Here is a 68,936-nt window from a genome sequence, read left to right as displayed (position 1 = left end):
ACCAGGTTCTGATATCATATACATATACTAAAACCGTGATACATAAATATCTCATATCATTTATTTTCACATCAATCATATCATTTCACATATATACGTGTATCATGAAAATCATCGGTCCGTACGCCGGTATTACACATTTTAACATAGCTCGGCCCGTACGCTGGCTACACATAGCACAACTCGTACGCTAGCAAACAGTAATCACATAGCACGACCCGTACGCCGGAAAATCACATCTCATAGCACGGCCCGTACATCGGCAATCACAATCACATAGCACGGCCCGTACCCCAACAAATCACATAACACAGCCCATACGCCGGCAAATCACACATATATATATATATATATGTGAAAACATCTCGGCCCATACGCCGGTTTTCCATCATAAAAATCCATCTCATCCACATTTCCAGAAAACAGCATTTCACAACATTTTTACTCATGCCACACAGTAGATTTTCCACATATTCAACATACGATCATTTTCACAGTATTTTGCAAATATAAGGTATATATTCATATACATTTTCCATAAATCAAATGATAACTATATATATATATATATATATATATATATATATATATAAGCATTTTCCAAAACAGTACTAGCTTAGTTTATCCCCTTACCTAATTCTTAGAAAGCCCCTAATAAAACTGTCTCGCACCCGCAGGGTTCCTAACTTAACACCCTGAAAATGAAAAATCTCAGAATTAAAGTTCAGTATTTCTAAGTATACAATATTTTCCTCAACTGTCAAAAACCCACATATTGAGTAGAAAGTCTTCACCCAAAGGCATTCAAGTTTAACACATGATGGGTTTCCTGACCAAAACTCCAAAACTGAAAGCCCCTAGTATTAAACTTCAGTATTTTCATGCGCACAACATTTCTTCTAACTAGCGCAATACCAAATATGGCTTAAAAAGCCTTACCTCAACTTTGGGATGATTTCCAACTAACTTTCTCCCATGATCTGTTCTAGCAAATTTGGAGAGAACTCCGCCAGGAGCATCGTGGTGACTTCGGATCGTCGATCTAACGACTGGTGGGGCCGAAAACGTAGAGAGAAGGGAGAGAGAACCGTAGAGAGAGAGAGAGAGGTTTCGTAAAAAAATATGATATTTCTCCCGGATTTTTCATTCTTATAAAACAGGATTTCGTCGACGAGCCCGACCTTCGTCGACGAGTCCTTCACAAATTTCGTCGACGAGATCCTGTGTTCGTCGACGAAATTCAGGCTACCCCGGAACCTCTCTCGGTATTTTCTCGTCGATGAAGACTTGTGTTCGTCGACGAAGCCCTGAAACTCCCCCTTTTTGTTTTTCTCTTCCGAAATGCAATGTTTTGCCTAGAAAATGAGATTTTGTGAATTACTGATATTGGAAAATAATGAAAAGTGGTATTTATTTGTGAGTGGAAATTATTTGCATGAGAAATGAGTTTGTACAAATTGTGGATATGAGTATTTTGGGAAAATGTGAAAAATACATGAAATATGATATATGATATTACGAGATGATGAAATGTGCATAGAAAATGAGGAGAATATTTATATTGAACTGAATTGTGATATACTGGAATATAATTGATGAAATGTCAATACCGTGTAATGATTGTGGGTATGTGGTGGTAAACCTTGTTGGATGGTTATGATATTGAGCACGGTACCGTTGCGAGTGGTGTTAGTGTAACCACACGGACTCTTGGAGCGTGTGGCATGACAGTCGACTATGCCATTGTGTAAGGTTGTTGGGCCCCCTGAGTCCTGATCAGGGTATTAGGCCGGCCAGTCGTACTACAGACGTGATATGTGATATGATATTTGATTTAACCAGGTCGGCCAACCGCGGTTCGATCCAGCCTTCGGGCCGTACAACCTTGACCATGGGGGGAAGCATGGCATGTATAGAAAGATCCTCAGGGTGGCCATGAGTTACAGACGTGATGTTGGTATTTGATACCGAGGATACTCATGAGCCGGAAAGTAAAGTGGAAATGAAAAGTGAAAGAATGATAAAATTTGCTAAAATGAGAAATGAAAGAAAGAATGGAAATTGAGAAATAAAGAATGATAAAATTGAGAAATGGAACCGCGTGAGTTAATAATATAAATAATTGAGGCGAAGTGAAACTCTCCGCCTGAGGGCTTACTGAGCAAGGTGAGTGCCCTGATAGGTATCAAATGTGGTCATACCCGATTGCATAACGTGTTAGGGCAGAGGGAAGCTACCTGTATGGGCGGATAATCTTCCCTATTCTCAGGAACTTCACAGGTAAATATGTGTTGGAAATCATTGAATTTGATAAATGATTTTAAAGCTTGTAAAAACTTTTGTTGTATATCTATACGATCATGAGAATGTGTATATTAATGTATTTTCTCAGATGAAATGATGATTTGAAAAGTAAAGTGTATTATAATTGTACTCATATGACTACACACTGTAAATAATTTATTCCTTCTTACTGAGATGTGTCTCACCCAAATTATCTAAATTTTTCAGGGGACAAAGATAAGCTAGGTAGTAGAGCTCTGTGATCATAAGGAGTTGGGACCTTGAGATACAGGGTGAGTTTTGACTAGGGAGGTGTGATTCCCTAGGATTATATTATTTTTGGGTATAAGATAGTATTGTGTATTTATGTGTATATTGATACTCTGGGTATTGTATTCTAACTGATATGTGTATATTGTCTTCCGCTGTTAGGTTGTATAATAAAATAACTTTTTACCCGGTACCCAATGCGGGTCGGGTCGTATAAATGATAGTAGGATTGTTGACGTGGCCGATTTGTGTGTGTTGTGGATGACGTGATTATTTATTTATTATTGAAAAAAAAAATTTGTACAAAAATTGGGACGTCACACCTTGACAACAACTCTACAATCTTGTGACTTCATAAATTCCATAAGGTAGAAACCTAAAGCTAATATTAGATAAATAATAGTGCGAGCTAAAAAATATAGCAACTTGGAGGAGGTTATCACCACAAAAAAAGTAAATCAAATTTAAAGAGAAAACATTCTAGGGATGCCAATGAAATCATTGAGGGAGAAGTAAGGGAACATACCTTCAAATACTTCCCTTCCAAGTGAGGAGAATAACAAAAGGGGAGAGTGACTATTTATAGGAGAAAAAGGAATGGCATGAACCACGAGGTTTCATGAGATGCAAATAATGTTAGGAAAATCGACCTAGGAAGTGGGCTCTACTTGCCGAGACATAGTCCATCTAATAATCACCACTCATGAGACCCTAAAATGCCCATTTGATGAGCATTGCTCATAAGGCATTAAGAAACAAGTAAATCTTATGAGCACCACTTATGAGGCCCAAAAATGCTCATCAAATGAGCACCACTTATAAGGCAACAAAAGATAGATACTACTCGGCAAAAAATTGGCCTGCCTGATGAGCACTACTCATGAGGCCCAAAATGCCCATCTGATGAGTACTATTCATAAAGCAATAAGAGATGGACACCGTTTAATAAAAAGTTGACCCATCTAATGAGCATAACTCATGAGACCCAACAATGCTCATTTGATGAATACCGTTCATAAGGTGACAAGAGGCAAACCCTACTTGGTAAAAAATTGGTCCTTCTGATGAGCATTGTTCATGAAGCCCAAAAATGTCCATTTAATAAGCATCACACATAAAGCAACAAGATATGAGCACTGCTCGTAAAAAAAAAATTAGTCCATCTATGAGCACCACTCATAAGACCAAAAATGCTCATCTAATGACCACCACTCATAAGGCAACAAGAGAGGAACACTGTTCAACAAAAATTGGTCCATTTAATAAGCATCACTCATGAGGCAATAAGAAACAAACATTGCTCGGTAAAGTATTAGCCCATCTGATGAGCACCATTCATGAGACCCAAAGAAGTATATCTTATGATTTAATTAGAATCTCGTGATAATAAAAGGACTTATAGTAAATGCAATATAATCTTGAGCCAAAAAGGTTACTCTAAGACTCGATAGTAGGGGGGGGAACTGATATAATTTAAAAGAAACCCCAACATTAAACTTGACATTAGCTTATGTGAAACTAAATTATGAAAAGACATCAAGGGATCAGTAGAAACGAGGTAACATTGATTAATTAAAACAAAAAGTTAACATGCCAATCTTTACACCCATCTAATGAGCACTACTCATAACAGACATTGTTCAACAAAAAAATTGGCCCATCTAATGAGCACAACTCATGATACTTAAAAATGTTCATCTAATGAGCACCACTTATAAGGCAACAAGAGACGAGCACTATTCAACAAAAAAAATGGTCCATCTAATGAGCACCAATCACGAGGCAACAAGAAAACGAACACTACTCAATAGAGTATTGGCCCATCTGATGAGCACCACTCATGAGACCCAAAGATGTCTATATTATGATTTCATCCAAATCTCATGATAATAAAAAGACTTATAGTAAATGTAGTATACTACTCTCGAACCAAAAAGGTAACTCTAATACTCGAGAGTAGGGAGGTAACTGATATAACCTAAAAGAGACCCCAACATTAAACTCGACATTAACTTACGTAAAACTAAAAAGCGAAAAGACATCAATGGATTAATATAAAAGAGGTAACATCCGTTAATTAAAGCAAGGAGTAGTACACTAATCTTTACCTTAGTAACATATCCATAGCTAAAGTGTAACCTAGTAACCCTTATGATCCAAATAAATATCTATTAGTAGGAAAATCAATAAGGAAGTATGTCAAATGTCTATAAAAAGGATCTCATAAAGAAGGTAAGACGTCTTATCTCATTCTCACTCACTCCTCCATAGTTGCAACCACATAATCCTTCTAAATTGCCTAACTTAGGCATTAGAGTGATTTCCTTAAGTCCTCCAAGCCATTTTTTCCTTTCATTCTTAGCAGGTGATTGAAATTGTGATTGATCCAAGTTATTCCAGACAAATTCCGATAGCAACATATATATATATATATATATAAGAGAACTTAAAATTTTTTTTTTTATAAAAAAAGTTAAAGGGATGACCCAGAGGGTATCCGACCTAAACCCAACTAACTTATTTATTAACTAGGTTAAGTTCGGGTTGATCCATTTATAAATGGATCTCTCATTCTTAAACTCAAACCTGTTCTAAACAGAAGGGTAATAGGTCACCCGATAGGTTGTGACCTATTTTGCCACCCCTACTAGAGGGTGAGTGAATTTCATGCACACGAAGCTGATGCTCCTAATTACACCTAACACGTGGCGCAATCATAGCAGTCAAAAGAGTCTTTTCTTGTAAAAAAATATATGCATTTTTTATTGGGATTTTCAATTTGGGTTGGCACCTTGTGGAAACTCCTCAGAGTAGCCACGCAAGGTACGCCAACATATGCTTCTTAACCCAATTTATTAATTTTCCAAAGTGGGGTCCACAAGAATTATGAAATTTTAAAATTATATTATATATTTTTATTATTATTTTTAAAATTAGTGACTATGGCACTATGGTTGAATTTGTAATGGGTTACTCACAAGTTACAGCTTTTTCTGTCTTTATAGTCTTAGATGAAAGTGGTGGATATGGGAGTTGTCGATGAAAAATATATATTTTTTTAAATTTATGTAATTATTTTTTATTTAATTAAAAAAATTCATTTTTATTAGTGTTTATTATTTTATTTGTGTGCGGTCAGAGCACATGGAAGAGAAAATCGATTGTTGGACATTGTGATCAAGCAGAAATATAACTTAAAACATAATAGTTTATCCTAAATACAATGTGGGAAAGAAGTATGGCATAACATGGGATATGGGGGATTAGGATCCAATCCAATTTTCACTTATGAAACAAGTCATCTTTGTCAAATAATTAATCAATCGAGGTCAAAAGAATGATAACATTAACATCTTAATTTGTAGGATATGATGTAATATTTAAATTCAAAATCGAGGGAGCTATTTTGAGATAAGATAATGCGTTCCAATAGATAAGGGTCGAGTGTTAGACACTTATTTCTAGTTGCCTTATTTTTAAGATAAGTATAAGTTGTAAAAGTAGTGAATAATATTAGAGGCTTTCTAAAGGGATTCTTTGCTTGCAGTTATTATATTATTAATTTTAAAAGTTCATCACCATGAAGTTAAAATAACTTAAAAAAAAAAAAAAAAAGAATTAACAAAGTTGTAGATGATATCCAAGCTACCTTCATTTATAAGTTAGAAGGAATAATTTTTTTTTACTCTTTTCATAACTCCTTAAAAATCGTAAACAACAAAATTGAATAAGTTTAAAGCAAAGTAAATAAAATAAGATGTGCTTGCATAGTTTGTGTCCATTTTTTTTTCCCTTCTTCTTTTGTAGTTATGACTATTTACAAGTGTCTTTGTAGAGAAAAAAATATTAGATAGACTGAGTTTACCAGACTACCACGTTATTTGTAAACTAATCTAATAAAATAATGACAACTCATACATTAGCCTGCATAAGCGAAAGATAAATATTTTTCTTTCAAAAATAAATTAAAAATTCACAATTGATTTTCCTTTCCATAAAATTACAAAAAAGGCATTGTTTATTTTTCTTCCAAAAACAAAGTACAAAGAAATCTATATTAATTCATGATTAAAAATTTTTTAAAAAATCATAGTTATTTTTCTTTGTAAATTAATATATTTTTCTATTATTCATTTTTGTTCATGCAAATTTATATTAAAAATAAAATATGTTATTATTTTAAAATTATTTTTATTAATTATATATTATTTTTATAATGAACTATACTTCTTTCATAAGAAAAGTACAACTTATTATTTATCTATATTTTATAAAATTTCATGATTATACTAAGAAAATTTTAGACTATATTTCAAAGAATCTTATGATTAAATAATTTTATAGATTTATGAAAATTAAATAAATTCATTAAATTTTTATGAAAAATTAGCTTAGCATTTTTACAACATTTTCTATTAAATCAAAGATAAATGTTTCTAATCCACAATCAATAAATCGGCTAAAACCACAAATTAAATTGATACTTCAAACTCAATTCTTTTATTAAATAATTATATTAGTTATGATTTTTTTTTGTAATTTTTAACCATGAGCTAACCATGGATTTCTTTGTAATTTGTTTTGAGAAGAAAAATTAACTATAGTTTTTTATATAATTTTAATGAGAAAAGAAATTAATTGTCACGCCCCGAACCCGAAAATGGGTCCCAGGTGTGAATAAAGTAACCTAACCTGTTTTTGTATCAATTAAAACATACATGATACAACATACAAAGAGGGTCCGACCCCGTGGGGTGCACGGATGCCCTATATACATACATACAAACGTCCATACTCATCAAAATACGCTGCGAAATATGGTCTTTCATACATAACTAGTGTCATACCAGAGTCTATACCATACGAGTTAGGATATACATTCTCATATTACAAAACATACCCCCAGGTGTCTACAAAACTATCCCGACAACCTGGATACCAAAACTCGTACCTAAAAGGTACTAGCAATGGCTACGACACCCTTGCTCCCAAATGCTAGGATGCTACTTACCGCTACCAGAAGGACTTGAAAAAAAAAAAAAACATTGTACGTACATTCAGGGTAAGACACCTCTCAGTAAGAAAGATAATAGTTTATATCAGTGTGTGACATACCAGTGTCATTTTACATACTTCAAAACACTATACATACGATATAATTTGAAACAATTCGTACAGTTTCAAACAAATACATACAGTTCCAGTATTTTCCACAAAAACCATTCCAGTTCATACAATACCCAACATACATACATACATACATACATACATACGGTCAGTGTCGTCACACTAGTTCGCAACTACACTTGGTCACCCCATCTCACAGCGATTACATTGCTACATACGCAACTACGCTGCAATGATCAAGGCCCATTGGTGAATCCATTGCCTCATACGCAACTACACAAAGGTCACCTAGTCTCACAGCGATTACGTTACTACACATGCAACTATGAAGATCTATGACTCAGGCCCAATAGTGATTACATTGTTACATATGCAACTACACAAGGTCACCTAGTCTCACCACGATTACATTGCCACATGTACAACTACCCTACGACGACCTAGGCCCAATAGTGAATCCATTGCTTCATATGATGTAGCATATAGCTCACACCACTTCGGTGACCAACAGGAATTAAAATGGTGATATTTCACACCCTCAAATATAAAGCCGCTCACTCTCGGCATACGGTAATTAGCCACCCCTAGCCAATTTCACAAAACCTGGAATCATTTTGGAACTCACGTCCCTATACATTTCAACATACAGTAATTAGCCGTCACATAACTGTTTTACAAATATCTGGAACAAATTCATACATCCATACATACTACACTTATTTGATTTACGGCAAATTATATCAATTACAATTTCAAGTATACAGTTTATGCAAATATGGATTACAGTCATCTCAATAATATAGTTTTAACAAAACAAATGGTTTTCCAAACAAAGTAGAGATGATACCCGAAATCCCCAATTTTCCCGAAAAATTGTAACCCAAAAATCCCGTAGTTTTACCCGATAGATTTTTTCAAATAAGTAGTTATAACATACATACGATCGTAACCCACAAGTTTACCGATCCTGATTTCAAAAATGGACTGATATAAACAGAATCCCCTTACCTTAACCCGAAATCCAACTATGAATTCTACGGTCCTCAAAACTATGAACCGAGGCTCCAAAACCTACAAACCACCGTACAGTATATGCTTACAATCCATACTACTACACATTTACTGAATCAGAAATAAAAATCGAGCCTTACCTCGATTTTAGCCCGAAACCCGAAAATGCTCAAATCGAGATTTCGATATGCTAGAAACGTAGAGAATCCTTTACTGATCCTCGCAGTAACCATGGATTTACGAATCGGGCAACGATCAACAAACAAAACTAGAGAGAGAGAGTGTAGGGAGAGTTTTAGAGAGAGAGGGAGAGCTTTTGGGAAAACTTAGCCCCAAAGCAACCCCCAAAGATATTTTAAAAGCCTTTGACCCGAGAGGCTTCGTCGACGAATTTGTGTCCTCGTCGACGAAGTCTTCAGGGATTTCGTCGACAAGGCAGCTATTTCGTCGACGAACCCTGATATTTAAATTTTTCTAAACCTCTCGGCTTTTCCTCGTCGACAAACCTTTGAATTTCATCAACAAGAAGCCTTCTGCCTTCGTCAACGAATTATGGCCTCGTCGACGAAGTCTGTAGAATTCCCTTTTTACCCCCCTTTTACATAATTAACCCGTACAACACAAATCGGGTTCTTACATTAATCATCAAGAATATATTTTTCTATCCATTTACTTTTATTTGTAACTTGTTAGATTTAAAATTAATTGGTAATGGTTGGAAGTCTAGATTTCGATGTTTGAATTTAAAATTTTTGTGAATTCATAAAAAAAAATGAGTATAATTATATATATATATATTTAAATTCACACAAATTAAAAAAATTAATATCTAAATTTCATACTTCCAAGTCTAAGTTAATATAAATTGTAAGTGTTAAATTTGAAATTGAATATGCCATTAGCTTTTGTGCATGAAAATAAGAAATAACCTCTCGTAGATGGATGGGATATTTTAGTACTTTAAACATAATATATGATACTAATAAAAATTAATTAAAATATATTAATATTAAATACATGCGTATTTTGGTATTTTAATACATTTGAGTAACATAAATTAATGGTGTAATACTTTTCATTATTTTAAAAATCATAGAAGAATTCATTATCATAATAAGATCACTAGCTTATTGACTTTGAGTTAAATCGCAATAGGGTTTATATCATGGTTTTGAAAATCAAACCGATTGGACCGGTGGTCGAATTGAAGACATCAACATGATCTCATAATATATTTATATATATAAATTCATAATTATAAATAATAAAAAATAGAAGATATCTAAGAATTATGTCATATACATTCATAACATATTTAGTTTTAAGGTTGTTAATAATTATTTTGTTTTATTTTTTTATTTTTATTTTTTAAATTTTTAGAGTTTTGATTTACAAAATTAGGTAAATGAGTTTTAACATTTTAACATAAAAATATTTTTTAAAATAATTTTTACATTAAAATAATTGAACTGGGTTGACCTGACAATGAACCCAAGTCACGCTAGTTCTGACCAGTTTGCACTGAGTTAGTCAGTTCTTGGCCGATTCCCATCATTTCAAGTTTTCAACTAACACTCTGACTGGACATGTAGCGGTTCTAGCCAAATCGGATTGAACCGGTCGGTCCGATTCGATTTTCAAAACTTTGGTTTATATAGTTTCTCCCAACCAATTAAAATAACAAAAATCGACAACATTGCTTGATCGATGAAATTACACTTAATCATCATTAGATCACTAAATCGATAATATCATTTTAAGCAAACATTTAAACCTTCTATCATTCTCCAAATAAACATGGATCAAAACTCTTTAAAATTTGTATGAAGGGTGGAATTACATGCTATTTTTTGCCATTGTATCCCAATTCTTTTGAAACACTCTTGCCCTCCATTTGTTTTCGGAATGAAATTGAAATTGAAAAGAAATTGAGAGAGGAATAGAATCAACATAAAACTAAAATTATTTTTGAAATGCAACTATTGTGTTAAGTTAGTAACATGAAATGAGTGTAGAAATCTAGTTTCAATTTCTTTCCAACATTTAATATTCTTCCACGACTTCTATAATGAAAAATAAGTATTTTTTTTTTTAAAATCCACTAGTAAATAATTATTTAATTTTGCATTATTACTTTCCAATTTATAACAGTGACTTTTATTAGTGTTAATATTATTATTTGTTGTTGTTATTAAAATTATTATTATTATTATTTTATACTAATTATTATCCTTAAAATAATAATAATTATCTTTTTCTTTTTACCATTATTATTGTTCTTTTTGTTATTATTATTTTTAGTAATAAATATTATGTCATTGTAATTATTATTAGTTGTTATTATTTATAATTTTTTATGATAATTATTTTCCTTAATTTATTATTCTTGTATTTTAAATTATAATTGTTCTTGTTGTTATTATTATTTTAATATTAATAAATATTATTATTAGTTGTAACTATTTTTTCGCAATTATTATTAGTTGTTACTTTTTTATAATTATAATAATAAAAATTAGTATTATAATTTGTTGTTGTTTTTATTTGGTTATTATTCTTATTATTATATTATTTTCATAATAGTGATTACTATTAGCATAATAATTATTTTTTATTATTGTTATTATTATTTTTAAAATAATTACTATCCTTAAAATTATTATTATTATTTTAGCTTTTTCTATGATTAATATTGTTCTTGTTGTTATTATTATTTTCATAGTAATAAATATTATTATTGTAATTATTAATTAGTTGTTATTATTTTTATTATAACAACAATAATTAGTATTATTAGAATTTTTCATTATTTTTAGTATCATTTTTATAATAATTATTATTATTTTGGCCTTTTCTATTAGTAAAATTGTTCTTGTTGTTATTATTATTTTATAGTAATAAATAATATTATTATTGTAATTATTAATTAGTTGTTATTATTTTTATTATAACAATAATAATTAATGTTATTAGCATTTTTTTATTAATAATTATAAAGTGAGTATGATTCCATAAAATTAAGATCAATTCTAATCTATCTGTATTAGAATCATGATTTCTCTTGTAGAGATCTGGAAAATAATAAATAAAAAAAGGAAAGAATTTGGTTTGGTGCATACCAAGCCGTTAACGGTTTGGTGGAATTTAGGAAAATCGTCAACTGTTTCGATTTACCGAGGGCCGTTAAAGGTAAATATGCGGTAAAATAGTTTAGTTAAAGACCAAACCATTGAAATCATCAACGGTTTCTTCCGGCGCAACAACCTATAAATTGGACTAAATTCATTTTCTTTTAAGGAAAATTTTACTCACTCTCTCTAGGACTGCGGACTCTCACTCACTCTCTCTCTCTCTCTCTCTCCAATTTCTCCCCAAAACTCAGACAAATTGAAGGATAAACATCGTTTCGGGGTCCTAGGTTCGATCCTTAGCATTTTAATTGGAGTGGATTTGTTGTTTGGATATCGTAGGAACCACTCAAGGAATAAGATAATGAGAATAAATTATGTCAGTTATTTTTTGAGTTAACCGATTAAAGTGACACATATGATTACTGGAATGTTATTTATGATTTTCTAAATAATTGGGCATATGAAAATAATGATTTTGGGTTTACTATATATATATATATATATATGTGTGTGTGTGTGTGTGTGTATTTGGGGAAAAACTAAAGTGAGTAAGGATAATCATATATTTTTTCCTATAAAACTTATATTATAAGTTAAATAAAATTTTGGAGATGATCATACCCCTGTTTTTAGTAAAGTATATTTTTCTCGAACTGTTTATTATATTATAAGCTATCACTTAAATTGTGTGGCATGAGATTGGCTATTATTGCATAACTAAATCTATTGTTTTTTATGGTATTATATAGACAAGGATATGGTTTTATTCAAAGTTATGATATGACAAATTTAAAGAAAGTTATAGTATGACAGTGTTTTATATAGAGTTACAGTATGACCGTTTTATATCGATTTATAAATATGACAAGTTCATACTAATTTGTGGATATGACGATTTTATACCGAATTGTGAAAATGAGATCATGTTGCTGTATTATTTTGTAAATTGCATTATATGGTTTAAGAACCCAAATGGACCAAAGATGTAAAGGAAGTTCAGTACCGTAGCTATAGAGATATGCCAGTGCAGCCACCCTGTTGTGAAAGTGTAGGCAGTAGACAGTCGATTTGGCCAGAGAAGAGTACAGTACCCCCTAGAGTCTGAACCAGCTGGGTAGGTAAATCATACTTATAGATATAGTATGTTGACTTAGCCTGGTGGTAGGTCAGTCATGACTAAGTCCAGTTTTCGGACCGCACAACCCGATCATGTGGGGTTAATACATGATGTTATATGATTATCCATTCAAAGATATTCTTTTATGCACATATGTGAATTTACGTACACAGGGAAATTTATTAAGTCAAAACATGTTTTTGAGAAGAAAGTAAATATTTTCAAATATATAAGTGTGAGTACAGTTTTACATGATTTCTCAATTGAAGTTAATTTAATTAATGGATGCGTTTTTACTATACTAAAACTCATATAGCCACACACTGATAATAATGTATTCCGTTTTACTGAAAAAGTGTCTCACCCTAATAATTTCAACATTTCAGGAAATATAGGGAGCCGAGCTTAGGGAGTTCTGTGGCGGGACTAGAAGTTTTGGTTTGAAGTAAGTGCTGGATGTACTTGTATATAGATATGTTTTGTATACCTCAGGTTGTATTAATATTTTTGGGGAGATACTTATGTAAATGAGATGGTTTAAAACTCTGGTATAATTTTTGAGGTTTGAAGTATTTTTGCTGCGTGTTTTACATTGATTTTTGATCAGGTGTACCTGGTACCCCACTTTGAGTTCGGGTTGTTATAATGATGGTATCAAAGATATATGCAGGGAGAATAGCACTTCGGGCCCCCACCAGGTTCGGGGCGCTATATCTCTGTTCATAGAAATCATATTTTGGTTAGAATACAATTTTATCAAAATACGATTATACCCTTGATTTCACAAATCAAATACAAGAATATAATTTTATTTTAAAATTTAATTTTATATCAAGTCTGAATTTCACAAACCAACCTTGTATTTTATGCAAATATCTTAATTTACACTATCAAAGGACTAGATTAAAAATAAAATTTAAAATTTGGGAATGATTGGGAAACTCCTACGGGTAAGCCATGGCGCATGAAGCTCACAGTGGAGGTTGTGACTTTGGATCCTCTCCTTGGTAGGGTAGAGGGCCATCGTCCTTTACACTCCCAAGAGCTTGCCATGTGGCAATTTAAATAATTAACGGACAAGATTTCACATGTTTTTTAATTCTTACCAAAATTTAAGTTTTTATGGTTTTGAAATTTCTCGGAAGCAGCTTTTGCTTTAAAAAGTAGATTTGGAACTTCAATATTTCATAATCAAAATATTGGATTATTTTAATAGTCACTTTAGACACTCTCTGCAGCTTGTCATGTGGAAACTTAAATAATTAACAACAAGATTCATATCCGAACTTTGTTTCTTTCTTCTTTCTTATTTTTTGTGAATTCAAATAAAATATGATACTGAATAAAATTTTCTCAAAATTATTAAAAGTCATTATAACAATAATAAAATCAAATCTTAAGTCCATTAGGTGGGGTTGGTTATATGAATCATTTTCTCCCAATTTATGCGATCATAGATCATTTCTTTTGACATATTTAGAAATATTAAATTCTTAGTCACTGTCACCTCCTAAATTATTTTAGGTCCATCCATATTCCTTTCATTGCCCTTACAGTCATTAACTCACTTTTCCTCACTAGTACACTATATGACCCACATTGCAAGTATCCATACTATTTGAATTGTTCTTCCCTAATCTTATCTTTTATAAGAGTTACACCTAACTTACCACGAATATATTTATTCCTTAATTTATGTTTCAATATTAAAAATCATTAGAAGTAGTTAATTTTTAAAATTAAACATTTTTAGAATGTTTGCCTTTAGATCTTTTTTTTTATTACATAGGAATTCTAACTACCAACAAGCCCTTCGGACTCCCTGGTGCGACAACAGGCAAAGTCTGGAATGCGGGCACAGTTTCCGTGCATCAGTTGGACGTTCGGTCAACCCGACCCCTGGGACACATCTCCATTACCATCCATGGTTCCTGCTTGCTCACAGAAAACTCTCACCATCCACGATTCCCGTTGACTTACAGAGTAAATTCTCATCATCCACAAGTACCGCTGGTTTCGTGAGTGTATCTACTTGGAATTGAACCTCCGATGCTCCTTCTTATGTGCTGACGCCTTTCTACCGCGTCATGCCTGTGGGGCTTGCCTTTAGATCTTTGTTTGACATATTTCTTTGTTCTTAACTATTGTAGAGCCATTGTACAAGTAGTAGAAGCCTTTGTGGTGCCACCCTCTTTTACCAAAAAAAATAAAAAGAGTAGTAGAAGCCTTTGTGGGCTTGTCCCTCCTTGCTTTTTGTGATGCAAAAATAATTTCAAAAAAAAAAAAATGAGGATACACGAACTTTGGGCGAATAGTTATGTCATATTTAAATGCAAAGAAAACTAATTCAAAATTTTCCAAGGGTTTAATTATGAATTATTTATCTTCAGTGAGCATGTTTTATGGAAGTGAGAATGGTAAAGTTTAAAAGTGATTCTTAAAATAAAAGCAAGATTTTGATAATGAAATATAGAAATCTCAAAGTTGTTTTCTGAAGCAAAAATTGCTTCAAAAAGTTTTAAAATCTATTTCATATTTTATTAGAATTTACAAAAATTTAAATTTTTTCTATGGTGAAAAAATAAATTATAAAAATGTGTGTCATTTTTTTTTTTTTGGTTGATTTTCAGTTGTTTGTCAAAAAACTGAAAATCATATTGTATGATTTTCAATTATTTTGACAACTTATTACCAAAAATTTTAATATCTAAAAATAATATTTTTAAATTAAATTATTCATTTTATATACTTTTAAATTAAAATTAAAATTAAATAATCATATCAATTTAAATACAATTAAAAAAAATATACATAATTTTTTAAAAATAATAATAAAGTCAATTAAAAAAATACTTTTACTATTTTTTAATTATCATGTTCAATAAAAATTTTATTGTAAAGTTTAATTTAAAATTAATTAAATAAAATAATTATAAAAAATTTTATTTTTTTATCATTTTTTTAATATGCATTATTTGTAATTTTATTATTTTAATTTTATTATTATAATGTTTTGATTTAAAGATGAAAATTAATATTTTTTTAATTGAATTTTTAATTTGTATTAATTTTATAAATAATAAATAAATATATTGCTGTTTTTAAGTTTTTAATTTCTCTTTTAAATTTTAAATTTTAAATTTTTATTTCTGATTTTCGTTTCTTTGATTCCTGTCAGCAACAGTGCAAAGAGGATCTCTGCCCCTACGAGGGAGAGGATCCGAAGCCGGTAGGGTGAAGCCCAATCTCAACACTAGCCATGTGTGATTGCGTTTTCTCGACCTTTCAACCCTCCCATGGCGTTCAAATTCGGGAATTAGGGTTCACCAGGAGCTGTCAAAGACCAAGAAATGCACCAATGCGAAAGGTGGGTTCCCGAAAATTTTCAATCCTATCAGTTGCTTCCAATTCAGGCAGCAAGGGCTGTGGAAATGGTGGTCTGCGGTTCGCTGCGAGTGGTTACGAAGCAAAATCAAGGATTTCTGCAAATTTTAGTGGAAATTTGGGAGTGGCAGGGTCAGAAGACTACGAGTTTAACAGCGAATTAGGGTGTAAGGAGAAAGAAGAGAAGCATTTCGGCCCCCAAAGTAGTCCAATTAATGGTGAGACCAGCGTGGTTGATTTTCTTGAGTTGAAGGATGGTTCAGAGGGTGAGAAGAGAAGAAGAAAGAGAGAGGGAGGCTTGAAACAAGACGAAGATTATTTGGTCCGAATTGAAGATTCCGAATGTGCCGGTTCGAAGATTGAGGAGTCTGTGAAGCTTCATGGAAGGCGGGGGTTGAAGAACGGAAGGCAAGTGATGAGGAGATCGAGAATACTTGCCAAGCAAGTTATCAGCATGCAATCTGCTCTTAGCTTGGGTTTCGTCTCGCAGCTTTGGGTGGACACTGCCTCTGTGAGCAATATGTTTTTTTCTTTCATTGAATTATGCAACTTTCGCTGCAGTAGAATAGTTTCCTTCATGAACATCATTTGCTATTGTTACTTTTAAGAACACCATTTATTTCATCAGCCAAAGAGAAGAACCACGGACAACAAATTTTTTTTTTTTTTTTGAACACCACTTTATGAACAACATTTTTTGGTGAAGAAAAAAAAATTGAAAATTTTGAACCCTTATCTTGCATTTTGGACTTTGGAATTGTGATCGTGGAATCAGACAAAGTTAACCATGGAGTTCCAAATCCAACGTTCTATTTCCATGTTCTAAAATACCACGCAATGGAAAATTAACCAACATAGTTTCCCCATTCCCCACAGTGGTTTCTTAATTTACTCGGGTATTGGTAGCACATTTGCTAATAGGCACGACATGATGTTAATCTATCTTGAATAGCAAGGATAAACCTTTCCTATTAAAAAAATACTAAAGATAACGTGTATCAATGTGTGGATCATTTACCAGTTTATAATTACTATTCTTGCCTCTAAGAGGATAAATTTAAATGCAATTGGTGAATATGTGTATGTTCATGGAAGTGGACATTGTTGTGATCAATACATGATAGTGGGCCATTGTACACTCTATTCCTTCTTTCAATCCCCTTTTCTTAAGTAAAATAAAATGTACACATGGATCAATATGGGAGCTAGTCAACTTGCTCTAGTCTAAAACATTATCAAACTAAGAATATGGTCATTTTAATTTAGATAGCTTTTATGACAATGGTAAACAAATTTGAAGATTGATGAAGTTTTTCTTTTATTTATACAATAATAATAGAAAATATTATCTTTATGAACTGATTTTGTGAACCAGATGCACAGAAACCAATGTTACTGGAGCTAAACAATGAACCTTCCTTGCATTGATCTATTTGTACGCTTGGCTACTACTTTCTCCCCTTTCAAAGAATGTCTGATAATTTTTGGTTTCAATTTGGTAGTTTTCTCAATACTTTACCATCAACCCAAAGTTTTTCTCAATACTTTACTATCAACCCAAAGTTTAGCTCTTGTTTGGGATTGCTAAGTTTAGAACATTTAAGGGAATCAGACATTCAGACAACATTTGAGATTTATGATCCAAATTACTCATCAATACCACACTGTCACTATTTTCAACTTAGATTAGACATCTGCATGACTTATAATCTTAAATAAAATTCTTTGAGCAGGATGACACTAAAAACTTAGTTACCTAATACACCTATTTGAAAAATGTGTACATAATATACATAACTAAGAGCTTTTTAGCTAAATTTGAAGTTTACCATGAAGGCAGATTATTGTGAAAACTGTTGGCCTCTGGAGATTTTAGTCTTTTACTTCTGTTGATTATCATCAAAAGATTCTGAAGTAACACTAGTGAACTTCAAAATTTACACACCTAGCCATTCACTCAAGAACCCCATTGCAAAAATGTGCCACTACAATCTTTGCCATTCTGAAATTGTCACTTGATTTTAGTAGTGGGTCAGCACTTTTTTAAAGTCTGAGTTTTTCCCCTCATTTTGACTTCTTGTTCTTCAGTGGGTGGTATTGGTTGTAGAAGTGAGGCCAAACTTGCTTTCTGGGGAATCAGAAAGGTTTCTTCTAGAGGAAGTTTTCCAGGTAGATTTTCTTATATTATTCTCTCTTTCTCTCTCTCTCTCTCTCTCTCTCTCTCTCTCTCAAACACACACACAAAATAACTTAACAAAATCAGAATGTGTAATGTTACCCCAGCCAGTAAGCAGGCAGGTTACACGCTAATTCTAGGAAGATAAGCACAACATAGTGTGGGACTTGCATTATTGAGACTGAGAGGTTAGAGTCCAGCTTAATCTATTTTTTATGGTCTGGAAGTTAGGACCCAGCCTCTAATTAGTTGTATCACAAGGTTTAACACATGCCCCCTTCTATTAGTTTCTCTAACAAGATGGGTTCATGTATAGTCAAGTAGGGGCCACAACTGCCCAATTTTGAAAATTCAATGATCCCCACCCCACCCCCCCCCCCCCCCCGGCGGGGGGGGAAAATATATCAATATATCTTTTAGGGAAGATTACAACTAAGTCATCCAGTTTATCTTAATTATCACTTAGTTCGTTAGTTTCAAAAAAGCTGACCCCTTTAAAACTTATATTACATTGCATATAGGTCCAAATTGTAACATAATTGAGAAATTTAATTGAAATGCTTTAGTGGCACCATGTGAGTGTCATGTGGTTTATGTACGCCCATATTACCCTTGATCAGTTGGTTAAGAATTGACACATTGTGATTAGTATTCATGCGAAGTGCAGGGTGCTTTAACTTTTCTTAATATTCATTTGAAGAGCAGCATGTTTTAACTTCTCAATCCCTTCATGAATATTTATGGCATTATTGCCGACGCATCCCCTCACATGATAATCACTGGCAGTATGGATACAATCCATGCCATGGTGATGCTTGTATGATATAATTTCTGCATTTCTGTCAACTTTCTTAGCAGCACTAGCAATTTGGACCTTGTTCAACATATGTTGCAAAAGTTTAGGTGGAGCTGCCTATTTCTGAAACTGATGGACTGAGCTGTAAATGGGAACAAAACCTAGTGGCAAGTACCCTAGATTTTAAATAATAGTCCCTTAAATTTGGATCTTTAACATATGATCCCCTAAATTGTTATTAAATAATAGTCCCAGAGGTTTCAATTTATCTCCTATGCCTTTTTGGAGTTTCTAAGCAAATTATGATTACCTTTTGCCCATGCTAATTGACTTTGTTCATTTTGCCTTTTTGACTTGAAACTAGTGTCTGAGACTCTGAATGGATAATGAAGGCTATATTGCATTGGTAAACAGACAATATAACTTTATGGTTTAGTAATAGTCATTGCCAAGTTGTACGAGAAAAAACTCTTAGTAGCTATTTCAGATGTTTCAAAAATATAAGCACGAGGAAGATTATGTGTATCTCAAACTTGTAACTGTAAAGCATCCTGAGAGAGATGATATTTTCAATGTGTTATTCTTCCCAGGTTGGTGATGTTGTGCTTCTCCGTGATGAGAGAGTGATGGAATATGAACTTAAAATGGTTGGACTGGAAACGCTGGTATGGGCTCTTGTTTTCTTTGTTACTAAATCTTGTGGAAACATGAATTATCAATGTATCATCCATTGAGTGTTTCAACTTCCAAATGTAACATTTTAAAAAAAAAAAATTCTGGTGGGCCTTGTGCAAGAGATCTTCAATGCCAGAATTAATCCATCAATTTTTTAACCATGTCATACAAAAGGAACACAGTAGTCTCTATTTTTTCCATCATGGGCAATTAACATTTGGCATGTCTAGGCTGCTTTTTGCACAGTAAACATGCTATTGATGAGCTCCCATATGTTTATCTCATGCTGGGAATGATATGGAGATGATAATAAACTGCATTACGCAATTATAATTTTGACCTTACTTCTGGATTTCTTAGAATATAACACATCGCAAAGTAGTGAGTAATATTGCTTTGCCAAGCAGTACTTACAACTTTGAAGTTTGAACTGCCAGCTCTTGTCATGGAGTGGAATGGAAGAATGATATTTTCGTTAGGAATGCTACAAGCTTGTGTTTGCCTGTGTTGAGGGATTTTCAAGTAGAAATGCTATTTCAGATAAATTTTCATAGCAATTATAATTGTTTTTATTTTTTGGGTTAATTTCCATCTTGATAGAAGGGAAAGTTTCATTACTGAGACACCTGACATAAAACCTCTAAGTAGAATTGTATGAACTTGGATCCTGGATGTTTGTATTCTTGTGCTCTATGCGTGATAGCAAACTTGCACTTGTATAGCTAACACACGTAACTGGGATAAGACTTTATCAAGTTGCATCACTGTAGATGGTGATTAATATGATGTAAGGTATTAGAGTATGTAGATGTCAATACTTAAGTCTTGTATTGCTAGCCTGTTGAAACGTCTAATGTGTTTGGTTTACAAATGGCATGCCAGGCAACATCCACTTTCCGCTGGACAACTAATGCGTTTAATGTTTATTTATTGCATGGGCCCCTTGTTACAATGGCTCTGGATTCTCATGCCTAGGTGGATTCATTTTGGAAAAAGCTTAGGTGTCATGACTCATGAGATACCTATCTCCTCCTTTAAAATCACGTCACAAAAGGCTTGGGTGACAAACATTGTTTATGTGGCATAGGTTTAGTAGAGGAGATACGATATTCTTGGGATGCAAGTCTTTTTTGGCTTATCTAAACCCTTGCCCTACATATGAGAGCATAGAATCTGGACCTTAGATTTGGATTTGTGTAGATTTGGATAAAACATAGTGTTGACACTAAAAACCAAACCTGATCTCCGTGTCCACAATATGTGACAACAATCTACAACCAAGAAGAGAAAGGAAGGTTGGGAGAAACCTGACATAAAACCTTTGAATAAAATTGTATTAACATGGATCCTGGATGTTTGTATTCTTATGTTGTGTGTTTGATTGCAAAATTGAACTTGTATAGCTTACACAAGTAGCTGGGATAAGGTTTCATCAAGTTGCATCATTGTTGATGGTGGTTAATATGATGTCAGGTATCAGAATATGTAGGCATCGATACTCAAGTCTTGAAAATTGTTTGGTTTTTGAAGTTCTCAAATATATGAGTGTCCTAAGTTGTGCTGAATTGAGACGCACTCTTGTGGAAACTTTAAATGTCAATTGAATCCTTGAATTGTGCTGAAATAATTTCTGTGGATCATGTGCGTTATTTATTATGCCTGAGCAGTTTCGTTCACAAAGCTTTGGAAGGAGGACCTGGGAAACAAACAATCATCAAAAAGAGGCGGTTTTTTTTTTTCTTAATTAATATTTACTTGGAGGAAATTTATATAAGGAAAAACCAACAACAACAACAAAACCAAGCCTTTGTCCCACTAAGTGGGGTTGGCTATATGAATCATTTTCCGCCAATTTATGCAATCATGGGCCATTTCTTTTGATAGATTCAAGGATATTAAATTCTTAGTCATTATCTCCTCCCAAGTTATTTTAGGTCCACCCCTATCCCTTACCCTTCTACTGCCCCCCACAGTAATTAAGTCACTCTTCCTCACAGGTGCACTATCTGGCCTACATTGCAAATGTCTATACCATCTGAGTCATCCCTCCCTTATCTTATTTTCTATAGGAGTTACACCTAACTTATCATGAATATGTTCATTCCTTAATTTATCTTTTAATGTTATACCACTCATCCATCTAAGCATTCTTATCTCGGCAAATTTTACCTTTTGGATATTATGTTTATTTGTCGCCCAACATTTCGATCCATATAACATAGTTGGTCTTATAGCTGTCCTATAAAACTTCTCTTTCAATTTTAAGGGTATTCTATGATCACATAGCACATTTGAAGCACTTCTCCATTTTACCCAACTTACTTTAACTCTATGCATTACATTATCTTCAATTTCTCCTTTAGCTTGCATAATAGATCCAAGGTATCGAAATCTACAAGTGCTATTTATTTCTTCATCATCAAGTTTAACTTTGTCTCCAATATTCCTCTTATCATTACTAAAATTACATTTCATATATTCTGTTTTATTTCTACTTATCCTAAAGCCTCTAGATTCCAAAGCTTCTTTCCATAATTCTAATTCAGCCTCTATTCCGTCCCTAGTTTCGTTAATTAATACAATATCATCTTCAAACAACATACACCATGGAACCTCCTTTTGAATGCTCCTAGTTAATTGGTCCATCACTAAAGTAAAAAGATAAGGACTCAAAGCAGATCCTTGATGTACACTTATGGTAATTGGAAATTTTCTAGTTTCTCCATTTATAGTCCTTATTCTAGTCATTACTCCATCGTACATATCCTTAATGACATCGGTATACCTACAACATACACCCCTTTTTTTCTACAACCCACCATAGAACTTCCCTAGGTATCCTATCATATGCTTTCTCAAGGTCAATAAATATCATATGCAAGTCCCTCTTCTTTTCTCTAAACTTTCCATTAATCTTCTTAAAAGATAAATAGCTTTTATGATAGATCTACCAGGCATAAAACCAAATTAATTTTCTGAGATCTTCGTTTCTGACCTTAATCTTTGTTCAACTACCCATTCCCATAGTTTCATCGTATGACTTATAAGTTTAATTCCACGATAGTTATTACAATTTTGAATATCTCCTTTATTTTTGTATATAGGTATTAAAGTGTTTTTCCTCCATTCATCTGACATTTTCTTAGTTTTTACAATTGTATTAAATAAATTATTTAACCATATAATTCCGTTATCACCCAACCATTTCCAAATTTCAATTGGGATGTTATCTGGTCCCATAGCTTTCCCATTTTTCATCTTTTTTAGTGCAAACTTAACTTCGTTAACTCTAATTTTGCGAATAAATCTTATATTTTTAGTCTTTTCCTCATTTGACAATTCTAAGTTTAAGCCTTCTATTTGGTTTTCGTTAAACAACTTACTAAGGAAAAACCAGATTCAGAAAAATGAATGCTCAGTTTAAATGCTGGCCAAGCCTGATTTCAATCATGTGCTAAGACAGTGGAGATGACCTCAACAAATTCTTAGGATAGAGCTTTTGTCATTAACTAAAACATGGATAGAAACTAATTTCTTTTCTGGAAGACTCATAGTTGAAACTTTCCTCTTCTGTTCTTTTAACACTAGAAGTAGAAAAAACTATAATTAATATATTTGTACTTTGTAATTGTATGCTGTTCAGTGTTGAGTCTGATTTTTGGATGGGGGGTGAATTTGTGCTTTTTAATAATAGCCCATTGTTTACTAATCTAATTCTATTATTTTGTGACAACTTCTGACTTTTGGGAGCTTAACTTGTACAATTTATTAGGTAGGATATAATGTTGTAACACCCAGTCAACGAAAGATTGGAAGGGTTAGTCTATGATTTCTGCACTGAATTTTAAGTATATAATTACCCGTTGTAAAATTATATTCTTATTTGTGCACATTTTCTTAAAGGTTCGGGGATACACTTTCAACATTAACTCTGGGGTTGTTGAATCACTTGAGCTTGATTCATTTGGAATTTCCATTATTCCATCTAATTTGGTATGTAGACTGATCTATGCTTTTAATTTTTCTTGTGAAAAAAATTTTAACTGCAAAGTTTATATATAAAGAAGAAGGCTGCAGCGGCATGAAACATTTATTCCAGAAAAAAAATGCAGATTATGATATAGCTAATACATTTTTTTTGGTGGGTCCATTGGAAGGCCTATCAGGCCTAAGTTATAAACCAAGGGGTACTCCATCCCGGCATCCCCATTCCAAGCCCTCCACATCCCTTCTAGAGGTCCGAAGCTAGAATATGAATGTCCCATGGTCGAACCATTGGCTTGGGGAAGTTCACACATTTCTTGATTAGATGACAATTGCATGTTCAGTTTCATGCTATAGGACTGATGTGTGAAGTTAAATGCAATTTTCTAGATATGATTGCAGGTAACCACCTATGCCTTGCTTGTTGAGGATGTGCTAGAAGTTGTATCTGACACAGTTGTCGTGCATGAAGCTGCAGCCTCATGCCTACAGAGGCTGACAAAGGTATTTTTCTGTGTACTGAAACTATTATTTGTGCTTTGTGTTTGCTTTGCATTATCCTCGCAGTACCCCCTAAAAAGTGTTGCTGCATATTTAATTCATTCTTTTGGATGCATGAAAATCTTCCTATAAAATTTTCATGTCAGACTAGGTTTGCCTATTCAGTTTATGAATAGACATTTAGCACAGCCACTGTAAGGATGTGTAAATGATAATGCAAAATTGGACACAAGTCACACAACAGGACTGCTATTACACCCTTTCATATTTATTTCACTCGCATATGCAAATCTTCATTGCTTAATATGGTGCATAATGCACATGCAGACACGAGCAAAAAGCGATTGTTAACCAATGCTAACCAATGCCAGGACCTCCTGTCATGTATTTAAGCTACTAAAATGAGAATAATGTCTCATTTGTGTTGAGAATAGACAATATGTGATCCCTTTCATTAGTTTAAAACAAAAGCTTTGGTCAATAGCTTGCTATTAAAACGATATTTTTTCACACTCAATTGTAAAATGGTCTGTATGTTATATGTACCAGGGTTTCTATGACACCAAGTCCCTGAAGGAGGGGATGTCCACTGATGGTCCAGGAGAATACTCAGTCTCTAAAATACCTGTTCAATCAGATCGTCGTCGGAGAACACGGAGAAGTTTTAGTAGCCAGAAGCACCATCCAAAAATGAGAGAAACAGAAGATGATTGGGATCTTCCAATGGACTATTTATGATCTGTAGAGCTGTGAACCCAGCTGCAGTGGGGGCTTGGTCATGTTGTGTGGCCCTCACATGTAAATATATTTGTAGTGGTTGTAAATTTGTAATGCTGTCTCCTTAATTTCTGTTTGCCCTTTTTAATTAGGTTGCTTATTATTGTGCAATCTCTCATATATTTATATTATTGATACTCCCTCTGAACTCGGTGCAAGTGTTTTATTTCAGAACCTGGGCTTCTGAGTGTAACCTCATCTGTTATAAGTGTCGGCATATATGGCATTCGTAATCATCGCGGGCTCTTGTAGCTCAAGCAGAGAAGAAGAGACAAGCGAAAACTCCATGCTTTGCGCTCCTCTCTGCTCGCGCCTTGCAAGCACCGGCCTTGCTTATATTATACCCTTGGAGCATGTTCAAAAAGATGATGAATCATGGAGCTCAACAATAGTACGCTTGGTAGTTTGTTTTTGCCATCGACACTGGAGTTTTATCTAGAAGTGCGTACTCATCAGGATTCGTTTATGGAATGGAATGAGGTGAAAATATTTTAGTTCGGAACATGTAATTAATTATAGCAGCAAATTATTTGGTTTGTTCAGTCTTATGTAGATTTCATGTATTTTTAGTGAAATGAAATCTCACATTTAGTGAAGGATTCCCAATAAAACAATGGAAAATTTCATTCTCGTGTTATTAATTTCATGAGTAAAAAACGATAAGAATAAGAGTAAAACGGTATTATTGTGTTACAATAATAGTTGCTGAAATTTTGAAATTGCTCAGCCTTCATTATATAATTTAATCAGATTATTATGTGAAACAATTTTTTATGATGATTTAAATTATTAGAGCATAGACAGTATATATTTTTTACGGGTTATGCGCTGAAAAATATAATTATTTTTAATATAAATGTAATTATTAAAATGCTTGATTGTAGTCTCATGTTCAATCAAATACTAACATATGAATCATGCGAATGCTAATAATATACTGTAAACAAAATAAAAATATTTCTGTAAAATTCGTATACTCATTTCAAAAAGTAAAATTCTTGAAAAATATTAATTCACCAAAAAAAGAAAAGAGAAGAAAAGAAAAAGACTGGGCAAATTTAAAATTAATTAATTTCAGAACTTGGATTTCTTGGAGAGCGTCACCTGAAAATGCAGTCTTCTCTTCCCTTCGGGAACTAGACCGTTTTATTCTCACGCATCTGTTTCTGTTTGCACGGCAAACTGAAAAATAATTGAATAAGTTTTTTGAAAACATTAAACTTTGGCCCATGCAGGTCTCGAACCTGCGACCTTCGCGTTATTAGCACGACGCTCTAACCAACTGAGCTAATAGGCCACGCATTACAAGGTCAGAAACAAATGAACTTAAATAAAAATCAGCCTGCTGAGGTGGTTGCCATGAAAGACTCAGCAGCCACGTGCGAAGCAATACGCTCCCCAGATGACGACAAATGACAATGTGGCAATGCCAGATGGCACCCACCTTCCGCTGGACTACTGATGTGTTTAATGTTTTATTTATTCGTGTGGGCCGCAACTTATTCCCGCCGCTCCAATGAGTCCACATCAGGACTTCATGCCTAAGTGGACTCGTTACCCAAAAAAAAAAAAAAAATTCTGTCCGTTAAATCATGGCACATAAGTTTGTGTAGCATTATATTATTTATTGGACACAAATTTAATAAAAGAAAACTATATAAATTAAATTTGTATAATAATTGGTACAGCCGTGACATATGTCACGGGTCAAGATATCGGCAAATGCAGATGCTTTAAGACACTAAGGCTCGTACCATCATTACTCGAGATAAATCATTTTTCTCATTGGTAATCATGATTGGCTGAAAGAAAATTTAATATAATTATATATTTATAATGACTTTCCGTCCTATTTAAAAAAAAGAAAATGTTGAATAAAGTAAAGAAAAATTTAAATTTTTTTTAATTTTTCATATTTACTTGCAAAATAAAATGAGAACTAAAATACAAAAAATATGCTAAATCAATAAACAAAAATTAATTTTGCACATCATTAATATTTAATTTTCATTAAAATTTAATCATATTAGATTTTTTTTTTAATTTTTAATAGCATTTTATGTATGGAGGAAGTATAGAAAATGTTGGATAAAGTAAAGAAAAATTTAAAAAAATTTTAATTTTTCATATTTAATTGCAAAATAAAATGAGAAATAAAATACAAAAAATATGCTAAATCAATAAACAAAAATTAATTTTGCACATCATTAATATTAAATTTTCATTAAAATTTAATCATACTAGAATTTTTTTAAAATTTCTAATAGCATTTGATGTATGGAGGAAGTATTATCTAAAATAATTTTTTTGTATTTTTTATTTTCCTCAACAAAATTCTTGATCCAAACCAACACTCAAACAAAACTCTTGTTGACCCCATAAGTCATACCTTGTTTTGATTATGACAAATACTTTGGTATTTAACGTTTGTCAAGTTTGTGTGCAGGACCATATTAGGAAGATCATATTAATGACACATGACAACTTGAGAAAAATGAAGACTCGAAATGTTTTTAATTGTTGTAATCTATATTTCATTTCGCTGGGTCTGTAATAATAATCATCTGAGGTCTGTAATAATCCGCATATCATGCATGTAGGACTATAAGTTCAAGACCTTAGAGAGACCTTAGGAATCACCATTCGGTCGACCGACGCTGAATTTTTCTGATAGAATAGAAAGTCCTTAGGTCCCTAAACAAATGCACAAACAGTCCCTATATCACTTACATAATCAGGGGAATCAATTGGTTTAAAATTGGACTTAAAGGATCAAAATCATGAGGATTCGGGCAACTGAATCCTTCGTGTTTAAAACACCTCTAGCGCCTGAACTGCTAAAAAGTCAGTGGTTTAACTTGGCTTTGGGCGACCGAACCAGAAATGAACCTACCGTCCACAAGCGACTGAACACGTAACGACCTGATTTTTCATGCCATTTTTTTTTCATATAAATATAAACTGTAAAATTTCACTACTCTGATACCTTCTCATAAAACTAAACCACCATCACGGTTCAAATAGGAACCGTTGAATCTGAAATACAATAAACTACCTATGTAGCGTGAAAGCAGAATATATATACAACCATGTCAATATATACAATACGAGAGTGTTAGAATTTTTTCCAAAATATGCATACATAGTCATTCCCCAAAATACCCTCATCTGGACCTAAAGACTACTCATAAATGATTTCCCAAAAACACTCACCCTACAGATAGGGCAGTATAGTGGTCCCCTCTACTTACGAGTCTGATCTACTCGCCTAATTGGATCACCTGAAAAATATTAAATCACTGGGATGAGACAACGGTCAGTAAGACGAAATATGCTATTACTAGTGTGTGGTAGGTGAGTTTATATATTTATAAAATCTGATTTAAAAATACCATAAATAACAAAATCTGAGAAAACACGTATAAATAATGTACAATATAGCTCATATCTATGTTACTTAACATAAATTATTTTTCTGAATTTTCTATTCATAATACTGCTAATATTCATAGGTATGTCTACGATTTCTGTAAATCTATATATATATATATATATATATATATATATATATATTAGTTAAGAAAAATTCCCTAGATTGATAACTGAAAGTCATGATTTAACCCCTCATGACAGGGTTGTGCGGCCCGCAGACGGGACCTATCACTGGTTGGCTGACCAAAATAAGTCAACTGAACTCCGAAAGTCAGATCGGCCTTCTCAACCCTAACTGACGGGGAGCCTATCTACAACATAGACACGATCGACTGCTAAAAATTCACATACTATAAGAGTTATGTGGTTGCACTCTAAATTGAAAATAGTTACAGTACTGTGCTCTGCTGACTGAATCTGGTCCATCAGGATCTGATACTATATATATATGTAACTGATATTTATATATTACTGTTTTACCATGATTTTGAAATAACCATAATACTACAAAACTAATCTGAAAATCTGAATAACTGACTGAATATTTAATATCTGTATATCTGTCTGAGTATCTGAAAATCAAGGTGTTATGGTTCTGAAAAGATGGTATTCTGAAAAATGTTAAAAATATATGTTTCTATACATATACTGTAAATCATGGTATCTTGAAAATTATATAAATCAGGGTTCTAAATATTCTGTAAAATTTCTATCTATATGTATACTGAAAATTTATCATTCTATAGAGCATATATATTACCTAACATTTTCTACTAATATACTGTAAAACATGGTATCTGTAACCTGTATAATTACTGTATTAATCTGTTATGGCTTATGCCACACGATTTAAATAAATAGATTCACATGCTCTGAAATCTGTATTTTCTACTATACAAATATTTTATAATCTGAATAATAATAATCTGGTAAAACATGTAATTTCTGCTGATAACTATACTAAAATTCCTAACATAGCACATTTCCCTTACCTCGTAATTAAGTTCGCCTACTAACGTTCTAAATTACACCTTTGACATTTATAATTTTATAACCCTGAAAATATTATATATATCCTATCAATCAACTAAATACCTAGAATTTTTTTTCATTTTTCCATCTTCGGAATTATAAACTATTCATCATTTACCTGAGCTTTTGAAAATATATCCACTGGGGTCCTCAACCCACTCCTGCAAGGTCCCCAAAACACCATATTCCTGAAAATATAATACCCTGATTTTACTTCATAAAACTCTAGTATATTCTTATATAATACAAAATCTAAACTCAAATGAACTAGGTAATACTGGAAATACTCAAATAATCCACCTACCCTAGTTTTGGGATGGTTTCCAAACTTTTCAAATCAACATTTTGCTCTGGTTATGTTGTAGAGAATCTTCCCAGGATCACCATGGTAGCTTTTGATCATAGAACCGGGGAGAGAAGAAACCGAAAACCTAGAGAGAAGTGAGAGAAACCTATTTTTAGAGAGAGAAACTGAGAGAGAGAAAAATTCTTTCACTGAAAATCCGTTTTAGGCTTCATATAGAAAGCTTTTCCACGTGGACTTGTCGACGAGACACGTCGCCTCGTCGACGAGTCAATGAAGGGATCTCGTGGATGAATACCGTCTCTTCATTGACGAGTTTTAGACCCTAGAACAGGTCTCTTGGTAAGTTCTCATCGACGAGATGCACGTCCCCGTCGACGAGCCCAAGATTCTGCTCGTCGATGAGCACTTCTACACTCGTTGACGAGGCCCTGCTGTACCCTTTTATAAAAATTCCTCTTTCTCTCATTTCTTTTATTATTTAATTACTATAATTCTTTGGGTCTCTACAGAACAAGTGTCAGAGCACTTTTCACCAACCCGAGCGACTGCGTTCAAAAAGGCCTCGGGTGACTGAACTTATATCCAGGCACCCGAACCTTGAACAGAATGCTTCTGACTTTTGTTCAGTCAACTAACCCTAACTTCGAGCGCCCGAACCTTTAAAAATTGATTTTTTGACTGAGTCTATTCGAGCACCCAAACCTCAGACTAGGCACCCAAATCTCTCAAGTTAAATTAATTTTTACCAAAAGTAAAAAGGGTAAACTGGGTTAATTTTTCTAAATTTGTTTTAAACTTTTCTAATTATCCCCATTGGGTCCCCAACGGTCAAAAATTTCCCCTTATCTATATATACATGTTCATTTGCTTAGATTAGTAAGGATTAGCAAAAATAATTAAGGCCAAATTCTCTCAAAATCAAAAATCAAATATTAGCCTATACTACTCCCAAACACTCCAAAACTTCATTTTCCTTGATCTTTCAAGTGTTGTGAGTATGTTTTGAGTGCTTGTGCTTAATCCTCATTTGCTCATACTCTCATTTATTGTGTTTATTGTTTGATTTTATTATTGAGAGTAAAACTTAAAGTTCTCCCACTAATTTTATTTAATAAACCTTGTGTCGGAAGACTTTGAGGCTTATGGTTCTTGCATAGATATTGCAAGGTACCTTAGCCTGTATTTTTGTGTGCAAAATATTTTACAAAGTTTGATTTCAAACAATTCTAGTACTTGATACAATTTGAGAAAATATTTTTTGAGTTCGTTTGAATATTATTGATAGTATCTTTGAAACATTAATCTGATATTGAGATTTGATACTTTGCTTTCAAAGATTAGCTTGTTAGAATACTCTGTGCACGTTTGAGATTATACATCTTATTGAGTGTTGATTGCACACATAGAGCACCAAGCTTATAATTCATACATTCTTAAGGTGCATTGATTATTTTGTGCATAGTGGTACACATTTGCTTATGTAAGAAGTGTTTTTTTGTACGCATATTTTTTTATATCTGTTGTATTCCAGGCGCGAGCTTGAAGAGGAAGACTAGTCTTGTTGAATAGTCCCGGATTGACTTAAATCTGATTAGGAAAGATAGATGCACCATCCAAGTAAGGTGTAGGTTGAGGTCAGCCTTGCTAATTGCCTGGTTGTAACCAGTATCACTCCACCCGTTAAGTGAGCATTAGTGGAATCCTCGGGCTTACGAGTTAGAGGCGGGGACGTAGGTAGTATTGGCCGAACCCTGATAATATATCGTGTGTGTGTTTATATTTTCACAATTTATATTCCTGCACGTGTATGTTATAGTGTGAATGATGCACATGATTTAAATTTCCGCTTATTACATTTATCTGCGCATTTGAGATTGCATAAAAAGACTCTAGGTTGTGATATAATGCTAACATCTAGCTTAACCTAAAAATAAATTTTAAAATTCCAATTCACCCCCCTCTTGGGAATACACCAAGGCTAACAACTCCTTATTATAATTATGTCATCCACACTATATTATTTTTTATATATTAAAATGACATATTTATCCTTCATCTTTTTTTTTTTTTAACCTTCTCTATTACGATTGTAAATTATGAATCATTTAGCATACTAAAAAAATATAACAATATAGTACTAACAAATTTTTTTTTTTTTTTGAAAGTGTGAATAAGACTTAAATAAAACCTCTTTAAATGAATTCAAAATCCTTTAGGCTATTTGGCAAGCTTGGGCCAAAGGATGCCTTCTGGGCACACTTGGAAGGAGCTAGCCCAAGAGATTCATGGGCCCTTTTTGGAACTTGGAAAATAGAAGGGAAAAGAAAGAAAAGAAGGAATCTAATTTCTCATGTTCGGTTGTCAACGAAATTGAAAAAGAAAATAAAAAATATATCAAATCAATAAACAAAAATTTGGTTTTATACATCACTCACATTTAATTTTCCTTAATTTTGAATCATATTAGAATAAATTTTTATTTTTAGTGGTATTTGATATAAAGAGAAAAATACATTAAAAAATAGGTTTCTTTTTCATTTTATTTTCCTTTTCTTTTCTCACCAAAATTTTTGATCTAAACGGACCCTCAAGGACTAGGTGAATAATGAATGCATTGAGGCGGTATAAAATTTTTAAACAAGAAGTAAAATATTTTGTACAACAAAAAAAAAATAACAAAACCAAACCTTAAGTCCCCTTGGTGGGATTGGGTATATAAATCATTTTCTGCCAATTTATGTGATCATGAACCATTTATTTTGACAGATTCAAGGATATTAAATCCTAACTATCTTTTTCCGAGTTATTTTAAATCTATCTCTACCCCTTCTACTCCCCCCCCCCCCCTGCAATAGTAATTAACATTAATCTTTGTTCAACTACCATTTCCCACAGTTTCATAGTATGACTTAAGTTTAATTGCACAATAACAATTACAATTTTTAATATCTCCTTTAGTTTTGTATATAGGTATTAAAGTAATTTTCTTTCATTTATCTTGCATTTTCTTAATTTTTATAATTGTATTAAATAAATTATTTAACCATATAATTCTGTTATCACTTAAGCATTTCCAAACTTCAATTGGGATGCTATTTGATCTTATAGCTTTCCTATTTTTCATTTTTTTAGTGCAAAATAAACTTCGTTAACTCTAATTTTACGAATAAATATAATATTTTTAGTTTTTTCCTTACTTGTCAAATCAAAGTTTAAGCCTTCTATTTAATTTTCATTAAACAACTTACTAAATTAATTTCGTCATCTTTCTCTAACGTCTTCATCCTTAACTAAGAAAATATCATCCTCATTTTTATACATTTTACATTTCCTAAATCCTTACTCTTTATTTATCTAATTTGAGCAAGTTTAAATATATCTCTTTCCCCTTCTTTTATATCTAATCTATTATACAAACCTATTTAACTTCACTAACAGCCTTTTTTGTATCTTTTCTTGTCTTCTTATACTTTTCAAAGTTATCCATGTTTCTACATTTTTACAATGTTTTATACCAAATTCTTTTTGTCTTTACGGTTTTTTGGACATCTTTATCCAACCACCAACTTTCTTTGCTATTCGAGAATCTTTCCCTTAATTCACCTAAAATATCTTTTGTTATTTATTAAACATATATTTTTGGAAATTTGGGATGTCAAAATTTTTAAGTAATTAATTATTACTTTAATCAAGAACCATATCAGAAACAAGAAAGAGCTTTAAACAAATCTTCTATTTAAGAAAGGAGATTACTTGTAACTAAAAATGAGGACCTCTCTTGAACTCCATTTAGGTACCATGATGCCACCTGGTTTAAACAAAAAAAAAAATTCTGTCATTTCAAAGTTAAAGGTCCACGTCAAAACATGAACTTATTCACAATATTTGAAAAAAAAAAAAAAAACCAATGTCCATTTGAACAACCTATGCACAGTAGCCAATAACTTCCTCCACAAATCTTCAATTTAGACAAAAGTACCACCTCTTGAACCTAGACTTATGGGACTTCAAAAAGATAGGTGATAGGTCACATGATTTAATGATATGAGTTTACAATATCAGTCCAAAATTGAATCTCAAGAACTATATATCCATGAGAGGTGCAATTCATGTTGTTAGTTTGAATAAAAATGGTCATAAATTTACTTTTAAGGGTCCAAATTGTGCATGACAAAATTTTCAAAGCTTTAAAATGATATATTATTTGTAAAATAACTCAAAGGGTGAAAAAAATGAGTATGATCAAAGTCTGGTCAAACTAGGAAGTGGTCATGAATCTTTTGGTTGAGTGAAAATGATTTTTTCTACAAAGTATGTCCAAAAGCACGAAATGTACCCTTAAAAATAAATTTACAATGCCTTTCAAACAACCCATTTTGGACTTCAAACTTCAAACACATGAACTCAATGCAATACTATAAAGTGATTGATAAAGAATGTCATTTTTATGTAACAAACTAGCTTGTTTCATGAAGATCATTTTAATGACTTCACTTCATGTCTTGAATATTTTTATTTCATGGGTATTCTCAAATCAAAATGATGATAGTATTTAAGATCAAAATACAAAAAGAAGAGTCTTGTAGGGGAACTACGAAGACAAGAAATAAGAAAGAAAAAAGAAAGAGAAAAGGAAGAAAATACAATACTTTCAATTCTCCTTGCTAATTTTATCTTCTTTTTTTCTTTTTGTGGAGAAGCGGTTTATTAGCATGCAAAATGAAATTAGAAAGAGTGGAAGAGTGAGAGCTTCACATATGAAGAAATTATCCTTCCACCACTTATCTTTCTCTCACTTTCTTGTATGGAAAAAATGATGTTCTTATAAATGAAAAATGAGATTAGAAAGGGTAGAAGAGTGAAGACTTCAAGTATAAAGAAATTCTCCTTTTCCCACATGATTTTTCTCACACTTTCGTCATCTTCTCTTTCTTTTTCTTTCAATTTCTTACACCTTTTTCACTTTTTCTTTTCTCTTGCTATTTGAGAGAGTGAAAGCGAGGTATTGGGAGTGAAGGTAGAGAGGAGGATGAGGAAGATAATAGCGGGGGAATGCTTTGGGAAATTTGTATGTCTCTTGCCCCAAGCCCCAAAGAGTATTTATAAGGTGAAAAAGTGAGGAAGGAAGGTGGTGTGTTGGGAGATGCTTATTGGTTGGGTATTAAGGTTTTAGGTAGATTAGGACAAATGTCCCAACAAAAAAGATAAAAGAAATTTTAGCCAATAGGGAATGGTCACCACTTAGGGCAATGCAGAGGAAGGACATTCGGTCAAATGGCCCTATCCCACCAAAGAACACATGATGAAAAGTAAAAGCAAGATTAGTGACAATTTAGGTGTTAAAATAGGATTAGAAGTTCCAACAATGAGATTAGGCTTAATTACGGTTCAATTTAGTCTTAACTTTAAAATTAAAGTCCAATTAGGCTTTATTGTAAAAAATTGAAAATATTTGGACTTTAATTAGAAGATTAAGATTTTATTAGGCCTTAATTTTGAAAATTAGGAGGAATTAGACAAACTTTGGAGGAACAGAGGATGGTTGGCTAGGCTTGTGTGGTGATGGAAAGAAGATGAGGCATATGGAATTTTTCCTTTTGTGCATGTTTTTTTTTTTTTTTTTTTTTTTTTTTTTTTTATTTTTGCACAAGTGCACTATCATTTACAATGAACCAGTGATGTGAAATGCGAAAATGCACCCCTTTAATGGCCAGAGAATTATGATTTTTTTAGTACCCAGTAAGGTGGGAGGTGAGAGATTGAGTGCAAAATATTCGAGAAAGTAAAATTGTCCTCAATTGCATCACCAAAAGGAACGAAAATTTTTAAAATTTAGCCTCTTTTAAAATTTTTAAGAATGGATCTAAAGTTTTACAAATCACATCAAAATCATTTTTTTTTTCAAAGCCAAAGGGAAACCTTGAACATATTTTAAGGAAACTAAAAGAAGTATTAAAGACCCAATTTTGTTACAATTATGAAAAATGGGCCAAAGGGGTATGCGAATGTGAAGAGGAATAGTTTCATAAGAACACATTGCAAAGCTCAAATTCAGAATGTTCAAAAGTTGTGATAGAGAAATGATAATGAATTTTGATTGTTTTTTTTATTCTGCTTCTGTAATTCAATCAATTTTTTATCTCATTATATTTGTCACAAGTTGAAATGTTTAGACCCACTTCTTTGAAAAATCCCTAGGGTTTATTCTTTCTTTTTCTCTATATTTTCCCTCACTCCACTGGCGGGTCAAACATCTCAATGGAATGCTCAAGGAGAAAGACTTTAGAGGGAATCCATGCATGCCAAATAGTGAATTGCAAATCCCACAAGGGACAATCGAATGTTTCCTGTACTGCTCCTCGAAGTCTTGACTTAATTGTTAATTCGGTCCAAGTTTTGCACTCTTATACTCCTACTAACATCGTAATATAAATTAATTAATTGAGAGCTCAAAATAATCATCACAAGACATAATTTGCCTACAGACCTAGGAGTACCAATCAACAGACTAATCAATACATCAAGTGTATATAATAATTTCTCCTAATCCTCAATAGGATTTGAACTCGATTATTCAAAAACTCAACCTCCTCAAGGGAGTACACATGGAGAAAGACTTGTAGGGATAGGAATTTCTCCATGCCAAATTCGTAAGTAGATTGCATCATTACAAATCTCAGAGTATTGTTCCTTCAAAGTCTTTTACCTTTCTACTCCTTAAGGTCTTTCTTGATGTCGATTTTCCAACTTGGCCCGATTTTTGCACTAATTGGTCACATGCCAAATGTGCTAGGAACTACTCTTACACCGCACTTTTTTTAACTAACTAAAACAAAATAAATGGATAGGTAAATACAAAAACTAATAATAATACATAATTAATGTCTACACTGCACAGACAGGCATATGATTGTAGGTCCTGTTAATCTACTCAAGTAAATTCAGCCACAAGCATGAGGCAATGAGCACATTGCACGCACACACACACACACACACACACACACACACGCACAAAATGAAAAAATAAAACATAACAAAAGAACCCAGGTTGATACCAGACTCAGATCTCATGTCAGCCATGGATGGAAGCTTCCACTGCCTGTGCAAAATTGTTATGAGAGGGCTCCCATTTTGTGCTTCTTTTGAAACCCGAAAGCATGTTTGGCATGGTATGTTTTTGCTGTCTGCTGTTGCAACTTGCCAAACGCAAATTACTTTAGGTGAAATCTCAAGTTTTTCAGTGCCCCATTCAACTGAGAATCATGCAGCTTTTTCAACTGACAAAATCTCTTTATGGACTAATTAAACATAGTAACTTTGTTCAGCACGAAAAGTCTTTGAATAGAATAAGAACTCTTTGAATAGAATAAGCAATGCATTATGGGTACAAACATGATCGAGAAGCCAAATAAGCCTAGGGAAGAAAACTTAGATTCAATAAAATGCACTCAGGGTTTGGCACAGATTTTTTCTGCAACTACCCATACATTGTACATCTAAATAACTCGCTTGGATAAAGCTTGAAAAACAAATTATCCCTATAGCAATTAATTATGCCAGAAACAAATTATCCCTATAGCAATTAATTATGCCAGAAAGGATTCGTCTGAAAGAGACATACAAAGACCAAAGCATAAGCTTTTGAACCGTTATAAAGAATGATGGAACTTCACTGCTAATCAGCTGTCCATCTGTGACCACCCAATTATCACTGCAACAGAAAATATGCCCTAACAGAACTTCCAATGGTTGTTGCAATTTACACAAGTCACAAATGTTGTCATGGGTTCATCTGCACTCCTGGTCTGCAGTTGATAGTAAGTACACTTGCGCTGCCCACAACGACCACATTTGAACTGATCAGTGGAGGCTTTTGGTGCGCCACCACGCTCACAATCAAACAGGGCTTTCTCTTTGATTTGTTTATTCTCACGTTGCCTTTGATCACTTGCCATTTCTTCCGGAGCCATCGTAATAAGCCTCTCAGGCTTAACCTGACCAAGAAGAACTTTTCTCCTTAAATCAGGGTTGTTTGAGTCCTTGAGGTTGAACATTATAGACCTGTATTTAACTTTTTGGCTCCCATTAGATCGGCCCATTTTCTCAAACATCACAGATTCCACGGAGACTGCCACCCTTATTGGATCACATGCGTCTACTTCATCCTTCATGTGCTCATCGGTCTCACAAGCAACTCTGGACAGGGCCTCTAAAAGGAGCTCACGAATTTTGTCGCGCAAAGCATCATTGCACTTGATCATTGAAGTCAGCTTAGGGGGGCCATTGGGTGCTTGCAATGGTTTCTTCATGCTCGAAGTTGGTTTCTCTTCCCTGGAGATCCTTTCAACCTTAAAAGCACCACCATTGTTTTTCTCAACCTTGATAGTTTCTGTGGTTGAAATACTCCCAGGTTTCACTAAATTGCTTCTATCAATTTTCTTAACCTTGACAGTCTCAGATTTCTCAACTTTCTCGATCTTTACAGCTCCTGACTTCTGAACCTTCTCAACTCTGGCAGTCTCTGCTTTTGCAACCTCCATCTTGGTTGAACATTTATTTTCTATGCTACCATTTTTCTTATTTCTGGTTGTTTCATCAATGACTATCTTTTTCCACTTATCAAGCAAGTCAGAAGCCACAACCTGGATTTTCTCCCTTGGATGTTTCGTGAGATGACGAAGTCGTTTTCCAATCTGAAATTAAGATCACATAAAATGTTAGATGAAAAAATTAAACTTTGACAATGGATTTTATCATTAGCATGAAGAAACATCCAACAAGTTCTTTTTAAATATCTTAACCCTATGTTTGGAGAGCCCTTGGATTTGGAGTTGTATTTGATTTGGATAAGATATAATATAAAATTGCATTGAAAATTTTCCAATTCAACCCAAATCCAAATCCAAGGTTCAAAATCCATGCTTCCAAAAACAAGGGGGAAAAAATTAAAAAGCCAAATGAAAAGCAAAAAGTATTAAGAGAACTATTCAAGTGGTTTGCTAATGTCAATGCCACCTGATGTAGGGCAGGTATTAAAGTTGGTATATATAGATAAAATTAAGAGAAGCAGCATCAGCAGCAGCAGTAGGGGAACAAGACAGAAAGAGAAGCACAGAGAAGAGGAAGAACAGAACAGAGGTAAGAGACAGAATTGGAAGAGAGGCGAGATACGGAAGAAGAAGAAGAAGAACAGCAGGAACCTGTGGAAGAGAGAGAGAGAGAGAGAGAGAGAGAGAGAGAGACAGAGAGGGAAACTGCTATTCATTCAAACAATAACTTTGCATCCACGAGCATGTCCAGCACTTAAACTACTAATACAACTAACACATATTTACAAATAGTATCCAACTAAACACATCATTACAAATACTAAAAGAAGTCTCTTAAAAAATACAAAGAGGTCCTCCATACACATCTTTCCTAAACCTTTCTAAACCTACGCCTAAAATACGTGCACCAAATGGGCAGCCTAGGGGGCATAGGTGGTCTTCCATCATTTTCCCCCGGCTGAAAGGAACTCAGCTCCGCAGAGTGGGACTGCAAATATGACCCCAGCAAGTCAGGAGCGTCATTACAAACATCATCCTCAGCAAGCAATGTATCATTTGACTCGGGCGACCTCTCCACTGAACCAAGTAGCGATGAAAACCACCGTGAGGAGATGTCACGAACTCATCATCCAAGATGGGCTCCACTATTTCCTGTGGTCGAGAAATAGAGGGAGGCTGAGGAGCATCTGAACCTGCATGAGCATCAAATGGCAAACCAAGAGGCTCAAAAGTGCCTTAGTAAGATGTCAAATCCTCTACATTAAAATCTGGACTAATGGTCATATGAGTAGGTAAATCAAGAAAATATGCATTAGGTCCAAGTTTCTTATGGATGAGGAAAGGACCAATGGCATGAGCGTGGAGCTTTTTAAATGAATTTCTCAGGTCGCGCTCAGGTCTTATGCGAACCATGACACTATCACCTGCATTAAACTCTCTAGCTCTACAATGTACATCTGCAGCAAGCTTATAATCCATATTACTCATAGCAAGTTTTTGCCTAACCTCAGTATGCAGCTCATGAATGTGATGGACAAAAGACTCAGCAAGCTCAGAAATACGGACACCCAGTGGCAAAGGAACAAGATCAATGGATGCACGGGGTTTGTAACTGAATATACACTCAAAAAAGACTCTTACCCGTGGACCTATTCATAGAATTATGATAAGCAAACTCCAAAATACGCAGCACGGAGTCCCAATTGCCCTATTTTTCTCCCACAACAACATCAAGTCCCAATACGGGCATCTGGTGGCAAAGGAACGAGATCAATGGGTGCACAGGGTTTGTAACCGAATACACACTCAAAAAGGGCTCTTACCCATGGACCTATTCACAGAATTATTACAAGCAAACTCAACAGTACGCAGCACCAAGTCCCAATTGCCATGTTTTTCTCCCACAACACACCTAAGCACGTCATCAAGACTATGATTCACAATCTCAGTCTGCCCATCAGTTTGGGGTTGATGAGCAGAAGAAAACAGCTAACAGGTGCGACACTCAGACACCATCCTAGCAACATCTCGTTAGGGAAGGCCAATAAAAACTTCCTCAACTAAGGCAATGATTTTATCCCTCCCTAGGTGACCAGCTAACCCTCTAGCATGCAATTCCCAAACTCAAAGATCTCTAAAGGAAGTACAGGGAATGCATAACCTAGTGCCTTTAAATAGGTATCCCTCCCGAATGATGAAATCTACAAAATTCCTTCAATGGCCCTCACTCACCTCCTGAAAGATAATCCCACATGTGGAGTACTTGTCCTTCAGACTATCAAACCCAATGACCTCAGCTCTCAAGATATAGAGAATAACTGCTACCTAAAGCCATCTGCCACTTTATTCTCAACACCGAAATGATGCTTGAGAACAAAAGCGTACTCATTGAGGAACTCTACCTGACCAGCATGCTTTGCACTCAACTTCTTCTGCAAGGTCAGACATTGCAAAGCAAGGTGGTCAGAGAATAGTGCAAACTCTTGGGGTAATAAGTAGCATGTCCAATGTTGGAGGGACCTCACTACAACATAAAACTCTTTATCATATATGTTGTATCTCTATTTGGCATCTGAGAGTTTTTCACTAAAAAATGCTATTGGATGTCCCTCCTAACTCAAGACCCCACCTATACCTATCCCAGAGGCATCACAAGCCACCTAAAAAACTCTACTAAAGTTCAGATGCCTAAGTGCAGGTGTTTCACTCATCTTCTATTTGAAATCTCTGAAGGCTCTAGTAGCTAATGGAGTCCAATGAAATTCTCCTTTCTTCAAGCACTCAGTGATAGGAGCCATGATGGTGCCAAAATGCCCTATGAAAACTACAAACCTCAGTAATAGTCCTAGGCTTAGGCCACTCTCTAATGGCTCTAACCTTTTCCAGATCGGTGGCTATTACCTGCGCAGAAATCACAAACCAAGAAATAGCACACTAGAGTGTAGGAAGCTACACATCTTGAGGTTAGCAAACAACTTCGCTTCCCTAAAGGTGGCAAAAACCTCATAAAGATGTATCACGTGCTCCTCCCAAGACTTTATGTAGACCAGTATATCATCAAAGTAAACCACTAAGAACTTTCCTACGAATGGCTGTAGAATATGTGTCATAACCCTCATAAAAGTGTCGAGCATATTAGAAAGTCCAAATGGAATGACCAACCACTCGAACAAACCATCCTGGGTCTTCAAGGCCGTTTTCCACTCATGTCCCATTATAATTCTAATTTGGTGATACCCACTGCACAGGTCAGTCTTGGAGTGCCGACTAGAGCCAGCTAGCATGTCAAGCATATCCTCAAGTCTAAGGATAGGGGACCTACACTAGATGGTGATTTTGTTAACGACTCTACTATTCACACACATCCTCCAAGATCCATCATTTTTTTTTTTTTGGATACGCCAGGTTTCCTGGGCATACGCGCCAAACTAATCTCACGCCTACGCAAGCCATGCCTTCAGCCAACACGTAGGAGATAAATCGCGGATGTGCGTTGCAGGTGGCAAGGTTTGAACCCTATACTTCACCTTTGTCCAAGGCCGTCTGGTGAACCTCCTTATCACCTAAGCTTATGCCCGGGGGCATCCATCATTTTTGGTGTTAGGAGAGTAGGTACAGCACATGGGTTAAGCCCCCATTTGAAAGCACTTAAAAAAAAAAAAGTGCTTATAGCACTTATAACTTAAAATAAGAACTTTTACAAAAAGGTGGCGTTTGACTTGCACTACAACAAACATTTATTGCAATAAGTACCTTTCCAAAACCACTATTCTAAGAACTATTTAAGTGAATTTTGATAAGCAATCTAAGACAACTTTTTGTTCACTTATAAGTGACACTATTCATAGGGGGTCAATTCTGTAAATATAAAAAATTTAGTGGCTATTTTATAAATTAAAAAATATATTAAAAGATAATCACATATTATTTTATTATGTATTATAATATATATTTTATTATTAACGAAACATAATTCAATTCTAAAATGAAGAAGAAAAACCATCTATTAATTTAAAGTTTAAACTAATATTAAAATTTAAAAAACTAATTTAATTAATAATATTATTTTAACATAAATTAATATGATCATCATATGTTATAAATATAAATTAAGAAAAGGATTATTGTTAATCAATAAAAATATTATATTATTTTTACTTGATAAAAATATTTAAATTTTAATTAAAAATAACAGTTAACATATTATCAATTAAAAATTAATCATATATTATTTTATTATGCATTATAACTTATTAATTATTAATTAAAAAGACTTACAAATTCTTGAATGAATAAAAGAAGCATCTATAAATTTAAAATTAACATTAAATAAACTAAAATTTTTAATTAGTTATTAATATTATTTCTAACATAAAATTAATGTGATAATCATATGTTATAAATATACATTAATAACAAGATGATAGTTAATTAATAAATAATATTATATTATTTTAGTTAATAGAAAATATTTAAATTTTAATTATAAAATTAAAGTAATTATCATTTAAAATTTTAATTATATAAATATAAATATTTTAATTTAAAATATATTTAAAAATACATATTAGTTATTATAATTCGATTCTGGATTGAACAAGAACTACTTATTGATTTAAATTAATATTAAATAAATTAATATTTTAAATTTAATTAATAATATTATTTTTATCATAATTTCATGTGATAGCAATATGTTAAAATATACATTAATAATAAGATTATTATTAATTAAAAATAATAATCTTACATTATTTTTTTAATAGTAAATATTTAAATTTTAATTATAAATAATTTAAATAGTTATTAGTGAAATTGTTAATTAAAAAATATTAATATTTATAATTTAAAATATGTTTAAAAATAATCATATAGTACCCTATAATAAAAGTAAAATACCATTTATTTTAAACACAGCCAAACACTACTTATAACTTTCAGCACTTTTCTAGTTCAGCACTCACCATCAGCACTAATTAAATTCAGCACTTTTCCTAAAAAGCACTTCTGCATAAGTGGTTACAAACAATCCCTACGGCTATGTCTCACAAAACCCTCGTCAACGAGTTCTACTTGTTTATTCAATTCAGCACACTCTTTAGGGTTCATCCTATAATGTGGCAAGTTAGGTAACTGTGAACCTGAAATGAGACCTATGGCATGCTAAATGTCTCGCATTGGTGGTAGCTCACTAGTTAACTCTCTAGACACAACATCAGAGAACTAGCAACTCTCCTACCTCATGTGTCACTCACATGAAGATTCTTGATCCTCAGAAGGAACCTCTCGAGCGATGACTGCTAAAATGCACCTATTTTCTAAGCTCTCTCCCTCAAAAGTCTATGATCAAGCAAGTGAATATTTCTTTGCATTGGGGCTTTATAGATTATCTTGTTCCTTAGGATCTTTCAGAGTGGGCTTTGTAGGGATCAAAATGATGTTCTTATCTTTGTGCCTAAACATGCAAGTGCTTTCCCTACCATGATTGGTTACGTCATAATCAAATAACCATGGTCACCCTAACAGGACATGAGAGCCCCATCCATCAGGAGTACATCACAATAGACCCCATCTTTATAATCTCCCATTTGGATGGGTACAAGACACCTCTCAATAATTTGTAGATTTGTCCTATTTACCCGATTCACCTTAGAAGGCTGAGGGCGTGGCCCTCCTTTAAGGTTTAATCTTCCTAGAGCAGCCTTGAAGACCACATTCATGCTACTAACCCCATCAATAACAAGCTTACATCTCCCATCGCCACAACAAATGTATGTGAGGAAAATAGTGGTTCGTTTCCACTTCTCAATATCCATGGTAATGGAGAAGACACACCTAACCACACTAACTTGATAGTCATCCTCCTCAAAATCATCCACAAGCTCACCCTCATTTCCCAAGAGTACTCAAAAGCATCTACAACCTGATCCTCACAATCAGCCATATCATCAGTCTCACACTCTAAAGCTAAAGCTCGTTAGGGACAACGAGCAGCAATACAACCTCTAGCATGACAACAATGACACTGCAAAGATGAGCTACTAGCTTGAGGAATACTGAGTCCACTAGAGCGAACAATATGATGTGACTCTATTTGCTTCGTAGAGCTCTCTATAGGGGTAGACAAGGGATGGTAGGCCTAGGTCGAGGAAAGGATTTGGATTGACTTTGACTCACTCACTTGAGATGAAGACCTACAAGAGCTCTTAAGGTACCTTTCGATGACAAGCACTTTCTGTAGGCTATCTCTAAATACTCTGGAGAGAACAACTCAACCTCTCACCCGACATCCTCCTTAAGACCATTCACAAACCTAGCTACAATGTGATGTGTGACCTCAACAACACCACTCCTAAGCATCAGTTCCTCAAATCGATCAATGTAGCTGCCCACGTTAGTGATTTGTTTATGGTTTAAGAGCTCACTGAACAACTGGCTCTTAAAGGGAGGGATGTACTATTCTTACAATAATTGTCTCATCACTTCCCACCAAGTACTAGGAGGTTCACCCAACTAGTCTAGAGCTTGTTGTAGAGATTGCCAATACCTCTTTGCCAGTCCTACAAGTTTCATCTTGGCAAACCAAACTTCATCCTCACCCCATATACGGTACCAATTAAAGAAATCCTCCATCTCCAATACCCATTCTAAAAAGGAGCTCAAGTCGATTTTCCCATCATAACCACGCACATCAACCTTGACCTTTTCTGTAACATATCCATAGTCTTCACAACCATGCCTAGGGGAATGTGGAGCATGCCTAGGGTTAGCTTGGTACCCTACATCATTAAACTCCTCAAGGTTACCTTCCTCAAACTTGAACTCTAAATTAACCTAAGGCTGAAAGGTTAGCTTGGTACCCTAAAAAGGTTGGGATAAGCATTTTGGGACTATATTTTTAAAATAATTAATAAATAAAATCAATTTATATATAATAAAAAAAAATGTGAAAATTTTTAAAATGATAAAGAAAAATATAAGAACATAATTTTTAAACATCATATAGGCCAATTTAAGTTTTAACTAACAAACACAAACAATATATAAGAATTTTTTAAAAAATAAGGATGAGCCAAGCCAAATTAAAAATGTCTCAAGATTCTAATTTCTAAAAGCCAGTTGTAGCCAACAGTGGTAGAGAGTACGAGAGGGTCGCGAAAAGAGGTAAGAGATTGCAAAGGGTCGCTGCAGAGAGGAGACAACTCCGAAGGGTTCGTCGAAGGACAAAATACATCAGGAGTCGTCAGAGGCAGATCAGAGTTTGGAAGGGAATGTCGACTCATCAGAGAGAGACAAATCATTGGAAGCAACCGTCGAGTCGTCGAAGAGAGAGGAGGTGCTGGAGGAATCGTCGGAGAGAGAGCAGAGGCTATCGTCGAGGAGAAGACTCACTGGAGGCTTCGTCGAGAGAGCATAAGGGAAGAAGCTTCAATGCGTACGCCTTGAGATTTGAGGCGTAAAAGGCAAGCTTTTACAGAAGACTCATACGCCTTCTCCCCTGAGGTGTACGCCTTTTGGGATTTACGCATTTCTACTTGCGCCTTAGTGCATTTTAGGCCCAAATCGCCTCGACGCGCGCCTTAATAACGCCTTTTAAAGCACTAATGTGTATTAAACATATTCATAATATAATGTGCATTAAACATATTAGATTAATATAAATGAATTCATAATCAATTAAAGATATTATTTATTATAAAAATAAAGATAATTTAGACATGAATGTTCCAATAAAATGTTGTTGTAAGTTTAATTTTTCACCTTAATTAAAAAAAAAGGGTAAATTAAGAGAGGAATTTCACTTTGCGTCTAAATCTCACATTTGAATTCTAAATAAATCTTATTCTATAGTAAAAATTTTGACAAGTTTCGCTAAATTTCAAGATTTCGATAAATTTCCGATAATTCATTGAAATTTCGACAGAAATTAGGCAAGACAGAAATCGGTTGCCATTTCGATTTCAAGGGTGACGGAAAGTGGAAATTTAGGATGCAATGATTAGTTAGCTAGGGGAATTTATAAAGCAAAGGGAAGATCCTTTTTTGTTACCAAAAAAAAAAAAAAAAAAGGTAATAAGAAACTTGGAATTATGCAACTATGAATTTTCCCTAGTACACACAATAAACAAGAAAATGAGAGTTATTCACCTTGACAAAGAATTGGAGTACAAATTGAGTTTCCCATCGAATTCCAATGTTAGTCCAACAATTTCTCCAGTCCCTACTCTCCAATTCTTAAGAAAATAGTCATCAAACAGTAGTTGGAACTTGATCTAAATGTTGACCTTCAAAATCAAAGAAGAAGAAGAATTAGAAGGGAGACACCAGAACAGGGGTGAGAGACAGAATTAGAAGAGAGATACAAGAAGGAAAAAAGAGAAGAGAGGAGGATGAAGAAGAAGAAGAATTCCAGAACCTGCGGGAGTTAGAGATGGATAGAGAGGAAAACTACAATCTAATTCAAACAATAATTGTACATCCACTAGCACATCTAGCACTTAAACCACTAATACAACTAACACATATTTACAAATAGGACCCAACTAAACACAATTACAAATACTAAAAAAAAGTCTACAAAAAAAAATAAAAAGAGGTCCTCCATACATATCTTTTCCAAACCTTCCTAAACCTATGCCTAAAATACGTGTACCGAATGGGCAGCCTAGGGGGTATAGGTGGTCCTCCATCACCAAGGAGATGAACAAACATACTGATGTAAGTTTGGCAATTGAAGAAAAAGTGTTAGAATAATCCAAACCATACACCTAAGTATACCCCTTAGCAACATGACGAGCCTTCAGATGAGCCACAGAATCATCAAAGTTGACTTTCACAATGTATACCCAGCGACAACCAACCACAGACTTGTCAGGAGAAGAGATACCAAGTCCCAAGTGTCATTGTCCTGAAAAGCATTCATCTCTTCAACCATAGCATTCCTCCACCTAGAGTGGGCTAAGACTTCCGAAATAGATTTAGGAAGGGAGTAGATGATAGAGCAGAAACAAAATAATAATAGGAATGTGATAAGAAGTCATAACAAACATAGTTGGAAATGGGATGTTGGGTGCATGTGCGTTTGCCTTTTCGAACAGCAAGGGAGGATCAACATCATGGGAAATATGATCATTAGACAAGGAAACCAAAGGCATGATAGTAGAAGCTAGAGGGGACTCTCTTCCTTGGAGCAGCCGTCATGAATGCACATGCAAACTAGGAAGATCAAGATGATGAGAATGACTCGAACTACATGGAGACTTAGATTGTTGATTGGGCAATGACAGCAAACTAGAATTTGGAAGATTAGGCAGAGGAAGAGACTCATTGAGCTCAAAAGCACTCAAGCACTGGGTGTAGTAAGGTGTAGACTCAAAGAAGGTAACATTTGCAAAAACAAAGTAGTGCAGCATAGAACTATGACATAGTATTGCTTTTGAGTATATGAGTAGCCCAAAAAAACAGATTTTATAGCACGAGGATCCAACTTATCCACCCCAGGAGTTAGTTGATGAACAAAGGACACGCACTCGAATATATAAGGAGGGAGAGAGAATAAAGGTGAATTAGGAAAGAGAATGGAGTAGGAAATTTTACCACTAAGAATAGAGGATGGCATTCTATTGATCATATAGCAAGCAATAAGTACAGCATCACTCCAAACACTTCAGGTACATGCGTTTGATAAAGTAAGATACGAGTGATTTCAAGGATATGTCTATTTTTCCTCTCTGCGACCCCATATTGTTGAGGAGTGTGGGCACGGGATGATTGATGGACAATACCAACCTGAATCAAATAAGTAGTGAATTGTGAACTAAAGTACTCTTTAGCATTATCACTTCAAAGTCCTCGAGCTGGCTAACCAAATTGAGTCTTTATTTTAGAGAAAAATGCACAAAATATACGAAATAACTCGAAACGATCTTTTATTAAATATAGCCAAGCCATTATTGAATAATCATCTGCAAATATTACAAAGTACCGAAAACCCAAATTGGACACAACTCTACTAGGACCTCAAACATAAGAATGGACTACTATGAAAAAGCTTGTAGCCTGTTTATTTACTTGAGAAGCAAAAGGAATGCAATGGTATTTTCCCAATTGACAAGACTCACAATCAAGACTAGATACAAAACTCAAATTAGGAACAAGACGTTCAACTTTTGCAGTGGGGAGGTGTGGCAACAACAGTGCAAGTGGTAGAAGGAGATAGTGCTCAAAGTGATCAAGTTCACTAGCTTTGCGCCCTCTACCACTCATCTTCCTCGTCTTCAAATCCTAAATAACCACAAAATTAGGGAAGAATGTTATTAAACAATTCATAGATTTACTAATCTTGCTAACAGACATAAGATTGAAAGGAAACTTGGGAAAATACAAAATCGAAGAAAGAAAAATAAAAGAAGTGGGATCTATAGTCTCAATTCCACCGACGACAGTGGTGGTCAGTGGATCCATCAACAAGAGTAACACAAGGTAAATTTGTAGGATACTAAAGAGTAGAGAAGAAATTAGGTACCTATGATATGATCAGTGCCATCTAAGTCTATGACCCAAGGACTAGGACGAGAAGTACTGGATGACAAGCATAATATGGGATTAGTTGTTTGGGCAAGAGATGGAATAGGAAGAGAAGCTTGTTGTGACGCTTGATATTGTTGGAACTTGGAATACTCTTCCTCTAACATGGATAAAGTACATTGCCCCCCACTCAGCCCCAAAGGTGTGGAGTTGATGGCAACTACATTGGCAACATGTGAAGGTCTATCGTGGAAATCCCAACACTGCTCAATACTATGATTACCTTGTCCACAATGAGTGCACTTGCGAGGAGTGCCTCTACCAAGTCCATCTCTACCACCACAACCACTCAAACCACATCGATAACTTCAACAGTTGTTTGATAGAGAATTAGAAACACCCTATGTAGCAAAAGTTATCCTCTCAAAGCCAAATGCAAGAACCGGAGAATGTGTGCTAAATGAATCAAAAAGGACACGAGAATAAACAACAACAAATGATGACAACTCTACACTACTAAGTATCTGGGACAGTACTGCCTCAAACTTAGGTCTCAAGCCCACTAGAACTCGAAGCATCTGTGCCCTCTACTTTTGCATCTCACGAACATCGGTGGTTATAGGTTGCACGACGCTAAGCTCGTCATGAATACGTTTCATCTCTCCAAAATAATCTCCAATGCTCCTATCTCCTTGCTATAGCTGAAAGTACTCCTGAGATAAATCATATATACACATGTAATGTTACTAAAGTATAGAAACTTGGTATAATCCCAAATCTCCTTGCACATATCGTACATCAGTGCAATCTGTGGCTCCATCGAATTCCACAAAAGGGAAACAATCAAGGCATCTTCTTGAATCCACACTTCTTTTCTCTTCTCATCAAAAGGATTAGATTGGAGCAAGTGGTCAGATTTTCCTAAACATGCTAAAAAAACCTGAACAACTTTAGACCATTGAACAAATTTTTTCCATCAAACTTTTGAGTTGTTATCTATGGCAGTGATGAAGGAAACATGTTTTTGGGATTCATAGACTCCAACCCAACACTCACAAACAAGCAGCCACACCAATGTCAAACAAGAAGAGCAATCAAAACTAATCAGGACAATCACAAACAATGTTAAGAACCAACACCACCATGAACGAGGTGAACGAATTACCAATTGATATAGCACTGCCATAGCCTCACAAATCAACTTACAAACACTGCCACTACTCTAAGAAACTCACAAAGAAGCCTTTACAAACACCAAACAACAACTAACCGATTACCACAAGTGCCTAGTCGAAAAAGGTTAGATATTTGAGCAAAGAACATGCCCAACAGCTTGATAATATGGTCTAGAGAAGGAATCAAAACATGGCAAAGGAAAAAAAAAAAAAAGGCAGTGAGAAATTCTCTCACGTGCCAGCACGTGCGGTTGGCACTATTGGCAGTTGGCCGGTGCATGACGGTGTGTGGGGCCCTTGCCAGAGATGAGGTTTTGTGGAGGTAGGCTCTAGAGGGTTCTTTTTTTTGGCTATATGGTTGGTTTTGTGAAATAATGAAAAGTGAAGATGGATTTGAGAAGGGCAGCAACACGAAGGAGTTTTCCAACAACGGCTGAGTATGATAAGGCTTAGGTTGGATCACACTTTGATACCATGTTGAGATTTTGATTAAATGAATGACCTAACTTGAAGATAGGTCTCTCCCTCTATTTATAATACAAATCAAATACATTCTGATGACAATAATACCCTTACTAACTCTCACTAATTAACATCCTAATAAAATAATAATATTAAAACACATAAAAAACCTCTAATAGAAGGATCATAAGAATCTCTCAAGCCAGAACAATAAGGGAAAACCCAAATGTGTTCAATCCCTCCCTTCTATATTAGAGCATAGTTGTTAAAATCTTACAATTCTCGATTCAATTAGGTGGGATCGACTACATGAATCCTTTTTTGCCAATTCACCTTATCGAGAGCATTTTCCTCTATTAGATTGAGGGCTATTAAATCCTTCCTTACTACCTCATTCCAAGTTATTTTAAGCCTACCTCTATCCCTTTCACAATAACTAACTCACTCCTCCTCACATGTGCTCTACTAGGCCTACATTTCAAATACCCAAACCATCTAAGCCACCCCTCCCTTATCTTGTCTTCAACCAGTGTCATGCCTAAATTATTGTGTATATGCTCATTTCTTACTTTATCTTTTAATGTTATATCACTTATCCACCTTAACATTCACATTTTAGCAACTTTTACTTTTTGTGTATGTCGTTTCTTAGTTGCCCAACATTTTGAACCATAAAGCATAGTTGGTCTTATAGTTATCTTATAAAACTTTCCTTATAATTTTAAGGGTATTCTACAATCACACAACACACATGACGCACTCCTCCATTTTTCCCAACCTATTTTAATTCTATGTACTACATCTTCTTTAATTTCCCCTTTCACTTGCATAATAGATTCAAGATATCTAAATCTATTAGTGCTATTAATCTTTTGATTATCAAGTTTAATCTTCTCTTCATTACCACTCCTAACATTACTAAAATTATATTTCATATATTATGTCTCATTCCTACTTATCTTAAACCCTTTAGACTCTAATGTGACTCCCCAAAATTCTAACTTAGATTCCACTCTGCTCCTACTATCATCAATTAACCCGATATCACCTACAAACAACATACACCAAGGAATCTCATTTTGGATATTTCTAATAAGTTCATCAATTACTAAAGCAAAAACATAACGACTCAAAGTAGAACCTTGATGTATACCTATGGTCTTAAATTTCCACAAAATTGTCGAAATTTCCGATTTCCGTCACCCTTGAAATCGAAATGGCAATCGATTTCCGTCTTGCATAATTTCCGTTGAAATCTCAACAAATCATCCAAAATTTATCGAAATCTCAAAATTTTAGCAAAACTTATCGAAATTTTAACTATACAATGAAATTTTGTCGGAATTCAAATGAGAGATTTAGGAGTTAAGTGAAAATTTTCTTTTAATTTATTTAATTTATTTTATCGAAACAAAAGATTATTACAAGTGCTTTTGAAATTATATGAAAAAAATAAACTTACAATAACATTTTATTTAATCATTCATGTATAAATTATCATTATTTGTACAATAAATAATATTTAAATGACACATTATCTCACAAATATGTTTGATACACATGCTACTATACAACTTTTCCATCTCATACAAAATATAGATGTATTTAATTTGTTATATATTAGTCCTAAAAATTATATCATTATGTTTGTTAACCATTTCTAAAGTTTCACAAAGAATTTTATGTTTTACTACTAATTTCCGTTATTTTTTCAAATCGAAATCGAAATCGACATCAAAATCGAAATTTCCATGGAAATTTTTGTACTTTTGGAGCTTTGAAATCTGAGTCAAAATCGAAATTTAAGACCTTGTGTATACCTATTATGTTTGAAAAATCTCTAAATTCCCCTCCTATAGTTCTAACGCTAGTCACTACTCTATCATACATATCCTTAATGACTCAGTATATCTACTGCATAATCTCCTTCTTTTCTACAACCCACCAATGAACTTTCCTAGGTACTCTATTATATGCTTTCTCTAAGTTAATAAAAATCATATGCAAGTACCTCTTCTTTTCCCTAAACTTTTCTGTTAAACTGCTTAAAAGATAAATAACTTCTATTGTTGATCTCCTAGGCATAAAACTAAATTGATTTTCTGAAATCCTTATTTCTACTCTTATTCTATGTTCAATTACCCTTTCCCATGATTTCATCGTATAACTCATAATCTTAATTCCACGATTTGAATTTTACTAGAAAAACTAAAAACAACTAAATCACTATGAATCTATTAATTCACTATTATGAATATATTGATTCGAACCAAATATATCGATTAACACGATTCTAGACCTATCATATCTTGACAAACTTGAGTAGCTTGAAACCCCAAAAACAACATTCCTTTCTTTTTTTATTGCTTTTATTTGTACATGATTACCTTCCATTCCTTGTCTATGTCAGTTCTGTGCTAAAAAAATAAGAAGGAGAAAATAGGACTTTAGGTCTAATGTTGTCTTCGCAAAATCTTCTTCACTCTAGGATTAGGAGTATAGCATCCTGACATTGAGAAGAAGCAACGAAACACTCACTGACTAAGGCGGTACTCTTGTCTCATTGTGTTGTTAAGGTTTAGAAGTTGATTTTTCCAGTAGCTTGTTCAATTATTATCATTTTTTAAGTTAATTTTTTCCTTTTTAATATGAGAAAGAATATGCATGAAATATTATTATTGTTTTTTAATTGTTGATAAACACCAAAAGTTCAACTATTTATTCCTTTTTCTTGATTCTTTCTTTTAAACAACAAAAAGTAAATTTTTTATTAATATTTCTTGACTCATGCTCTTACTGTGCATTTGTTTCAGGAAAGGATACACATGAAATACGGTTTTTTACTGTCAAAATTTAAACATATTTTACTATTTTTCTTGTTTGTATCAATATATGCATGTCATTTAGAATTGGTTTTTGGAAATTTGTTCCAAATCTTACATTTCAATTCGATTCTTGATTCCCAAAACTGGAATTTCGATTCACAATTAGTATCTCAATTTAACATTATTATTAGTTATGTTGCTATCAATTTTCTCTCATGTGCATTGGGTGTGCTACTCTTCCAGTCAAAATTGTTCGGTTTAGTATAGTTTTAAAACTTTTTGATAAAAAAATGGATATTTGCCCAAAAAACCTAACATAACCTGTCATTTCTTTAATTGCTATCAAAGACTGATCATGTAACAGTTATTAGGCATGCCAATGAATTCACCTTTTTGTTTGAATTCTACAAGTATTTAAATTTAGCATTGTACAGTCAGTCAAAATTTACATTGGATATTAGATATATCAATTGACCAATATTTATGTCCAATATAATTGCTTAAAATTAATCACCACCAAATGAACTCAGAATTTAGGTTGACTGCCCAGAATATGCATTGATCAAATAACACAAGCAAAAGATTGCTATCTCAACCATAAAATATGAGTATACAATTATTTTGAATTGCCCAAATGGCACATAACTCTTCTACAGCTAACTGATTCAGGTTTGGGGGAGGAGGTAGAGAACACTCATGAATAAGGGGATCATCCTCTCTCTACAAGAAAAGTTAATAGAAACTCAATATAATTAAACCAAAGGCAGTAGGCATGGCATTGCTCATGGTTGCAACACAAAATATAAAGTTTAGGAAATTATATATCGGACCTTTATTTTTGTAGGATTTAATGCTTTCCCCTTGCCCTAGAAAACAAAAGGAAAAAATACACAAGATTCCTGCCTCCCACTGGAGTTACTGCATAAGGAGCACTTTCTTTGCTGCTTCAAGGCACAAAAATACTTTATATCGTTACCTTTAAACAAAGCTTCAAAACAGTCAAAATCAGTCCCCCATCTATCTCTTTTATATATATATATATATATATACACACACACACACACACACACACACACACACACACACACACATATATATATATATATATATATATATATATAGAGAGAGAGAGAGAACACCCCCAAAAAAAAAAACTGCAACAACAGCAGCAGCAACAGCGACAAAATTTGTTCAAATTTATTGAAGACCTAAAAATATAAATTATAACACCCAGAAAAATCAACTTGCTTTAAACTGATAAAAGTAAAAAATTTAGATTGTTAATCATTTACATTTCTTTCTCAGCAAGAAAAGAGTATCATTCAATCACTAGGAGGGACCTCAAGTTATGCCGGTGCAGGATTTCAGGGAAATGTTGTATGTTTCATATTTCCTTGCATCCTAGTTTTTCTTCTATTCCTCTTTTGTGTCTCTTTTATTTTGTTTGCTTCTCCTATATCTTACACTTCTATCTACTCCCTGTGAGTTTTTTTTTTTTTGACTTTAATAAAATCCTTCTTCTATTTATCATAGAAAAAAAGAACGTTAAATTCAGTCAATTCCTTATAACATTTGGCGGTTTTCAACTACAACAACAAAAAAAAGGAAACAGTCACCAAGGAAATGATAAATCTGAATTTCAGGGCCAAAGTTGGGCCTCATACCTGCGTTGAAACAAGAACATCATACGATACGGGAAAATTCGTAAGTTGTTTCAACACATCAACGCATCGCGACACCTCCGGACCACTCGATGGAACCCCATCAGCCGCTGCTGTGTCCGCAGCCTTCTTCGCCGATTCAAACAGCTCCACTAGCTCTCTGTCCATTGATCTCCAGATCTTTTATCAGAACCCGCCGGACATGAAACCAAACTGGAAAAAAAATAAATAGATAACGAATCAAAATCTAGAAAACAATGACAATAACAGGTGCCTCGGAATGAAGTGAACTGTAACATGCATGCAAAAAAACAAAAATGGGATGAATTAGGCACAAATATCAACGATTCAACGACGATTTCTGAAGAGATCTGCAGAAAATTAAGGATTAGATTTCAGATTGCATGAGGCAAAACGGATTGATGCAGGATTGCAGAAGCTTTGTAGAGGAAAGCTTTGGTTTGGTTTTGACTCGCACTGTTGCCCTAATCTATTTTTTCAAAGATGGGAAAGGGATAGAGTGCAGGATGGTTAGGATTGGACGGTTATTATTACCTTAATTAGGAAAGGCTAAAGACAGTGGATGGCTTGTGATCATATTATTTTTATTATTAGTAAGTTGTAATTAGTAAAGCTCTAAAAACTAAAAACAACTTAAGTTCTGGGGTAAAATGCGGGCTCATCAGCCAGTAAATTATCGACTCAATTTGTCCTCGTCATTAAACTTTCAATTTTTAGAATGAAGTGGGAATAATTTCTCCTTTTCTCTTTAGGAAAAATAACCTTTCATTAAAAATGCTTACATAATAATTTCAAAATCGGCTCATTTCATTTTTTTCTTTAAAACTTTTTAAAATTTTTATCTCTTTTTTTTATTTTCACTCCTTTAAGAAATTATGATTCACAAAAACTCCTCTTCTACACGTGCTTCCTTCAAGCTATCCTCTTCTCACCATTACTTCCTCTCCATCTTTGAGAACTTCCAATCTCATACGACCTAATCTCTGAAATCTTTAATTATTTTGAAGTTCATCTTCTTTGATACTCTCAAACATCTTTGCTAAACTAAAACAAAAACTGATTGAATGAAAGAGTTCAATCTTTTTTACGCCGCAAAACACAATCTTAAACTGACAAAACATATGTTTCCTGCATACTTCAGAAATAATAGCAAGAAAGCCATCATTGTGATCCAGTCCCACCACAAGCTTCTTCATGGCCAAGCTAGAACCAACTATAGAAAAATTTAAAGAACTACCAAAAAAAAAAAAAAAACCTCCAAACTAAACCCTTATCACCATCATCAACTTTTTTAGCACCCATTAAACAATTAGCCTCACTCACATCTCCTACAAATTTGCCATCACCATGTTTGGCCATTTTGGCAAATGGTTGTCATGATTTAAACAACCTCTAAAACAACAATCTCAAGAGGACTTTCATTGGTCGAATTCAAATCTGGTCCAAAAATCTTAGAGGACAGCTTCTTTTTTTTCAGGCAATCTTGGTTCTTGTCAAAAAGATCAGTGAGGGAGGTGAAGAAGCAAGTTTCGGAAAACAACAATCTACCTCACTTCAGCAAATGGAGATTGCCAATGAGATGAGAAATTCAAGGCGCTTTGGTTTTCTTCCATCGGAGAGACATTTTAGGGACAAAAGGGTCTTCCTTGGTTAAGAGACCTAGTTCACTTTTATATATCCTCACAAATCTCTTGGTTAAGAGGCCCAATCATTTTGACTTTCACAACAGTGAGGAAGGGAAGGCATGAGTCATGTTGATGACATAGGCAGAGAGCTTGCAATAAAGGATTGGTTGATAGGGAAGGAGTTGAGAAGGATTGATCCATTGGTGGCATGAGCAGATTTGCATTGAGCCCAATGTGGGCTTAGCCCATCACTCAATTGACAAAAATCTCCCCTACTATATATGTGAGAGGTTTGAAGTTGCAAGTCTTTTTGGGATTGCACCACTTGACTACTTGTTGCATAAGGTTTAAGTTCTAAATCATAAAATTTAGGATTTTAAAATTAAAATAAAAAGTAGAGAAAAAAATCCAACTGAGGATGAAACCCAATGTAGTGCAAGTTTAAATTTTCTAACTTTATGTCTAAATTGATATTAAAATAATTTTATGAGTGTAAATGAATAATTATAAAAACACAATCTTACAAAATTTTTAAAAATAAAAATACTTTGCATGAGCTTTAGCTCCCCCCCCCCCCCCCTTTTCTTATTTTAGGTCCTGCATTCGCCACTGGTTGGTGGGGGAGGTTTGGCAACTAAGATTTAGAGGGGGGGGGGGGGGGGTGGATTTTTTTATGCTGTTGGGGCTTATGACAACAAGGATTTAGAAGGGGTTTGCAAAAGGAAGAAGTTGCAGAGGATGTAAGTGAGTGGGGGTGAACTGCAGAGGTTAAAGAAGAGATAAGAAGGTGAAAGAATGGTGACAAAAGTGCGTTTGGCGTTGGATACAGAGGAGTGAAATTTTGGGAAATCATCAGTAATTTAAAAAGAATTTAAATTTTTATTTATTTATTTAGCACAGAATTTAATAAGAAAAAAGGTTGCATGTGTGGGTCACAAAATTATTAGATAAACAATTTTAACAAATGGCATTTTTCTAATTTTGATACGTCCTAGAGGAGGGCTGCCCCAACCTACATGACAACTAACTGACTAAGTGAGTAATAACAATGTGTGAGATTATGAGTCATAACATGTTCAACAGAATAACTTCTTGTTTTCCTAATTGTGGTTATATCACCTATTTTCTACTAGTTTTGGTCTCTTAAGTTAAACTTGTTATGAAGTAATAGTCCTGCTTAACGTAACCAAAGTAGGATTTGGGAGTACGATTATATGAGAGAAATGTATTGGGACCAAGGTATCAACGCCCCCTACACACCTTCTACTGATGGTATATGATTAGCCTTTAATTACCCCTTTGAATGGAACCCTTTTGTGGAAGCAAGAGAAGCTGATTGTTCAAGGGATTTCCAACTAGCGTCACTAACAGAGACATCATCTTCGTTCACCTCAAGGAAGTGACTTTGTGTATCATCAAAAATGGAAGAAGAGAAAGAAGTATTGGAGCAGAGGCAACTGCAGGAACCAACTCTCACCCAATGGCAATGCACCACAGTTGAAGGATTCAACGCCCGAAGGGATGATGACAGTAATGGCTCCCCGGAACTCATAAATAATTCTCCAATGAAAACATTGGAGAATAGTATAAGTAAACTGCTCCCTCTCTCGGATTATGAGCATAAAAACTGCTCCCTGCATAGAGCTTTTTCCGCTGCCCATTCACACGGAAACGGCAACAGTATGGGGAATTTGAGTTTCCTTCGTCCATACATAACAACTCATCGCCCCTAAAAACCTCAATCAACTCATTTCATACTATGCATCACAATAAATTGGACAGATGATTCCAGTGTTCCACCGCCGAGTTCAATTTTATTCAAAACGACATCCTCTCATGGAGACAAAAATTGTTGCAGATAAAATCCTTCCAAATCCTTTAATTCGAATATGTCCTCAGCCACAGAAAATTTAAACGACAGAATGAAACAATGCACCAGCAGAAACGGATCAAAAAAGCGGCCATTTATTACGCGGAGCGACAAAAGTTCACGGATTCATAAAACGTAAACACCTCAATTCGGCTTCAGAATGTGGGCACACCCTCTCGTCGCTCCGCAGACCAACAACCAATTACGGATCCTCAGAAGAGCCAAAACTGGAATTCATAAAAGAAAAACAAATTACACAGATTAAGGACGTACCGGGAAATCACAGTCTCGCAAGACCCTAGCAAAGCTTCAAACGCACTGTTGTCCACAAAAACCCCCAAAATTCAAAAAAAAAAAACAATTTCGACACAGAACCCTGACGATCACGAAATGCAGGAGAGAGACGGAGAGAGAGAGCGAGAGAGGGCAGTCTGTACCTATGTGGATGACAACAAAAACGTAAAGGAAAAGGCAAATGCAGATACTTATCGCCTCGAGATTTGCGGTCGGACGTGTCCTTCAATGCACTGAATACGAAATCATGTAATATGGCAGTGCAGGCGTCAGCTTTCGCAGATCTGACCCGGTGGTTGGCACTGAACTCACCCTCAAAGTCTCGATTCTTATGATGGAGATCGGCTTTTCTGCAACCGCCTGAGCTCGCAGCACAGCGAAGATCAATAGCGACGACGCAGAAGCAAGGTGGCCTGCGCAGAGGAAGTGGAGAGAGAGAGAGAGGAGCGAGGAAATTGAACCGATCCTAAGCCCAAAAGAGGAAATTTTGACCACAATAATTGTTGTCTATCCCTTCTCTCTGTGTAATTGTACGTTTAATTTGTTAATATTTATAGATACGATTAACCTGTTATCTCCACCTTCTCCCCCCTTCCCTCGTAGAATGAATTGAATCAATCCTAGCCCAAACAGTTGGGGGATAATACATGGAGCAACAATTGCACACGAAAAATAAACAAGCACACACAATCACAATGGAACACTGGATTTACGTGGTTCGGTCTAAATTGATCTACGTCCACGGGAGCACACACCACTGCACTATAAATTGGGAGAAAATAAAATACAAGGAGGAGCCTCTGCTCTAATCTCTCTGCACACTGCAATACACACAATACTCACGCAGCTCACAGCTCCAAGCACTCACACATATGCTCTCTACAACACACCTCACAACTTCACACATATGCCTCACTTATATACAGGAGGGGGGGAGCAAAATTCAAAGAAGGTGGTCGCTGTTTCAGCAAAGCCTGCAGAGCAGGTGGCCGTCATTCTTCAATGTCAACATAGGCTGCATGGGGAGGTGCTGCTGCCGACGGTTCCACACCAGAATTCCTAATAATCTCCCACTTGGAGACGGAGGCTGCATCTCAAACAGTGTATAGGCGAATGATGTGCTCATGTCTGTCTTCAAGCATGAAGACCAACTGAAGTTGAGCACAACTTCAGTTTCTCTCTAGTCACCAACTTCTTGTCAGCTAGATTTCTGCGGACTAATCTGATAGCTGTCATCTTCACAAGTGGTGTAAAAATGCCTGTGTAGTCAATCCCTTTCTTCTACTCAAAGCCTTTGACTACCAACTGAGGCTTGTACTTTCTGGAACCGTCATCTCCTCTTCAATTCTGTACACCCACTTGTTGTGAAAGCCTTTGGGCAACTTCCACGTTCTGTTGGAGGTGAGGAACTTCATCTTGTCCTTCATTGCAAGCTCCCACTTGCCCGCATCTCCTGCCTGACATGCTTCATCACAGCATTCAGGCTCTCCTCCATCTGTAGGAAGTAAGCAATCTATATACCTTCTGTCTGGTATATGTAGCCGAGTAGATCTCCTAAGCTCCGATGCTGGAGTAGGAGATGGTGGTGCGGCGATCTACTCCACTGGTTCCTCCGCCTGAGGATTCTCGACATTCTGCTGTTGTGTCCTGACACACTTCTTTGAGGCACGGGTGTTTATCTGGAAACTGACCCTCTTCTGTTTCCTGACTATGCAATCCTCACACATGTCAATCTGCACTGACTGTTGACCACTCAATTTCTTCTTTGAGTGCATCATCTTGAGTTCCTTCTCGCTCATGTGACCAATCGTTGGTGCCAATGTTGCTGTCGTCATTTCCTGCAACAATTGAAATAGACATGGAGGCATTGAAGGTTAGAAAAAATGTCCCGCTTTTCTTACCTCGCGCAATTGTTAATACACCCTTTAAGACTTTCCATTCATCGCCGATGAATTTCGTCGTGTATCCCTCATCCGCCAGCTGACCAACTGAGATCAAATTCTTCCTCAGGTCTGGAATATGTCTGACATCCTTCAGCTTCCATACTGACCCGTTCATTTTGATCTTCACAACTCCTTTGTCGATTACGTCGCAAGGTTGATCGTTGCCAAGGTACACTTTACCGAAATCACCTGGTGTGTACTCCTCTAGGCAATCTTTGTAGCATGTGGCATGATATGAGGCTCCGAAGTCTAAGACCCAAGACTCCTGCTTGCTCTCAAAAGAGCAGATTAACATTTCATCATTCTCGAAAGCAATATTTGCTTTTATCTTTTTCCTCGTCTCTTTCTTCTGACTCCTGCACTGGTTTTTGTAATGACCAGTCTTTCCACAATTCCAGCACTCAATAACTTTTCTGCTCTGAGAACCTGTGTCCTGAGTACCTTTGGAATCTCTGGATTTGGACCTCCTGGTCCTGGATCTGCCACAATTGTTAGATCGTCCATGCCTACTTCCCTTTCCTCGGCTTTCCACATTCAAAGCTAAGCTTGAAGTGGAGTCATTGTTCGACTGCATTCTGATCTCCTCTGTCAAAATCATGTTGATAACTTCGTCGTATTTCAGCTTCGATTTTCCTGCAGAGCTACTGATCGCAGTTACAATACCTTTCCAACTCTTAGGAAGCTGACTGAGAATTAATAGGGCACGGATCTCACTGTCAAAGGTAATCCCGACCGAGGCGAGTTGATCCGACAATTCGTTGAAATTATTCAAATGTCTGCTGAAACTCTCACCTACAGACATGCTCATTGTAAATAGTCTTTTCATGAGATGTACCTTATTTGCGGCCGATGAATGCTCATACATGTTCGATAGCGCATTCATAAGGGACTTGGTGGTTGTCAAGTGCTTGATGTTGAAGGCAATAGACTTTGCCAACGCCATCCTTACAACTCCGAGGGCTTTTCGGTCAAGCAACTCCCACTCGCTCTCCTTCATGGATTCTGGCTTCTCCATCAGTGGTAAGTGCAACTCCTTACCAAACAAGAAATCCTCGATCTGCATTTTCTAAAAACCAAAGTTTGTGCCGTCAAACATCTCGATGTGAGAGCCTTTTCGTTTGACATCTCGATTCACTAATTTAGAGATGGAATTGGCTCAATCAGATAGCACGGTTGGATCCGAAATAGTTGAAAACCCTAGAAATGGCTTAAGTTGCTCGAAAAACGGACCCAAAATGGCTTCGAAAAGCCAAGTCAAACTTTTAGCCAAACTTGGTCAAAATGGTCAACCCTGCTGACGTGGCATGTGGGTCCACTGCTGACGTGGCATTGGGGACCCACTACTGACATGGCACTGTGGAACCCACTGCTGACGTGGCACTATGGGGCCCACTGCTGGCGTGGCACTGACGTGGCGTGGGTCCGGGCTGACGTGTGCGATGACTTGTCAACGGTCCCCTGCTGACGTGGCGCTGACTCGCCTACTTACTTGGGGCCACGTGGCACTGATGGGGCACTGACGTGGGGGATCTGGCTGACGTGGACACTGACGTCAGTGTCTTCAACCTCCGAACACTCGCCGAACTTTCTCTGGCGCGTGGCCGCGCATGGAGTGATGCGTCGAAGCTCTGTCGGCGCGTGAAGGTGCTTGTGTGTGCATAGGAACGTCCTTTGGACGTTGGCGGCGCGTGTAGGCGCGTGCGGCTTCATCCGAGCTCTGTTTGAGCTCCGATTACTGCCGTTGGCTTTGTCTCGGCGAGAGGAGTTTGATGGCAGCCTCAAAATCAAAATTTGAGCTACTGGACAGGGGCTCAAAAATTCAAAATTTTTCTTGATTTGGCGATTTTACTCCAACCAATCTCTAATACCAAATGTTGGGGGATAATACCTGGAGCAACAATCGCACACGAAGAATAAACAAGCACACACAATCACAATGGAACACTGAATTTACGTGGTTCGGTCCAAACTGACCTACGTCCATGGGAGCACACACCACTGCACTATAAACTGGGAGAAAATAAAATACAATGAGGAGCCTCTGCTCTACTCTCTCTGCACACTGCAATACACACAATACTCACACAGCTCACAGCTCCAAGCACTCACACATATGCTCTCTGCAACACACCTCACAACTTCACACATATGCCTCACTACAACCCACATATATATATATATATATATATATATATATATATATATATATATATATATATACAGGAGGGGGGGGGAGCAAAATTCAAAGAAGGTGGCCGCTGTTTCAGCAAAGCGTGCAAAGCAGGTGGCCGTCATTCTTCAATGTCAACATAGGTTGCATGGGGAGGTGCTGCTGCCGACGGTTCCACACCAGAATTCCTAACACAAACCTACTCTGCTCACATAACTAATATTGATTTTCACAAGAATTAGTCTACAACCAGTAGCATCCCTCCCAGTGTCAAACGGATGCATAAAACTTTATGCTACTGTGCATTGATCTCCCTCGCTTATTATTTGAAAATCAATAAAGATCGGAAAGGAGGGAGTATCATCTTTTAGGGGTAAACATAACTCGGCTTTAATCAAATTAATTGATCGAATTCGATCGATTTAGTTTGGTTAATATATAGATTTAGATCGGTTTGGTTTGAGATTTGGATAACTTTGGGTATTCGATTTTTGATTTCGGGTATGGAGAATTTTTAATTCGGTTAACCGAATTACTCAAATTATTAATTAATTAATAATTATATATAAATTAGTAGTATTAATATATGATATATATTAAAGCTTAAATGTTTAATTTTAAAATGCCACTTTTATCAATGAACTTTTAAGCTGCAATTGGTAAAATATAAACAAAATTTACAATCATATTTTATTTTATAATTAATTTTAAATTTATTCGATCAAATCCGATTAAGGTTCGGTTGGATACGGTTCAGTTACAACAACTAATTCGATCGGTTCGATTAAGGATTAGTATTAATCAAAAAATTCGGTTAATTCGGTTAATTAACTGAATTTGGCTGAACCGACTGTTTGCACACCCCTAACGTGATTTGCATTGTTTTAGTTTCAAGAGGAGATTGCATTAAAATGGTTGAATGTTGAAAAAGATTAGAACATTTTGATCAAGTTTGAATTAGCATATACTTTTGGTTTTGGTTTTGGAATTGTTTTTATAAAAAATTATCCAATTTCTTTAATTTTTGTAGGTTTCTAAAGATATATGCCCTGATTGGAGCAGTGTAAGAAAATTTTGTAATTATAAGTTTCTTTTTTTCTTTGAATGTTTTTATAAATTTATATTAAATTTTCTCAAGTTTTTGTTTCTTTGACAATTTAAAATTACATTTTTTCTAAGATAATTTCCTAAAGACAAAGTTGTAAAACATGTATATTGTACAATATTTTTTAAAAAAAAAAAACTAATTTCATTGCATGACTAATTTATTTTTTTCTCCTAAACGCCAAAAAAAAAAAACGCTTCTTTAATTGTCTTTTTGAACAAGTTTGTATGTTCCTAATTTACCATTATGTTTTAAAATGTTTTCAATTTATTACTCTCATATCCATCTTTACAACTATATTATGTTTGATGATACATCCATAAACAATGGTCTTTGGTTGAGAAGCGTATACAACTTCATGATCCCTTTGATTATAAGCTAGTGTTAAAGATTTATAGTATGTTAAACTCCCTTATCTTAAGCTTGTCTTTGCAATGAATTATGTAACCCGATTCATGCATCAATTCTATCGACCTTCTGTAAGTCGTTGGGCACATTTCCATTATCTTCGTGGTTATTCATCCCACTTCTATATGTCACATCATCCTCTACAGATGATTTATTAGCCTTCTTCGATTCTTCTATTCACTTTGTTGATCTTCACGATCTCCAAATCTTGATTCTCCTCCTCTTTCTTTTTTTATCTTCTGGACCCCCTTTTTGAGAAGCCAACTAAGGCTTTTATAGGCCAATATTATGGTTAGGTTAAATCTCAAAAGCTCCTATGCCTTGCCATGTGCTCTCGTGTATGGAGCTCGGGCTCATGGATTGACCGGCTAGTCAATTTTGTTATAAACCTACAACTCATTTTTCTTAATAAAACCCAATATATGCTTATTTGGTAGGGCCAACATAGCTTTTATTAACAATATATTTTTATAAAATAATTAGCCAACAATTTCATGTTTAATAATTAAATTGTTACACATTTTCCATTTCAACAAGCTTGTTGTCTTGCCCTTTAGTATTGGGATTGATTATCGTAGCCTAGCGCATGTGGATGCCGAAACTTTATGGTTCAACATCTCTTGTCTGAGCTTTGGATGTCCCTTCATTTCCTCAAAATATTTTGGATTGGTTTTCATATTTTTTGGTAATTTTTTTTGACCCCTAAGCAACAACACATGGAATTGTGGGGTGGTTTACCTAAAATGAAACCTACAACTCATCAAATAAGTATTTTTTAAGGTACATACCAAATATTTTTAACAAATAGTGATATGTGGCTTAGTCCATGTGGTTCATCTATTTGGGTTTGTTAGCATTCTATATGTTCGCACATAATGGGGATGGTTGGTGGTTTCTAGGGACAATTGGATGTTGTCATTAACTTGTCCTAAGAGGCCTCATACATTCATGCCAGGAGAAGGACTTCATAATTTTTTTTTTAAAGGTTCAAACAAACAATTAGCTAAAGCTCCTACAATGGGTAAAATGCACATATGATCATTAAGTTGTTAACTTAAAATCTATGGAGGTCTTGAATTTTAAATTGTTGTAATTATGTTATTGAATTAGTAAAGTAAAACAATATCCCTTTTTTCCATTAAGATGTTCATACTAAATTCTGTCCGGATTAACCCTGGGCATTGTATCAAGAATTGGGACAAGAAAATTCCTAATTGTCTCCTATCAAGTCTGCCATTTTTTTTTTAGTCACTTTTACACTTTTTTAGCCATTCTTGGCGGCTAAAGGTGATCTAGTATAGTCGAAAATGGTTTGGAGCAATCTAAAGAGGTTTCCAACTATTTGTACAAAATTGAGAAAAAAACCTACCTTTTGAAAAAAAATTTAATTTTTCCTAATATGTTTAGTCTTTTTGGATTTTTTTTTTTTGAGTATTTTTCTTGGACCCCATTTGCATTTTTTGTCATTTTGGTGATTTACCAATTGTTTTTAAAAAATAACTATAATAATAAGCATATAATAATAAAAAAATATTGTGTGGTTGTATGTATGCACGCGCATATAGGTGTGTGGGAACCTACTAAACCACATCGTTTTAGGAGGATATATTTTTAAACATCAATACACTATCCCCAAAATGCCATCTTTACAATAATGTATTTTAAAATTTTAAAATTACAATAAGGGGTCAAAACAATGTCGTTCATTTTGTTGTCATTGTCTTCCTCGCATTCAATTTCTCTATGCCTAAATTTTCTAGTGCCTTTTTTGCCAATGGTGCGACCCCTACCTGCTATGCTTGCCCAGACCTCCCCGCTTTTTTTCTTTCCCCTTGAATGTTGGGCTTTTGTGGAGCCTAGTTGCATTCAATCTGGATGATGACCCAACTTTTCATTAATGAGAAATTTCTATCCTAAGGCTTAGTCCATGAGCGTTGCGGCTTGATCCGAAAATTTTTTGGGCCCGTTTTGTAGCTCATTTGAAACCATGTGCGTTGCATATAAAATGATTGTTTTTGGGTGATTAATGTAAGTGGTCACACTTTGCGAGAGAGCGAGAGAGTATTGTACCGCCACACTCTATGTATTTTTCCTAATAATAGTGAAATCCCTACAACTCCGTGAACGTAGGTAATTGTCGAACCACGTAAATATTGTCTTGTGCGTGTGATTGATTTTTCTTTGGCGTGTATTCTTTCTCTATTTTGTTTCTCACAGGTTTCAGGAATTTGTTGTTAATTCCCAACATTGAACCCCTTTTTTCTTCCCTTTTCTCCACCCTTCTTAAACACCTTTTTCTTATGAAAAACCCTTTCTGTCCTAAGCTTATAGTGCCACCTTGTACCATCTCCACACAAGCTCCCTAATTGTAACACCCCGGCCCTTAGTACGGCCCCAGAGTGCTACTATACATACATATCATGTACAAATCCTGAGTTTCTACCATACGTAACTACCCGCCTTAAATAGGGACATACGGGTATTCAACAATGATCTGTACTCACATATATTGCGGAAAACATAAACATTCATATGGATTCTACTAGACCTACCTGAGTATCTGATTGTTCCTTCTCTACATCCATCTGTACGTAAAACATAAATTGTATTACATTCTCAAAAAGAAAACCCATCCTGACTAAACAACCTATAACTCATACAAAACTTACGTTAGCTAACCAGACGCTACACTCCAAAGTCTTTCTAGAAGACTAGGACTGATTTCTTGTAACCCCCAAAACAAAGGTTGTAAGATTAGGGGTGAGACACTCCTCAGTAAGGAGGAAGATATTACATCAGTGTGTGACTGTACAATTATATTCTTATTTAAAAACAATTACGTCGATTGCACATTCTCAATACTATAATATATATATATATATATATATATATATATATTCCTGATAATAAATAACTTAGCATCATTACAAGTGAGAGTTCCCAAGGTTAAGGTAGGGTACAGGCCCATACACTGTACAATCCCTCCGCCTGTATTCAAACTTGTGACTCTGCTCAGTAAAGCTTTAAAATCATGTATATGCATATTTAAAACATCGTCCAGCTCGAAACTATCATATATATGCCAGTAACTCCCCGTGGCAAGGGTTGTGCGATAAGAAAACACTAATCAAGCCTTGTACATACAGACATCATCAGGCATCATAACATACTGTAGTCCAACTTGGCCATCACCACCCTAATCCCTTTTGACTAGTGGCCCTTCTTACCAAGCCTTCTACTAGGTACCCACACTAAACAATAACTACGTGTGGTTGCACTGTATCTCTATTTTGGCAAAGGTACCAAGCCTACATAATATAAGCTTTTTAAGGCTTCATATACTATTGAGACAAGCTGCGATCGCAATTTCATATATACAATTTACATTAAAACATGATAACCTGTGTAATTCCAGTATTTTCATAATCTCATTCATGCATACTTTCATTCATACTATGGTAAAAATCGACTCGTAACCCCTTTTCTTATAATTGGCATAGTATCTAACCGACACTTGTTTTTTACAATTTCTGATAACCACTTGGAACTTTAGTCCTCATAGTTCATATACATGCATTTCAAATTAGTATAGAATCAATTCATATCATACGTCACACTTATTTGATCATATATATACATTTCATATAAACTGATTCATAAAAGATCATTTCTGTTGCTATTAAGAGTTTCAAGCATCTCCTACTTTAGTTTTAGTACAAATAAAGTAGTTTAAGAAATTTGGAGATTAAATGCCAAAAACCCCATTTTTGCCAAAACTGTAAAATTGTTGAAACCGTAAGAATTGATATTTATACCTGGTAAAACTTTGAAAATAAGCAGTCAATAAGTACATATAAATATAAGTTACATATCCTGTGGTTTCTTTTTCTAAAAATACTGATGTAAACAAAACCCCTTACCTTTTTCCCGAAAACTGAAACACGACCTTATTGATCCAAAACTATGACACAGGATCTTCAAAACCTAAAAAATGAAGAACAATACTTAAGTATTATTCAATCTACTACAGATCTACCGAAACGAAAACGAAATCAAATCCTTACCTCGATTTTAGGGAAAAACCCAAAAATATTCAAAACAATGATCTGATCCGCTATAATTGAAGAGCTTCCTCCCCTGATCCATGCAAAAACTTTCGATCGTAGAAGCAAATGACGAACGGCGAAGGATCTCAAAGAAAAAAAAAAAGAAGAGAAAACTCGCTGGTTCTAGAGAGAGAAAGAGCTTTTGGGTTTTTCTTACCCCTTAAGCAACCAAAGATGATATTTATAGAGCCT

At 34.7% G+C, this 68,936-nt stretch overlaps 2 protein-coding genes and 1 non-coding gene across 13 annotated transcripts; 1 reads left to right on the top strand and 2 right to left on the bottom strand.

Moving 5' to 3' along the window:
• The first annotated feature begins 16,056 nt into the window (after window positions 1-16,056).
• Window positions 16,057-25,843, top strand: LOC131159883 (uncharacterized). 2 transcript variants are annotated; one of them, XM_058115092.1, is made up of 7 exons: window positions 16,057-16,834; window positions 18,412-18,492; window positions 19,886-19,960; window positions 23,743-23,787; window positions 23,874-23,963; window positions 24,357-24,458; window positions 25,005-25,843. In XM_058115092.1, the coding sequence occupies exons 1-7, from the start codon at window positions 16,199-16,201 to the stop codon at window positions 25,191-25,193; spliced, it is 1,218 nt and encodes a 405-aa protein (XP_057971075.1). In that variant the 5' UTR covers window positions 16,057-16,198; the 3' UTR covers window positions 25,194-25,843. The 2 variants fall into 2 exon arrangements, with proteins under 2 accessions (XP_057971075.1, XP_057971076.1); XM_058115093.1 differs by lacking the exons at window positions 23,743-23,787; window positions 23,874-23,963 and having other exon boundaries at window positions 16,087-16,834.
• Window positions 25,844-26,455: 612 nt separating this feature from the next.
• Window positions 26,456-26,529, bottom strand: TRNAI-AAU (transfer RNA isoleucine (anticodon AAU)). Its single transcript has one exon. It is a non-coding gene; the product is annotated as a tRNA-Ile (tRNA).
• A 10,810-nt stretch (window positions 26,530-37,339) lies between these two features.
• On the bottom strand, window positions 37,340-59,581 carry LOC131159881 (transcription elongation factor TFIIS-like). Of its 10 annotated transcripts, none has more exons than XM_058115088.1 (3): window positions 59,204-59,581; window positions 55,206-55,415; window positions 37,340-38,696 (listed from the first exon to the last, which is right to left on the bottom strand). In XM_058115088.1, the coding sequence occupies exons 2-3, from the start codon at window positions 55,368-55,370 to the stop codon at window positions 37,734-37,736; spliced, it is 1,128 nt and encodes a 375-aa protein (XP_057971071.1). In that variant the 5' UTR covers window positions 55,371-55,415; window positions 59,204-59,581; the 3' UTR covers window positions 37,340-37,733. The 10 variants fall into 10 exon arrangements, with proteins under 10 accessions (XP_057971071.1, XP_057971072.1, XP_057971069.1 ...); XM_058115089.1 differs by having other exon boundaries at window positions 59,156-59,555; XM_058115086.1 differs by having other exon boundaries at window positions 58,992-59,538.
• Window positions 59,582-68,936: the final 9,355 nt, after the last annotated feature.

The sequence above is a fragment of the Malania oleifera genome, chromosome 7 (assembly GCF_029873635.1).
Source record: "Malania oleifera isolate guangnan ecotype guangnan chromosome 7, ASM2987363v1, whole genome shotgun sequence".
NCBI classification, from domain to species: domain Eukaryota; kingdom Viridiplantae; phylum Streptophyta; class Magnoliopsida; order Santalales; family Ximeniaceae; genus Malania; species Malania oleifera.
Note: the sequence above shows the minus strand (reverse complement) of the source record. Positions and strands in the feature narration are given on the sequence as shown.

Coding starts and splice junctions, on each gene's coding strand:
- LOC131159883 (XM_058115092.1), top strand. CDS start 16,199: ATGTGTGATTGCGTTTTCTCGACCTTTCAACCCTCCCATGGCGTTCAA. Junction 16,835..18,411: donor TTTGGGTGGACACTGCCTCT/GTGAGCAATATG, acceptor CTTGTTCTTCAG/TGGGTGGTATTGGTTGTAGA. Junction 18,493..19,885: donor TTCTAGAGGAAGTTTTCCAG/GTAGATTTTCTT, acceptor TATTCTTCCCAG/GTTGGTGATGTTGTGCTTCT.
- LOC131159881 (XM_058115088.1), bottom strand. CDS start 55,370: ATGGACAGAGAGCTAGTGGAGCTGTTTGAATCGGCGAAGAAGGCTGCG. Junction 38,697..55,205: donor ATGTTCTTGTTTCAACGCAG/GTATGAGGCCCA, acceptor TCTTAATTTCAG/ATTGGAAAACGACTTCGTCA.